Source organism: Choloepus didactylus, chromosome 3, assembly GCF_015220235.1.
Source record: "Choloepus didactylus isolate mChoDid1 chromosome 3, mChoDid1.pri, whole genome shotgun sequence".
NCBI lineage: Eukaryota > Metazoa > Chordata > Mammalia > Pilosa > Megalonychidae > Choloepus > Choloepus didactylus.
This window is the reverse complement of record NC_051309.1, coordinates 189,461,882-189,533,970: the sequence shown is the minus strand read 5'-3', so window position 1 is coordinate 189,533,970 and position 72,089 is coordinate 189,461,882. Positions and strand designations below refer to the sequence as shown.

Below are 72,089 nucleotides of genomic sequence, written 5' to 3'. Positions count from 1 at the left end.
ATGAAGTAGTAAAGTATCCAAACAAATAGAAAGAATGTGTGTGTGTAGGGCGGGGGGGGGGGGGGGGGGATGAAAAGAAAAACAGGAAATCTGCAAAATTGGAAAAGCAAATACAAAGGCATAATGCCAGTACTGAGATCTTAATAACTGAGATGGCTCTAAGTCGGCTTCATTCTGACTTCCTGTATTTGGTTACTGGTGAGATAGATCCTTATCTAGCTCACCCACTGTTCTTTTAATGCACACACTCACACTCAAATACACAGACACACAAACAACACACATACACACCACTGTGGCTTACACATAAAAGGAAGCAATAAAACAGCAAAAGCCTGCTCCTCTTGTTGTCCCTGTTGCCTGTAACATCTGGCTCTGAATTCAGGTTTTCAATAATACTTTGTCTTTCTCCCTGGCTCTTTGGTTCCAACTACTTTTCAGCTTTCTAGGCTATGACATACCATAGAGTTCTCCTTGCAGAAGTGAGGTCCCAGTGACCTCCAACTAGCTGGTCTCCCCCTTACCCCTTACTTCTCATACTCTTCCTTGGAAAGTTCTATGACAGGACTAGGTTGTGAAACTGGGAGCCAGAGAGTGAAAGTACCTGGTGCAGGAGAAGAGGGAGTTGACAGAAAGCTTCTGTAAGCAGATCTGAACAGCTCAGACCAACTTTGCCATTCAGTTTAACTTGCATTTTTTTCTATTTATTTCACTTGGCATGGTTTAGACTATTTTACCAATAAGCCAATATCCTTAATGATAAACCCGTCTAACATATTGATCTAAAATAACCCTTGAAAATGACTAGCAAGACTTTCGAGAGGAATCACTTCAGGAGAGTAGAAAAGATGAAGTTTAATTCCTAGTGTACCTTCCCTCCACCACTCCATCGAGGATGTGGACATCAACGTCACAAGGCTTGGACACTCATGAAGCCATTGGCACTGACAACTGTAGAGACTTCAGTCATTACTGTTTTATTCCTTCCTGTTTTGTCACTATGGCTGAAACAGACTCAGCTAACCTAAAGGCAGAGGAATGTACTAGTAACATCATACATGCGCTACACATGGCAAAGGTAACTTCATATGAAGGGCAGGTTATAAAGGAATCTAGCCACCTCTATTGTGCTTGACATGAATTCTTCCCAAAAATACATTTCATTTCTGATCTTACTATTGCCAAGTATTACACTAGGTTTTTTTAAATACGGTATTTTATTTAATCTTTATGGTACTCTGTGAGGTAGACACTGTTTTAAAGATAAGAAAATGGAGACTTTCAAAGAAGTTAAGTAATACCTAAAAAAACACAGCTGATAAGTGGCAGAGATCAAACTTAAACTAGAATAAAGAACATATATGAAAATATATTGAAAATCATAAAAGTCGAGCTTTAGTTATGACAAAAGAGGACTCTTTAAGATTATGCATGTAAATCAGACCAAAGATTTCATTCATGCAAGTTCATGGTGAGATTCATAAATCTGTTGAGCTGTAAATAGCAATCTGTCCACAGAGTTCTTTAAAAAGAGAAGCAAAAGGATAGTGTTTAACTTTCTCTTGTCAACTTTTTAAAAAACCTTAAAAAGACTATACTATTCATTATCACAATATCTTAATAAATATTAGGAAATTATCTTTCACAATTATGGAATCCTATTTTTTCAGTTAAGATTTTTATTCTTTTAACAAAATATTTACTGGATTCCATCCATGTGGCAAGCACCATCCTATATCCTGGAGATGCAATAGTGAGCAAGGAAAGCAGCAGCCTTCTGTCATGTAGCTTACATTTTTTTAGTTCAGGAGACATAAATAAATGAAATTATTTCAAATCAGGACAAGTAACATAAAGGTTACAAAGGGCTTAGATAGAGATTTAAAAGATAGAAGATGTCAAGAAAGATACTTCTGAGCAAGTTTGGTGGCTTTCTGATGCTTTGGGCTATCAAGCCTGCATCTCAATGATTTGTGAACCTTTTATTAGCACTGCCAAGAAATTTTGGTCAGACTTGCAGCCAATTGTACTACCCCACATGTCACAGAGGAGACCTATAACAGTGACTGGTTTGGGGATGAGCACAGAACACAAGCAAGGACAATTAGAATCTGATAGTTTAAAGGGAAGAAGCCTCATCCTGGTGGATTTGCTAAGCAGGTGACAGGTGAGCTATCATAATGTTTGTAACTTAGAAGGAATTTGTCTAAGAAATGAGACAGAGAGAGAGAGAAAGAGAGAGGTGGAGTACTCAACCCTAAATCCAACTATAACTAAAGCCAGAATAGATCTCTGCAAATTTCAGTTTTGGGGGCAAATAAATTGCTCCTAAATTGCCTAATTTAGTTTGTGCTTGATTCCTGAACCATTATACTGAAAGAGTTATGGATTATTCATGGGTGAGATTTAAGCTTTGGAATGAAGGATATGAAGGACCAGTCATATGAAGACGATGGACAAAATATATTATGGGCAGAGAAAACAGTACGTGTAAATGTCCTGAGGTAGGAAATAATGCTGTATGCTCTAGGGACTAATGGCTGCATTGCCCATTAAAGAAAAGGCAACACAATGCCCATTATCACTGTTAAAAACCAACCTTGTAATGGAGTTCCTTGTCAATTAAAGAAATAAATAAAGGGTACCAGGGTAGTAAAGAAGGAGACAGAACTTTTATTTGTAAATATTTGTCAACATAGAAAATTCAAAGAAATATATCAACAAACTATTACACCAAGTAAGAGAGTTCAGCAAAAATTCTGGTAGAAAGACTAATATGAAGAAGTAAATGGTGGTTTTATACATCAGTAATACCAATTAGAAAATGTGACAATTTAAAAAAGATTCTATTTGTGATAGTAGAAGCAAAAATACTGTTCGTAAGAACAAAACTAACAAAAGATATGCAAAATTGCTCTAGAGAAAATTATAAAACCTTATAGATAGAAATAAAATAAATCAGAATAACTTAAGAAAGACTTACAATGGTTGGGAAGATTCAATATTGTAAGTATTTTAAGTTTCTCCTCTAACTAAACTATAAATCCAATGCAAGGCCAATAAAAAATACAGAGAATTTTTCATGAACCTGTATAAATGAATTCTAAAATCATTTGGAAAAATAGAAATCCAAAAACAGCCAAGACAACTTTGAAGCCCATGTAGGGCAATCAAGTCAGAGAGCTCTTCTTACTCAAAGGCTTGTCTATAACCAGGAGAAGTGCACATCCCAGGGGCTTCTGAAAACTCAGACCCTACCCCAACCTACTGAATCAGAGACTACATTTCAACAAGTATGCACATTAAAGTTTTCAAAGATCTGTATGCACATTAAAGTTTTCAAAGAAGTCATCTAGGATTTGCTATCATACCTTCTTTCTATAGATATAACCTCTTTAACCTTTGATTATAATTTGGGGCCCGGACTTTTAGGCTCTAAACATGAAGCTTACATGATTTGCTTTGGTTTAAATTGATATGATCTGCTTAATATTAACTTAATCTACAATTTTGAAATATACTCTCATTATATATATACAAAAAGAAATATCATATTAGCAATGTATATCTTGCATCTTACCTTACTTAATTAAGGAGTACCATTTTATCTAATCATCCTCTCCCATAAATCACTTCTCAGATGAAATATAGGGAAACAGTGGGTAATGCCACAAGTTATTAATGCAAGTGAAATGTTCAGGTTAGTCTTGGGTGACTTCTAATACTTCTATTGTAACATTACACTTCCTCTTCATTTTTTGCTCAGTTTACTGTTATCTTTCTTTGTGGTTGTTGACCATGTTGCTCTATTGTATGCTAGCAACACCTAAGTCCTTAATGCTTTGAAGTTTTCCCTGCTAGAACCCCTCCCTGTAGTTCACTGTCAACCTCCACGTCCATTCTCATAAGATCAAGATCCTGAGATTTTGCTTTGCCCCTTCCAACGTCATAGCATTACAAATATAGCATGGAAGTATTTCTGGAATGCTGTTAATGTGCTTTATCTCCTTTGCATTCCCTTCTACCTGCCTCATCCCTTTTCTACCAAAAGCATTCTTCTGGCTCAAAGTGGTTTATTTATTTTTTAATGCATTTTTTCTTGTGAACTTTAACATGTATACATAACAGTGATAATTTTCAAAGTGTGATTTAATACATAGTTAGAGAGCACATTTCGAAGAATATAATGGGTCACCGTTCTACAACTTCAGTTATTTCCATTATTGTAAAACATAACATGCGTACAGAAAGGTGTAAACTTTCGCTGTATAGCTCAACAAGCAGTTATATAGGCAATTTCAAAAATTGTTTGGGTTACAGTTCCATGGTTTCAGTTCTTTCCTTATTATGCCACATAGGGACTACACAGAAAGGTAAAGACTTTCAAAGCACAATTCAATGAGTAGCTATAGAGCAAATTTCAAAGGATGTTACAGGTTATAGTTCCAAAATGTCATTTACCTCCTTCCAGCTATTCCAACACCCCAGCATCTAAATATATATATATATATATTTATTAATATAAAGTTTCAATATTCATAGGCCTTTGTTAAATCTTATCTTGTTTGTTGCTACCCCTTCCTCTCACTTAATCCCTTTCTCCATCTTCAGGGGTGTGTATGGGTGAGCAGGTGCATTTACATCTGATCTGAATCTTGATAGATGATTGGGAAGTGCAAACATAAAAGGGAATGGGTGAAAATAATCATATCCAAGCACAGGGGAGGAAATGAGTAAAAGAAAGTAGGCCAAAAAAAAAAAATGCATAACATTCTATAAATATTTTAGGGGAGGATGGATTAATAATAGGAAAGAAATCTTAGTAGTTGACAGATATCTGTATGTGTACTTGCTCCTGAAATTCTGTTGTTTGGTTAGTAGATAAGAAACCAAAGTCACTTCATTTTGACAATTCTGTTTCTCTTTCTAAATGTCTTCATTCAAGGAATCCTCCTACCATATTATATTATGAAATATATAAACTTCTGAAAGATAGATTAGATGAAGGCTTACATGACATAAACTTTATTTTAATATATAGCGTTAGCAGAAGTGACCTTAGAATTATTACCCTGACTTCTATTGTAGAAAATATTTATTTAACCAAAAAATCATTTTTTAACATAAGATCCTTCAGAAGACATACTCACCTAGTATGGATAAATTAATGGAAACAACACTTGGTTGCCATTAATTCACATTGTTAGATGACTATTTTTACTTTATTTTTTATTGTGAACTTTAATATGTATTCATAACAGTGATAACTTTCACAATATGTTTAACAAGTAGTTAGAGAGCAAATAGCAAAGAATATCATGGGTCACAGTTCCACCAAGTCAGCTCTTTCTGTTATTGTAAAATATAACATGCATACAGAAGGGTGTTAACATTCAATGTACAGCTCAACAAATAGATATATAAGTAATTTCAAAAACTGTTACGGGTTACAGTTCCAAAGTTTCAGTTCTTCACTTATTATGCAATATAGGGTATATACAGAATGGTGAAGACTTTCAAAGCACAATTCAACGAATAGCTATAGAGCAAATTTCAAAGGATGTTATAGGTTATAGTTCCACCATGTCATTTACCTCCTTCCCATTGTTCCAACACCCCAGCATCAAAAGAAATACACATATTTATATAAAGTTTCAGTATTCATAGACCTTTGTTAGATCTTATTTTGTTTGTTACTACCCTCTCCTCTCACTCAATCCCTTTCTCCATCTTCAGCGGTGTCTATGGGTGAGCACCCTAACTTGTTCATATTAAAAGGGGGTGTCGGCAGTATGGGGAAGGGGCTGCATCTGATTGTTGTTCTTAAAGAGGCTGTTGCCCCTGGGTTTAGGACTTGTTTGGAATAGGAACACTCTTGTGGATTTAAGTTTCTGAAAGATAAAACTTAGTGAATGCATCTTTTATAGAATCTCAGGTAGTGGCCTAGGTATTTGGGGACTAATTTTGGTAAGGGCATGGCATACTGTGGCCATTTGGGATGTCTAGATGGAGCTTGCATAAGAGAAATCTCCAGGAGGGCCTCTCGACTCTATGTGGGATCTCTTAGCCACTGTGACTTCAGCTTGTTATCTTTATTTCTTTTTTTTCTTTTTAACCCCTTTTTGGTCAAGTAGGCATTTTCAATCCCTCACTACCAGAGCCCAGCTCATTCCTGGGCATCATGTCCCATGTTGCCAGGGAGATTTATTCCTCTGGGAGTCATGTCCCTTGTTGGGGGGGAGGTTAATGAATTTATTTGCTGAGTTGGGCTTAGAAAGAGAAAGGCCATATTTGAGCAACAAAAGAGGCTCCTTAGAGATGCCTCTTAGGCCTAATTAAAGAAAAATCTGCCCTTTCTGGATCTTCCAAGTTGGAGGAGACAAATAATAGATAACAATAAACAGTCATAAACTGTATAGTCTTTTAGAAGGTGATAAGTCTTGAGGTAGGGGGAGCTTTTAACAGCACAAATCTAATGTTATCCTTCCCCACACTCTACATATTTGATGGTGCTCTGGAGACAACCGAATAATGCCCTAACTTCTGAGCATTTTTCAGGACTCTTGATGACCAACCCCATCCATGTTATACCTTCCTTTACTCCACCTCCACACACACCCTGAAAACAGGACACTTGACATACTGTGCAATTATTTAAGATTTCTGGTGTTTTGTTTTCAATATTTGCCATAATATTTCATGTCAACGGTTAATAAGAAAATATAAAACATAAACATAAAAAAGCATTAGATGAAGAATTCTGAGACTAAGTAAAATAAGCTCTTAATTAACAATAAAATGTAGGTGGGGAGGGAGACAACATTAATATTTAAATATGAAGAAAAAAAGTGCAGTTGTCTTTTTTGTATCAAAGCAAAACATCTGTGATGGCTAATTTCATGTGTCAACTTGGTTTAATTACAGTGTCCAGTTGTTTGGTTAAGCAAGCACTGGACTGATTGTTACCATTAGGGTACTTCATAGATTTAAATCATTATCCAGTTGATTGCATCTATGGCTGAGTACATTTATAATTATAAAGGAGATTGTCTCCAGCAATGAAAGAATTCTCATCTAAACAGCTGAAGATCTTAAAAGGAGAGCTGATAATTTCAGCAGCCAGAGAGAAGAATTGCCATCTCTACTTCAGCCAGCCAATTTCTCCAGGGGAATTCACCATCACCTTCATTGGGTTTCCAACTTGTGGAAACTCATGGTTGCATGAGCCAATTCTTATAATAAATTTCTTAATATCCTGTTGGTTCTGTTTCTCTGGAGAACCCAGACTAATACAGATTTTGATGCTGAGAGCAAAAATGGTCTTAGTTTCCCAGCTAAGAAATACCAAAAAATGAAGTGGCTTAAGCAACAGCAATCTATGAGCTTACAGTTTTGAGCCTAGAAGCAACAGCAAGGCCATGCCTTCTCCTCAAGGACTGTCATATTCAGTGGCTGGCTGACAGCAACCCTTGGTCTTTGGCTTTTCTTTCACCTGTAATGCACATGATTATGTCTTCTCCTTTCTCTTCCAGTTCCATTGACTTCTGGCTCCTTCTCATGGCTTTCTCTCTCTATGTTTGACTTTCACTCTGCTTATAAATGACTCCAGTAATCCAGATTAAAGTCCAACCTGACTCAGTTGGACCACATCTTAACTGAAGCAGCATTTCCAAGAGATCTTATTTACACTGGGTACAAGGGGGTCATGCACACCAGAATGCAGACCGAGACCGAGAAAAATTCCAAACTGGGGTACACAATTCAGTCCACCACACCTCTCAAATAATGTATCTCTATCCTTTATTTTTAAACTATATTTGAATTCCACAATCCCAAGTAGCTACAGTTCATTTTCAATTGAATTGCTTGCTATTTCCACTTCAACATATCTGAAACTAGGCCCCATGTTACTATTTCACTTCCAAACTTCCTTGTGGTCTTTTCATGATGCCATTATCCTAGTTATCAAAGATCCAATTCCTATAATAAATCTCTTTAGTGTTTATATCCTAATCATGCTGGTTCTATTTCTCCGGAAAATCCTGACGTAATGTCCAATTCTGAGCTGGCACATGTCTATGTAGTAATGTGCATTGACAGTACCAAGGTCCATCATAAAGTATGCATGATTCCACGGGTCTGCCTTTATCTACAACAAAGCCAATGCAACAGCTGATTAAGATTTTCTGGATTTCTGGATTATTTAAAGAGATTATTCCCTAACAAACCATTTTTGTGAGATTTAAAAATTATTTTGCTGTCTAAATTTAAAAATAATAACAATATATAATCTAAGGATTTATTCTTAAATGGTCAGGAATACTAAGACTAAACATTGAAAGACTAATGGCAGATTTAGAAAAACTAGCTCTAAGAGTAGAAACCTAAATGGGAAGCTCCACAAATGTACAGAATTACATTTAATTCTGAAGTTTAAAAGAGTTCTTACAGTGGATGCTACCTGTCATCTGACCCAGAGGCTGAAGCCCTGCCTGGCAGAAACTCAGACACCTCCAGAGGCCTGACACCCAGTTCTTAATTTGAAAAAATGCTCAGGTCACAGTTAAATTTGTAGACTATGTAGGAAATCCTGATACAATGTATATTTAATTCACATGACTAGAGATTGTTTGAATGGGGAAAACTTATGAAATTGACAAAATATTTTTGTTAAGTCTGGAGCATTCCTGACTTTCCAAATACATTCTAACTACAGAGAGCTGGAAGCCACAGCGGCAGCAAAAATAAGTAATAACACACTGGGAAAAATAAGATAGTTATTTTTGCCTTTGCAGCAAATCCAACAAGAATATAAATAATAACAAATTACAAACCAGAAAAGATGGCCAATTTGAACATTTAACTTCTATTTATGGAGGTTATCTTTGTTTTTATTGTATTTTCTTCCTAATTTCCTTTTGTGCACGTCTTTTCTTTTATATATATATAATGTTAATGTACTTCCCAGAAAAATTCTTTGCAACATAATAAGAAAGGTGTTATAAGTGTACGAAACAGCCACAGTGCCATGGAACCCTACATTTGGACTAAACAAAGTCATCACAGAATCTAATTAAAATATTTTTAATTTATTTTGGCTGTATTTGTTAGTTAACAACACGTTAAATTCCTCATTTCTTTGTGTTTAATACTTTCACATTTTTGCAGTGTTGAAGATTCTTCCAGGAAACTTGTAAGAATAGTTCAACAGAGACATTTTTCTTTCCCAGACTACGAACTGTATGTGAGTCTGCAGCAGCATGACCTTGGAAAAAGAGCACAGATTTAGGAATGACACAGACTCAGGTTCAAATTCCAGATTCTATCCTGACACTGATTACAGTGGTGAACAAAAGAGACTCAACCCTCTAGTATGCTTTCAGACTTGTTTGTTTAATACACATTGAATCAGCACAGGAAGATGGGTGTTCTTCTGCAATAATTAATTAAACAATACAGGAGTCCGACTTCAATATCCATCCCTTCTTCCTTAAAGAAAACATTGTCTAGTGATTTGACCAATTTTGTCCTTCAAATATAGGAAGGAAGCTGTTTAGTCAATATTATGTAAAGCTGTCAAATTCTTGGTAAACATTCATGTATATTCCCAGAACATCCAGAACATATAAAAAACACATGTTACAATTTCCAATATTATGTCTACAACCACATAGCATTTCAGTCTAGATTGGTATCTTCTCCTGGAAAGATGAGTATCTTTCAAACTTCTGGAGCCGCGCAATTTCCTAAGTTCTCTTAGGTGGAAATCTTCCCAGGCTATTTTAAGTAAAATCTTGTCATCTCTATCCTTGTGATACTTCCTTTTGTAATCCTTGAATTTTAATTCCAATATCAGTCATTTATGGCCAATCATTTCTTTTGCCAGATTGTCGGTGGAAAAAAAAAAGGAATCCTTTTTAGTACCTGTTCATAATTACATATATTCTTCTCCCCTTTCTTTAAAGTCCAACATCATACTTAATTATTTTCTAGAAAATACAATAAAACATTTATTGTATTAACTCAAGACAATAACTAGTGGAAAATTAGGGAATAAGAGACCCAAAGATTACTTAAAGGATCAGTTAAATATTACAAACAGTAATAAAATGTGCTAAATAATAAATCCCTTTAAATCTGCAAATTATACAACAAATTATTACTTTGAGGGATTGTCATCTGATTCTCCTTCTTGGATTTTTTTTTTAATGAAGGGAAGGATTTTCACCAGTTCATCAGTTCAGACTTGCTTATTGTTTTTGTTGTGTTATTTTGAGGGGAGGATTTTCACATGCTGAAAGTCATTTTCTAATTTTTTGTAATAACTCTTTATGGATTTATGTATTCTGTTCATGTTTCTGGTATTGTAGAGTTTTACAAGATTGCTGATTCATGGCATTAACCTTATTTAGTATAGCAAAGTCCAGATTCTTTAGTAGGTTATTTCTGGTAGTGGCAGGGAGGGATGCTTGTTCCCAGACATTTTGTTTGTCTTTTATCTTGCAGGACTCTGCAACTTCTTCCTTTGTTTCATTTCTCCTTTACTACCTAACTGCCAAAAGGAGCTTCATTTCTGTTTTGCCGCCTTCTCTTCCAGAGGCCATGCACTTCAAAGGCTGCCACAGCACACTTAACTTTTAAGTCCTTCCCCTGCAAACCATGCTCTGATCTACAAGGACACTTTTTATAATTATTTTCAGACTTTTTATATTTCAGAAGTTTTCTTGGCCTGCTTTTGCTTGCTGCAAAGACTTGCTGCAGGATAGAAGAATGAGAGAGGTTTCTCACCAGATTCTGATGATTTTGCTTTTTAAATTTGCAGTTATTTTGAGATATGAGTGCTCTGTCTTCAAGTTATGCTAAGGGCACAATTTTTGGATCCTTCTTTTAAAATCTTATTGTTGTTCTGTATTAGTTTGGGAGGAAATATTGAGAGACCAGGACCTAATCAGCCACCATTATCTCCAGCTATCTTGATCCGAGGAAAGTCTTACCAACAACTGGTGTTGAAACAAGGGGATACCCTCTTGGGAAGGAAATGAACTTTAACTGCTACCTCATGAAAAAAAATTAAATCAAGATGGATCATAGGTCTAAACATAAAGCCTGAAACCATGAATCTTCTAGAAGATACCAGAAATATCCTGACCTGGGAGTAGACGGAGATTTCTTAAGTATTACCCAGAAAACAATAACCATAGAAGAAAAAATGGGAGGAATAAACTTCATAAAAATTTAAAACTTCCATTTGTCAAACCTTTATTAAAAAAATAGACAAGCCACAGAATGCATAAAAATATTTATAAAACACCAATCTAAAAAATGAACCGTATACCTAAACTATATTTAAAAAAACTCCTACAACCTAGTAATAGAAAGAAAAACAACTAAACTGTTTAAAAAACTAGGCTACCGATTTTAACAGATATATCAGAAAGGATATATAAATGGCTCAAAGGCACTTTAAAAAGCACTTAACTTCATTGGTTATCAGGGAAATGCAAATTAAACCCACAATGAAATACCACAACACATCCATGAGAACTGCTAAACTTAAAAGACTGGCGACATCAAATGCTGGGGAGCAACAGGAACTCTCATTCATTGCTGGTAGGCATGTAAAGAGGCACAGTCAATTTGAGAAAACATTTGGCAGTTGCTTATAAGATTAAGTATATACTTACACATGACCCAGCAATTGACCTCCTAAGGTATTTACCTGAGAGAAATGAAACCCTGTGTCCACTAAAAGACTTGCACAAGAATATTCATAGCATTCATAATAGCCCCAAAGTGTAAACAACCCAAATGCCCATCGTCAAAACAATGCATAAATAAATTGTGGTGTATTCATTCAACGGAAAATTCCTCATCAATAAAAATAAATGAACTACTATTATCTTCGACAATATAGAAGAAACTCCCAGATATTATGCCAAGTGAAAGCCAGACAGAAAAGTGTACAAACTATATAATTCTAATGATATGCAGTTCTAGAACAGGCAAAATTAATCTATGATGAAAAAGAATCATAATATTGTTTGTCTCTGGTAAAAAGGCAGGTGATAATTGTCTGATAAGAGGTACAGGGGAATTTTCTGGGATGGGCAGTAATGTTCTGTATCTTTATACAGTTGAGTTTACATGGGTGTATGCATTTGCTAAAACAAAAATTGCATGCTTATATGTTTTGGAAAGTTTTTCCCTGAAGAAGAAGGTGGGAATGACAATAACTGTTCGAATATACACTACAGTTTGTGTAGTGACTGTAAAACACCAAAAAGAACTAACATTCTACGGAAAAAAATATTTTAATTATGTACTTGGCTTAGTCTCAAGCATCTTTTATATGCAGCAAGCTCTTGTGCTAGCATGTATTCCATTAAATGATTACACTAAAGCTGATTGGATAGTTAATGGGGTGTCGGCAGAGACCACCAAACTTGCTGCAGCATAATGCGTTTTCCCTAAAATCTAGTCTCATCTCATGCTTGTACATTGTGACCACTAAAAGTAATCAGATGGAGCTCATTAGTTACTCACAAAATTGATTATTTTAACTTAAGCACCTCTCCTTATCCACTTTTCAGTTGGCACCTGTATCACACTAAATGCTTTAAACTTGCTCCTGGTGAACAATGGTGCATAGTACAAAACCAAACCGTAATTGGCAGAGAAAGCTAACAAAGCCCCCAAAAAAGCCCAAGGTATTTGGTCTTAGATACCCTATCTGAGCAATTCAGACAAGGAAGAAATGAAGCCAGTAACCTAGTTCAAACAGCCCTATCAGATCATTATTTCATGAGAACTTGGCATTACATTATGAAAAGGCCGCCATCTAAAGTTGTAACTTGTTTTAGTAGGTAATAAGTTTGATGCATTTTTTTAATGATACAATTGCCCTATCTCCTATGAATTGACTACTTTTGTTTTTACATATGAAATAATTTTAAATGAAAACTGGGACTGCCCATCCTGCTACATTGTAAGGAAAGCAGTATAATAATAACCAGCTCTGGAGTGACAACAGCAAATAGTTGGATAAATATCTTAGGTCTGGTTCCCCAGAAGCAGACACCGAGAGGAGGATTCCCTTGCAACTGATTGATTAGAGAAGCACTCCTATGGGACATGGGTAAGGAAATGGGAGAAACAGGTCAGGGGAAAGGGGAAAGCCAAGCAAAGATATGAACACAGGTTCTGAAATGTAAGTTACACCTTGGAGTCATCCCAACTAGAGGTAAGGAAGTCAAGCTTTCACACTCTTGTACAGAGCAGTTACTGTTTAACTGTAGTCTGGGGGAAGGAGGGTGAGGTAGTAAATTTGTAGATAACTTCTGTTCTCTGTATCAGCTGTCAAAGCAGCTCCAGTAGCCCCAGGGCAGTCCTCAGAAGAGGCACCCCAGGTAGCGGCCACTGAAAGCACATCTCAGGGCACACTCCCAACACTCAGAGAAAGCTCTACTACAGGAGTATCCAAGAAATCTGAGTGGTGCAGTAACATTGCCCACTATACTCAGGATATTTACTACAAAGATTGGTCAGGAAAAGTGGCAGCTAGCATGATAAATGCTTATCAATTTGCAGCTTCTCTTTTATTCTTAAGCAGTAGTTCCTGCACTTACCTCACCCAAAAAGACAATATTCTATCTCCTATATATGTCTATATATATATATGCACATATGCACATACAATTACATAAAAATCAAGTTTTTCTTTTCTTTTTAATGATTAGAAAGAATTCTATAATATATATTAAACATGTTTGAACTTTCACCTACTGATGGACATTTCTATCTATACTTTCATTTGTTTTCCTTAACAAACTATGTTCAATAAGTAACTTTTATATAGTTATTGGAATATGTGCACAGGGAAAATTGCTAATAATGAGATTTTGGGGTGAAAGGGAATGTAGATTTTTATTTTTGTAGCTATTACCAAACTGTCCACCAGAAATATTGCACCATTTTGGCCTCCCATCATCAACATGTAAGAGTTCCTGTTTATCAACACCCTCACAAGGATCACCAATTAAATAGATCATCAATAATTTTTGCCTATATGGAAGTAAAATAAAGTCATAATTTGTTGTTTTATTTCATATTTATTAATGGGAAGACTGAGCATTTTGTATGTTTATCAGCCATTTGTTTATCTTTTACTTTGAAATGTTTCTTTGTGTCTTTTGATCATTCTCTATGAATTTTCCTTCACTCATGGTTTGGTTCCAATTTCTGTAATCTTTATTCTGCTCAACAGACTATTTTAATCTGTTACTTCACAATATGTTCTAAGTTATGGTAAAGCTATTACTCTCTCATTACTCTTTTACTTCAGAATTTCTCTGGATGTTCTCAAATGTTTTTATTCTGGGTAAAAAAATTGATATTTTGAAAATTTATCTGCAAGAGATTGTTGGCATTTAATTATATTTTTGAATTAATGGATTAATCTATGTATAATTACCACTTTTAGCACACTAAGTTTTCTTTTTGAAGAGCAGTATATCCTTGCATTTACTCAAGTGTTTTTCAATTTTATGACTATCAGTTAAGTTTTAAGGTTTTATTAATAGCCATGTCCATTTCTTGCTAAATATGTACCCCTGTAGTAACATTTGTTTTGCCTTTGTGATTAGATATTTTCCTTCCATAATATTTTCTAACTGAATATTGATTACTTGTAGTTAGAAAAGTTAATCATTTTATTGTATTAATTTAATAAGCCACCACCTTATTAAATTTTCTGTTTCAGATAGTGTCATGGCCCAAGAGGGTTTTGTAGCCAAAGGACTAAGAAAGCACAGGATATGTTCTGAGACATGAGCTTTTATTTTGGGGGCTTACCTACAGGATGGGAAGTTGGTCACATTGCCCCCCTGAATTCAGGAGCTGCTCTGAACTGCGGCAGGTTCAGAGCTCAGCATGAAGATACTCCTCAAAAGCAGGGGGTGCCAGGGAGTGGTTTATAAGGGTTAGGACAAAGACATTCAGATGGGTATGAGGGGAGCAGGGGTCTTGTGATGTAGGGAGGGGTGACTGTAGTCAACAAGGAGGAGGGGAAGATTATAGATTTTCTTGTAGCCTCAGGGAGTCTCAGGGAGGAGGAAGTTTCAGGCATAGATTCTGTTTAGCACCTGAGGCCTGATTTTACAAGGAGAGTAGGTCAAACATTAACTATCCTAGTCAAGCAAGCTGCTGTGTGCAGTCTTCAAGGCACCCAGGGAAGACCCTGGGCCCAGGGCTCCCACAGATAGTTTTAGTTACGTTTCCTGGGTTTGTATCTACAAAAAGAATTCCTCCTCTTTCTCTGTGAATGTTTCCATTGAGTGTGATGTTTAGGAGTATTTTCTTTTCATTTTAAGTTGTTTTTCTATTTACTATTAATTTCTCTGAGACTAAACTAAGTGACAATACTTCCTACTGGTAGTAATTTCCACAAAGTTTTTCTTTCACTGTACTAGTTAGGAAAACCATGTCTTTATTCTGACATATACAACCTCAGCAATATAGAAAAGAAACTGGATGAAATTCCCACTCTAACACCCTCATCATTCTGTTAGCATAGCATTATAAATCAGCTACAGTTCAACAGCTCAGTCATAAAGGATTTGAGTAATAAAATGTATCCATGCATTTATTATAAGATAAAATATGTGCTTGCTGCTTCCTATGAAATGATTTCCTTAGTTTTCTGTTATTAAAATCTTAAATATCCAAAGATTGTGTGACTCCTTATTCATTTTAAGCAGAATGCTATTCGGTGAAGGCTCATAAAGCAGCTAATGAATGACTGTGACACATAGTTAGCTGATAAAGGATTTGTTAAAAAGTTACACTGGGAAGTTAGGAGAAGAGATTCAGACAGGAACTATCAGTCATTTTACACGTGCTTTTTTTTTTTTTTCCTTTTATCATGCCCTGTTCCCTCTGTTGTGCAAATGACCCTATTGTCTATCAGAAGCCCTTAACTTCTTTGGTTGCTTTCTTTCATTTATGCCTTACACAAAGTATCTAGTATATGCCAAGCAGTGTTGGCTCCTGGAAACACAATGATAAAATGAATATTTCCTTCTTTGAGGTTGTTCAGTGTAATAAGGGAGAGAAACAGGGAAAAATATAGTGTGGTATAATAATAAATACTATGCAAAGCTATGTCATCAGTTAACTGAAAGGGACAGAGGGAGGAGAAGAGGGTTACAAAAACCTTTCCAGACAATCTCATGCTTGAGAATGATCAGGAGTTATCCAGAAAAGGAAGTAAAAGTATTTCCACAGGCAGAAGAAACACGTATGCATGTCCAGGAAATGAGGGGGGAGGGGGTGCAAAGAGAACCACAGCTAGCTGGACATAGGTACAGGCTGAAAAGTGTTAAGATAAAATGGGGCTGAACACAGACAATATCAAATTTTCATTCTAAAAAGATCATTCTTTACCTATGGACAAACATGAGCATTCAACTATATTATTTTATACTATTCAAGTCTGCTACAGATAGGTAGACACATCTTTCAAAAGCTTTTTAGGAAGTAGATTTAGATTTTACATTTTAATCTTTCATTTTGATTTTGCAGGAGATTTATCATGGAAGAGTCACTGTATTTCTAAGAGAAAGGAATTGCTGAGACCACAGTGAATTTTTTCATGGACTTGCTACTCCATAAAATATATGTAAATGTAGGAATGCTTAAGACTAAGAGAAGTATAGTACAAAACCATCCACCTTAACATGACGATAGGTCCCTAAAGTGATTTTGATATTTCTAATCATCCAAAGGATGATGTATATGGTACTCAAGTTTGAGTTGTTTGCCCTGGGCACTTCTTCTTTATTCATTCTGTGCACACAGTCAAATCACCTGAAGCAAAATCATCTGACAAGAAATTGTTGCCATTCCTTCAGTAAACACAGCTTCTGACTACAGGCTTTTCAGGCACTGCACTTTACCCTATAAGGCACACCCAGATTATAATATGATTCACTGGGGGAATAGCATAAGCCCATCTAACATGACAACTCGATGACTCAACACAAGTAAAAATTATAGCAGGAAATGCAGCAAAAAAAAATGGATTTTGTTAAGCAGTTGAAGCCTGCATCAACTATTTAATCCACTCCAGGTGTTGGATGAGTTCTACAAGCTAACCAAACAGGCTATGAAAGCTTCGTGAGTGGATTCTTCTGGGTGAATGATTAGATGTGAGGCAGTACCAGAAATCTGTCCCACCATGTACCTGAAGTACAAGGCTGTACCTGGGCATAAGAAACCAAGACGGCTGTCAAAAGTCTTTGCTTGCCTAAAACTGGAGTGATTTATTTAGAACACAATGGCCATGTAATCTCTGCTTTGAAGAGTGGCTTGTGGAGACTGCTCTAAATTATATGAGCAGAAAATTCACACACAAAGGAATGCAAATAGTATATAAAAATATGGGAAATTGTCCATCCTCACTAGCAATTAAAAGAATGTAAATTGAAACTAATTTAATGACCTATTTTGGCCCATACTAAATCAACTCCTTTATTCTCTCTCCACAAGGGCAGTTGTTTTCATCTGGTTTTGTTCACTGATGTATCCCAAACTCCTAGAAGAGTGCTGGCACAAATAGTGGTGAAAGACGACGTGAATAATAATGCCCAAATATTAACCATCATGTGCTAAAGCCAGAACATTCACATGCTGCTGGAAGCATAGTAAATTGAAACAATTCTTTGGAAATTGGATCAAGAGAAATTAAAATATTCTTCATTAAGACCCAGTAACCCTTCTTCTGTAAATTTATTTTTAAAAAGCAAAAGAGCTTTGTTCAGGAAGCGGCTAATTCCAGCAGTACCTGTTTCAGCAAAATCACATTTAAATGTTACACATCTGACTCTCACATAAAGTCAACTGAATAAAAGGAATATTTAAATATGAAACCTGCCATAACCATAAAGTATTTTACTAGAATTAACAGAGGAGAGAGTAAATAACAAGCCACATCATCCAAGTTCTTGCTCTACTTTCCTGTTAAGGAAAAAAAGGGGGGAGCAGAGAGATTCTTCAAATCCCGTTAACTGAAAGCTAACCAATATATTTTCTGTCATTCTGTGGTGGTTCGGAAATGTAGGTACCCCAGAAAATCATGTTCTTAAAGATAAACCGTTCCTGTGGGTGTAAACCTATTGTAAGTAAGACCTTTTGATTATGTTGCTTCTGTTAAGGTGTGGCCCAGGGTGGGTCTTAATTCTCTTACTGGAGTCTTTTATAAACAGGATGAATGCAGAGAGAGGGAGAAAGAAAACCATGGAAGCAAGAAGCTGAAAGCAACAAAACATTGGAGAGCAGGGAGAGATCAGCAGATGCCACCTTGTGCCTTGCCATGTGATAGAGAAGTCCAGGATCACCAGCAGCTGGTCGTCAAGAGGAGAGCATCATCTTGATTTTGCTTGATTTGGAGATTTTCACAGCCTCAAAACTGTAAGCTTGTATGTTAATAAATTCCTGTTCTTACAAATCAACCCATTTTATGGTATCTTCTTTGAGCAGCTTAGCAAACTAGGACCCATTCTTTTCATGCTATTTGTAAAATAGTCTAATTTACCAAGGGAAGGCTGTTTATTCAGTGCAAGATCTATATTTTCTGCAGCACACTAAATAATTTAATATGTACAGTTTATTCAAACACCATAACTATGTGGAACTTGCAATAGGAAGTGAGATCTGGTAGGCTTGTACAGGTTGATGTGAAATTCTGATACATCCCAAAGTAATTTGGGCAGAGTATAAAAATATATTTGCAGGGCTCCCCTAAAGAACTGAGGGAAAATGTGGAAATGTCAGACTTTCCCACCTGGGTTATTACTGGCATTCTCACAAACATTGAGGACTAACAATTTAGTAGGCCGAGCCCTCGACCTTGGGGTTTGCCCTTATGAATCTTGTTACTGCAAAGAGGCTAAGCCTACTTATAATTGTGCCTAAGAGTCTCCCCCAGAGAACCTCTTTGTTGCTCAGATGTGGTCTCTCTCTCTCTCTCTCTCTCTCTCTCTCTCTCTCTCTCTCTCTCTCCAAGCCCACTTAGGAGGTGAAATCACTGCCCTCCCCCACAAATGGGACATGACTCCCAAAGGTGTAAATCTTTCTGGCAACGTGGGACATGACTCCTGGGGATGAGCCTGGACCTGGCATTGTGGGATTGAGAAAATCTTCTTGACCAAAAGGGAGAAGTGAAATCAAACAAAATAAAGTTTCAGTGGCTGAGAGATTTCAAATGGAGTCAAGAGGTTACCCTGGAGGGCATTCTTATATGCTATATAGATACCCTTTTTTAGTTTTTAGTGTATTGGAATAGCTAGAAGGAAACACCTGAAATTGTCTAACTGCAAACCAATAGCTTTGATTCTTGAAGACAATTGCATAACTATGTAGCTTACATGGTGTGACTGTGTAATTGTGAAAACATTGTGGCTTCACACTCCCTATATCCAGTGTATGGATGGATGAGTAGAAAACTGGGGACAAAAACTGAATGAAAAATAGGGTGGGATGGGAAGGATGGAATGCTTTGGGTGTTCTTTTTTACTTTTATTTTTATTCTTGTTTTCATTCTTTTTGAAGTAAGGAAAATATTCAAAAATTGATTGGGGTGATGAATGCACAACTATGCTATGGTACTGTGAATAGTTGATTGTACACCATGGATGATTGTATGGCATGAGGATATATCTCAATAAAACTGAATTAAAAAAAATAGCCTAATTTAGATCTCTCAGGCCAAAATGAATTACTTAAAAAATCTCAACAAGTTCTGAAATACTCACTTTTTCATAAAAATACTCTTATTAACTGGGGAAGGAAGGTTGAGGCCTTAAATCCCTCCACACTTTCCAGCAGCCTTCCCAAAGCCACCTCAAAATAAACATAAAACGTAAAATACAAGTTAAAACCATGTGCTTTCTAGGCAAACATAGCTCCAAGATACATCTCCTAGTCTCTGCCTTCCAAACAGATCCCTGTCTTCAACCACTCTTGCACAAAGAAATCTGGAATTGTGCAAGGCTGTGCATCAGGTATTACACTAAATGCTTTCATGTACCCTATCACAGGCACACATCTTAAACAAGAAGGCCAAAGAATCGGCCCAGATCAAGGGAATTCACTGTCCCAGAGAATGATAAGAATGGACAAATAAGGACAGCCAAGTACACCCACTTAAGAAATTTGTGGGGGACAGAAGGGAGTCACCCAAAGAGAATTGGAAATGCTTTCCTAAATGGGCAGGAGTGTTTGCAAAATACGCCCTTCCTATCTAGAAAGGAAAAAGGACTCAGTGTCCTATAGTCTATAGCCTCATGATGTTTCCTTCTCTAGAGATACAAGTTTTATCTAAAAAGGGGCTTCTTCTTCTGGAATTCATGTAGTCTGAGGCCAACAAAACTTTGCTAATTCATATTTAAAAAGGGTATCTGGGAGAACCTAAGATGGTGGGTAGGTGAGACAGGGTAAAAAAACACCTCCATGAAAAATACTAGCTAAAAACCAGAAAGTGACCCAGAATACCGGTTTCAGTGATGCGCCAGCTGGATGAGGTCTGCTAGTACCACAGGGGCTGTATACTTGGTGAAACTGGGAGTCTGCATTCTGAAACGAATGAGTAAGCTGGCTGGAAGACCCGCAGCTGCACTGCGGTGTGGGGAAGCCAGGGGTTGGCATTTGCAGAATGACTGGTTATTTAAAAAAAAAAAAAAAAGGGAAAAACCCAGGAGCGGTTGCAGTTTTGACAGTGGGAACCATGCAGTAAAACACAGAAGTAGAGGGCTGAGCCGGCCTCTTGGTGTCTGGCCTGGAGGATAGCACGCTGCAGATACCCTCAGGACCAGGGGAATGGAGGGGAGAGCCAGAAGCAGAAAGAAACTCTGCAGCTTGCAGCTGGCTCCCTGGAGGGCTGGATAAACTCCTGCCTGGGGACGTGCCCTCAGCCCAGAGCCCCGCCAGTTGTCCCAGAGCTGGGAAGGAGAAACTGTGCAAGGAGGCGGGGTTGAGACACCCCATTTGGCCATCTTTGCATCAGGTTGACAGCACCCCTGCATGGCCCAGTGGCCCGGGGCTTCCCTTGACAGACGGTGCACACTGGTGATGTAGCACAGCCTTCCCCCAGCAGAGGTCCTGGAAGATCACAGCTGAGAAAGAGGGCCCACTCAGAAAACCCAGGGACGCTATGCCAAGTCCAGTGGTTTGTGGGACAGCGAGAGAGAGGGTCTGGGGTTGAAATGAAATGAAGGCTTAGACTCTTGCAGTGGCCTTGAATCTCCGGTAACCTGGGGGGTTTGAATATTAAAGCTGCCCTTCCTCCGTGGCCACCCGGACACACGCCCCGCATTCAGGGCAGACGGCTCCAGCAACACACCCAAACTGAGTTCACCAACTGAACCCCACAGGAATCATTTCACCACACACCGCGGGGACAAGGTTGAAGAGAACTGACTTGAGAGGTATAGGTGACCCACAGACGCCATCTGCTGGTTAGTTAGAGAAAGAGTACACCACCAACTTGTGTTTCTGAAAAATTAGATTAGTATCTTTTTTTTTAACAACTTGAAAGAACCCTATCAAGCAAAACAAATGCCAAGAGGCCAAAAACAACAGAAAATCTGAATGCATATGATAAAACCAGACAATATGGAGAACTCAATTCTAAACACACAAATCAAAATATCAGAAGAGACACAGTACTTGGCACAATTAATCAAAGAACTACAATCAGGAACAAAAACATGGCAAAGGATTTAAAGGACATCAAGAAGACCATGGCCCAGGATATAAGTGATATAAAGAAGACCCTAGAAGAGCATACAGAAGACATTGCAACAGTAAATAAAAAAATAGAAGATCTTATGGAAATAAAAGAAACTGTTGGCCAAATTAAAAAGACTCTGGATACTCACAATACAGGATTAGAGGAAGTCGAACAATGTCTCAATGTCCTAGAAGTCAACAGAACAGAAAATGAAAGAACAAAAGAAAGAATGAAGAAAAAAATAAAAAAAACCTAAAAATGGATCTCAGGGATATGAAAGATAAAATAAAACGTCCAAACTTAAGACTCATTGGTGTCCCAGAAGGGGAAGAGAAGGATAAAGGTCTAGAAAGAGTATTCAAAGAAATTGTTGGGGAAAGCTTCACCAACCTTCTACACAATATAAATACACAAAGCATAAATGCCCAGCAAACTCCAAATAGAATAAATCCAAATAAACCACTCCGAGACATATTCTGATCAGACTCTCAAATACTGAAGAGAAGGAGCAAGTTCTGAAAGCAGCAAGAGAAAAGCAATTCACCACATACAAAGGAAACAACATAAGACTAAGTTGTGACTACTCAGCGGCCACCATGGAGGCAAGAAGGCAGTGGCATGACATATTTAAAATTCTGAGAAAAATTTCCAACCAAGAATACTTTATCCAGCAAAACTCTCCTTCAAATTTGAGGGAGAGCTTAAATTTTTCACAGACAAAAAAAATGCTGAGGGACTTTGCCAATAAAAGACCTGCCCTACTTCAGATACTAAAGGGAGCCCTACTGACAGAGAAACAAAGGAAGGAGAAAGACATATAGAGAATTTTAACAGACATATATAGAACCTTACGTCCCAAATCACCAGGATGCTCATTTTTCTCTAGTGATCACAGATCTTTCTCCAGAAGAGACCATAAGCTGGGACATAAAACAAGCCTCAATAAATTAAAAAAAAAAAATTGAATATATTCAAGGCACATTCTCCAACCACAATGGAATACAAATAGAAGTCAATAATTTTTGAATTGTAACTCCACTATTTACTTCCTACATGATATAAAAGACACAAACTCCAGTGACAAATTAGTGGTTTTGAACTCAACGTAAAATACGTAATTTTAGACAACTATATAAAGGTGGGGGGATGGAGAAGTATAGGAACATAGTTTATGTGTCCTATTGAAGTGAAGGTGGTACCAAAGAAAGACAAGATTGTTAAGGATTTAAGAGGTTAATTTTAAGCCCCACAGTAAACACAAAGAAATTATCAGAGAATTTGACCATAGAGATGAAAAGTAGAGTATGGGTTAAGAGAAATGGGGGAAGGGGCAATGGGGAGTTAAGAAATGAGTGTAGGGTTGCTGTTTGAGGTGAAGGGAAATTTCTAGTAATGGATGGTGGGAAAGAGCATTACAGCATTCTAAACGTGATTAATCCCACTAATGGAATACTAGGGAGGGGGTGGAATGGGAAGATTAAGGCTGTATATATGTTTCCACAATTGAAAAAAAAATAAAAATAAAAAAGACAGTCTAAATAGATGACAATTGAATGCCAAGGATGAACCTGGATGGGATTGGAGGATGGAGGACAGGAGGCTTAAAGGGACACAGTTGAGACATAAGGAAAAGGAAATATAGAATATAAGCTTTGTATCATTGTTGAATCTCTTGTACTTCTTAGCTATGCTTAATGGGATTGCATAAAAGAATGTTCTTGTTCATGGAAAGTGTATATGTGAATTACAGTGTTTGTTCAAGGATGTGTGCAGCTAGCTCTCATATGTTCAGAAGGCAGAGCAATAGATGATGGATGATAGATAGGGAGGGAGAGAAGGAGGGAAAGAAGTAGCGATGTGACAGCATGTTAAAGTTGCTGGATTGGGGTATCAGGGGAGGGGGGTCAGCATATGCTGGAGTTCTGTGTATGGGGTTTGTATTGTTTTTGCAACTGTTCCTATAACTTTGAATTTATTTCAAAATTTAAAAAAATGGTAAAAAAATGGTATCTGATAACTCAGGCATCCTTAGGCTGGGCAAGCAGGTGGATATGAATGAAGCACAGCAATATTAATACTGATATATGGCTATTTGCCATCTGCTATGTAGTTTCAGTGCAAGTTCTCCTTGGATTTGATGAGAGTTCCAGGGGAGTTTCATGTAGGCTTTCCTCCCACCCCTAACACACTGGTATCTGTAATAAAGCCACGTAAAGATGGTGGCCTGCTTGTCACTGTCGTCAATGTCCTTGTTGAACAACTCTTCTAAGGGCATGATATCCCAGAGCTTACAAAGCAGCAATGTCCCCATGGGCCAAAGTGCACTGCATTGCCTTCAGTCTTCTTTGAGCCAGAGATACATTGTGGAATATTATTGTACAATCATTAAAAGCACAAGCTTGGGTCTCAAACACACAGGGTTCAAATCCTGGCTTTGCCACTAACAAGCTGTGTAAAAGGTGACAAACTGCATATCCCCCCAGGTCTCTGCTGCCTCTTCTATAAAAAACAAATGATAAGGATTAAATAATACACTAACACAAAAGTGGCAAGCATAGCACCTGGCACTTAGCCAAGTTCTGATTAATAATTACTATTCCACTAAGAAATCAGGGGACTGGCACTTTCTCTGCAGAGCTAAGCCACAAATAAGATATCATACTTGCCTGTTCATTTTCTCTTTTCAGTTGTAGCTTCTTAAGTTATATCATGTACAATAATCTCTTGAGAAGTGTACAACTTTCAGGCATCCTTGGATATATCATAATTTCTCTTCAGGAGACTGAATCAGCACTTATCAAGTCTGAAGTGTTTTCTTGTTTTATTTTGTTTTTTAACTTCTTGAAAACAACAGCTGGAAGAAACCAGATTTTTAAAAGAAATCTCTGTTTGTGACAAAGGGACAAAGATTCCAAATAATCATGATCATCACAGGGTTACTACAGCTTGAGGAGTAAGTACTTAGACTCTCGGAGGCAGGCTACCTGGGTTTGCGTCTCAACTCTGCCACTTACCTGCTGTGCCACCTTGAACAGGTTACATTGCTCTGAGCTGAGCCTCATATTCTTCATCTACAAAATGGGGGTAATGATACTCCCTATGTAATTCAGATGAAGTCCTTACAATACTGCTTGACATACCATGAGTACTCTGTAAATGTTAGCTACTACACATCTAAATCTCCAACCTACAGGCTGAAGGAGTGTCTATAGTAATACTACATGAAAAGACCAATGAGAAGGTGACTTGCGTATAATCTGCAGAGGTACAAAAAATTTTCAAGAAAGCCTCTATCATTGCCTTCCCCACCTCCCCTTAAAAAAACACATTCTTACACATAACTTTATCCCGTCTTTGAAGAGAAAAGTAAAACATATAACCCTTTCTTGGTGAATGGCTCCATCCTGGCTCTTTGACTTCCCGTCAGCAAAGCAGCACAGAGGACACTGCCCAAATGCCTGGACCAGTCCACTCCTGAGTGGCACATGCAATCTGTTCCCTGCAATTTCAGGAGAGATGAAAAATGTTGTATCAACAGACAGCCTTCCTGTATGATCAAATTAAAATTTACAGTTGGCTTAAAATGCCTTTTCTGTATCAATTGAATAAAAAAAGATTCTTGTCATTTTCCTCAACAGAAAAATATTCCAGTCAAAATTTCACTTAAGTAATGAAGTGGTGTTGCTTAGAGTTATATTAAATAATGTTAATTTAATCAGCACAAAAGTCATTTAAAAACACAAAATGACTGTAAAAAGTGGCAATTAGAATACCATCCTGTGGGAGCCCAAGTATTATTTCATGCTGATGCTAAAGATAACACTAAACCCTGGAATGCCCTATTCAAAATCAGTTTTCCATGGCAGCTATTTTATTGAATGTTTTCTTTGTAGTGATAATGTAATTTGGTTTTAGAATACATGGCAACACCATGGTACAAGAAGCCCAACTAAGTTTCAAATTTTATTTTGGAAATGGGAGAAGATCGGGAAGAATATCTTAATAATGTCCTATTTTTTTGTGGGCAGTTTTAAGTTTATTTTTAAAAATCCATGGAAACCCTTCTTGCCAAAATCTAGCCAACAAGTCCAAATTATCTTAAAAATAAATTCAGTGACTAGAAGATACCTTTTTTAATCCATGGGAGCCATATGTATATTATAAATAAGACCAGAGTGACATTAAATGAGTTTATATGTCTATATTCAACTTAAGAGTTGTAATTGGCCAATAAAATCCATTAAAATAGCATCCGGGCAGCTTCATTCAAGTTGAGATAATGATAATTTGACAAAAACAGATTTTGTTGGTTCCAGGTTAATTATGAATTAGCCAAATGTCTGTTTTAAATACTCCCTACTGAATCGAAATTAATTTTTCTTACTTAGATTCAATATACTTCCTTTCCACACACTCAAATACTTAAACGGCAGATGGAGATGCTGAAATAAAACCAATAATGTCTTCTTCCTTATCTTTCCCTAACACCATTCCTACTCACACTGGGTGCATACAATGAGCCCACTAGTATGCTGGCCAGAAACATCCACAGATTTCAGAGCCCACCACTGCCCTGATTTCATTTTCACAGAGGTCTAGTATCACATTTATTCAGGGTTCTCCATTAGACAAAAGAGAAACTATTCTGAGTCAGAAAAATCAAGAGTCAGGAGGTAGAACCACCCTGAAGTAAAGGGAAAAGTGCTCTTTTCCCTTAAGTCTATGAAGGACATTTTAAAGAAAGCACCACCAGCTCAGCTGAAGAATACATTAGCAACTTTAGCTTTAGTATTATTATTATTATTATTTTTGTTATTATTTTGACTAAGTAGAGCATTAACGAGTTCCAAGTTACAGGCTTCTTTCCCAAGTAAGTCTTTTTATCTTGCTGTCTTTAGAAACAATTAAAAACTCTAAGCACTGAAATATATATATATGAATATGCTTAAAAGGGGAAATGTTAGATTGTATATTTGGTTACAGAATAAAAAATTTTTTTAATCCATGGAACTACAACTACACAAACAGAGAACCTAATTTGAACCGTGTACTTTAAATAATAGTACAATTATGAAAATGTGCAATCAATTGTAACAAAGATTCCACACCAATGCAAGGTGTTGGTGGTAGGATGGTGATGAGAATCTTATATTTTATGCATGATTGTTCTGTAAATCCACAACTTCTCCAACAAAAAAAAAGAACTGTAAGACCAAAAGGTGTACGAACAAGCATTGTTTTTTAATAAAAAATGAAAGAAACCTTGCTTTCTAACAAAGAATCATTAAATAACTTTTGCAGGAAAATTGTATTTTCACCAAGATTACCATTAGGTAATAGGTTGTTTTCTGGGATTGCAGCTGATTTTACCTTATTTTAAAGCTTTTTTCTGTGTTGTTTTATTATAAATAAGCAAATAAACAAATAGGGAAATATATATTTATATACTTACAGACCAGAAACTTTTACTTCCAGTTATAAACATATAGACTATATAGATGATTAATAATCTCATTTAATAGAATGAATAAATCACAAAGTTTCAAGTAAGTAGAACTCATTACCTACTTGCTTCAAATAAGCATTTAGTGGTCAAGCCAGATAGTTATATATATTCATTTATAAATTTCCTGATGCTCAGAATCCTGCTCTCCTACTGCTGGCTATCATTACCGTGATAATTCCCAAAACATGGGCAGGGTTTCTTGATAATTTACAACTGGAAACCAACTCTTTTGAATTATTGAGTTTAGCAATGAGATCACACAATGTAAATGGATGGATGACTCATGTCCTTCCTGGTTGCTCATTCTCTTTTGACTCTGGACTTTGTTTCTTTCCTCAGTCTGGTTGCAGGACAATAATAAACTGTGCAGCCATGAAAGGTGCTAAGCTACAGTATACATTTTCAATAGCATATGGCCTCTTCTCTTTGTGTGCTATACCAAGGAATGGATGATATCTATAATTTGAAATTTGTTAACAGTTCAAAATAGGATAGTTAGTAATTCACTCTGCCAAATACTGCTGTCCAATTGTTCCAGAAATAGTAACACTACGGATGCTGCTTTTCAAAGACACATAAAACTCACAGGATGAGGAGCACTGAGAAAGAATTACTATTAAAAAGATTAGGCTTATAAAAGACCCCCCAAATTTAAGCTTTTATAAAGCAATTGTATTACCATATGAGTATTTTTATTACTTTCACACCTTTTATTTCTATATTTCTCCATTTCTAGATTTTTGAAGTAATAGCTGTAAATATACCCTTCTTAGAAATGAAAAGAACGGAAAACTACTAGACTTAACTCAGGTTAAAATTTAAAAAATTAGAATATTGTTAAAGATTAATTAAAGGTTTAAGAAAGGAAATTAAGGATTAAATTTATTTTCTCTCAATATGTATTGAATGAAATTATATAAATACCAATATATAAAAATTAAAAACTATAATGGACAATCACAACTACAAATTCACATTCTTTAGCTCTCCTTTGTCCCTACCCCCAAAGCAACAATAGCAAAAGCAAAACAAAACTACCCAGAAGCTCAGATGTTGCTTAATCATCTCTTTTTCAGAAATGAGGATGTGCCACAAATCTGAATGTGTACTAAAAAGTATTTTCTCGTTTTTTAATCTCTTTATATCCCATATGTACATGATTTTTCTTTTATTAAAAATTTTATTCTGTACTATTTTTGCTCTCACTTAAAGAATTACTTTCTCTTGTTTCTCCTTTCAGCAGATTTGTGTCATTTTTTGGCCCTATTATTATAGTGTTCAGTTGGTAATAATCAGTTTCTGGGCAAAGGTAGCCATAGAAGTGCTTGGATCAAAGGACTCTATTTCCTGTTATTTTCTTCACGGATAGTGGCTTACGTATAATTTCAGGGTAAAAAGTTATTTGAACATGCTGCTCAGTGCTCTGTGATCTAAAATTCCTTACCAGGATGGGAAGCATTATCTAAGCCAAGAAATTTGATCTAGCCCTTCAAAGTACCGAACTACCATAAATTAATACTGAAATTTTTTTAATGCATTTTTGAGATACATTCACATACCATACAGTCATACAAAGTGTACATTCAGTTATTCACAGTACATTATATAGTTGTGCATTCATCACCAAAATTAATTTTTGAACATTTTGATTACCACACACACAAAAGTAATAAGAATAAAAATTAAAGTGAAAAAGAACAGTTAAAGTAAAAAAGAACACTGGGTGCCTTTTTTTTGTTTTTTGCTCTCATTTTTCTACTCATACATCCATACACTGGACAAAGGGAAGTGTGGTCCACATGGCTTTCCCAATCACATTGTCACTCCTCATAAGCTACATTTTTATACAATCATCTTCAAGATTCATGGGTTCTGGGTTGTAGTTTGATAGTTTCAGGTATTTACTGCTAGCTATTCCAGTTCATTAGAACCTAAAAAGGGTTGTGTATATTGTGCATAAGAGTGCCCACCAGAGTGACCTCTTGGCTCCTTTTGGAATCTCTCTGCCACTGAAGCTTATTTTATTTCTTTTCACATCCCCCTTTGGGTCAAGAAGATGTTCTCCATCCCATGATGCTGGGTCTAGATTCCTCCCCAGGAGTCATATTCCACGTTGCCAGGGAGATTCACTCCCCTGGGTGTCAGATCCCACACAGTGGGGAGGGCAGTGATTTCACCTTTCAAGTTGGCTTAGCTAGAGAGAGAGGGCCGCATCTGAGCAACAAAGAGGCATTTGGGAGGAGGCTCTTAGGCACAATTATAGGGAGGCCTAGCCTCTCCTTTGCAGCAACAGTCTTGCCAAGGGCAAGTCCTGTGGTAGAGGGCTCAGCCCATCAAACCACCAGTCCCCTATGTCTGTGATCGGCAACCATCGAGGTGGGGAAGCCCAGCACCCCTCCTCAAGGGGGCTCTGCATATTTTTTTCATTGTTTTGTGTTTTTTTTTTAACTTTTTTTTTTAAATTAACTATATCAAAAAAATTTAAAAAAAATACAATAAAAAAATTTTCAAACAAACCATAACATAACAAGGGAGTAAGAAAAAGACAACTTACCTAAGATAACTACTTTACTTCCAACATGTTACTACTCTACCCCAAGAAAATAACCTAATATAGCAACATTTCTGTGAACTTGTTCCTACCATACCCATCAAAAATTAACAAACCATAGTATTTCTGGGCATTCTCAGAGTGTTAAATTTACCCACGATAACTTATCTGTTCTTATTGGGTTATCATTCCCCCTCCATTAACTGCTCTCTATCACTATTCCCCTACATTCTACATTATAAACCATTTATTTTTCATTTTTCAATGTTCACATTAGTGGTAGCATAAAATTTTTCTCTTTTTGTGCCTGGCTTATTTCACTCAGCATTATGTCTTCAAGGTTCTTCCATGTTGTCATGAGTTTAACTACATGGTTCCTTCTTACTGCCGTGTAGTATTCCATCATGTGTATATTCCACATTTTATTTATCCACTCATCTGTTGAAGGACATTTGGGTTGTTTCCATCTCTTGGCAATTGTGAATAATGCTGCTATGAGCATTGGCGTGCAGATATCTGTTCGTGTCACTGCTTTCCAATCTTCCAGGTATATACCAAGAAGTGCAATCACTGGATTAAAGGGTAACTCTATATTTAGTTTTCTAAGAAACTGCCAGACTGACTTCCAGAGTGGCTGAACCATTATATAGTCCCACCAACAATGAATAAGAGTTCCAATTTCTCCACATCCCCTCCAGCATTTGCAGTTTCCTGTTTGTTTAATGGCAGCCATTCTAATTGGTGTGAGATGGTATCTCATTGTGATCTTAATTTGCTTCTCTGTAACAGCTAGTGAAGCTGAACATTTTTTCATGTGTTTCTTGGCCATTTGTATTTCCTCTTCAGAGAACTGTCTTTTCATATTTTTTGCCCATTTTATAATTGGGCTGTCTGTACTATTGTCATTGAGTTGTAGGATTTCTTTATGTATGCAAGATATCAGTCTTTTGTCAGATACATGGTTTCCAAAAACTTTTTCCCATTGAGTTGGCTGTCTCTTCACCTTTTTGAGAAATTCCTTTGAGGTACAGAAACTTCTAAGCTTGAGAAGTTCCCATTTATCTATTTTTCCTTTTGTTGCTTGAGCTTTGGGTGTAAGGTCTAGGAAGTGGCTGCCTAATACAAGGTCTTGAAGATGTTTCCCTACATTATCTTCTAGGAGTTTTATGGTACTGTCTTTTATACTGAGATCTTTGATCCACTTTGAGTTAATTTTTGTGTAGGATGTGAATAGGGGTCCTCTTTCATGCTTTTGGATATGGATACCCAAGTCTCCCAGCCCCATTTGTTGAAAAGACTATTATGTCGCAGTTCAGTGGCTTTGGAGGCCTTATCAAAGATCAGTCAGCCATAGATCTGGGGGTGTATCTCCGAATTCTCAATTTGATTCCATTGCTCAATATGTCTATCTTTGTGCCAGTATCATGCTCTTTCGACTACTGTGGCTTTATAATAAGCTTCAAAGTCAGGGAGTATAAATCCTCCCACTTTAATTTTCTTTTTTAGAGTGTTTTTAGCAATTCAAGGCATCTTCCCTTTCCAAATAAATTTGATAACTAGCTTTCCAAGTCTGCAAAGTAGGTTGTAATACTAAAATGTTTAACTGGTTAGGGCACATGCTAAAGAATTGAAGTTGCACATTCAGTCAGATCCTGATTAAAATAACTCTTTTCCACCTGTTCTTCAATAAATTCTTGCAGCATATTGTCCACTGAGGTGGGATCACATGAGAGAATAAAGATGGATTTGGGGAAATTGGTCACTACTCCTCAAAAACTATATCAGCACCTCAATGATATAATTTTATACATGAATGAAATATCTTTGCATTTAAAATTAATGACTGTCATTTTTAAGAATCTCTCAGGTTTCTGGCATCCTAAACCACAGAACTCCTCTGAACCACTGAGCATTAAAACACTTTCCCCTACTTTGGATTTCTCCCTAGAAATGCTTTCATTCATTAATTCATTCACAAACCACCATTTTTTTTCTATATTGGAGAACAATCATACATAAAATATGGGATTCCCATATACAACCCTATTATTAACACCTTGCATTGGTGTGGAATATTTGTTATGATTGATAATAGCATGTTTTTAAAATTTTAATAATATATTTTATTTAACCCAATATCTGCAAAATAGTACCATTTAAACATAATCAGTATAAACACATTAATGAGATACTTTACATTTTTTTTGGTACTAAGTCTTTGAAATTCTATGTGTATTTTATATTTCCATTATGTTTCAGTTTGCACTAGCCACATTTCAAGTGTTCAGCAGCCACATATGGCCCATGGCAACTGTATTGAATAGCACAATTTTAGATCATTTTTCTTAACACCCTTGTCAAGGTTGTCAATGGCTGGGGTAACTCTACATCCTGGTTTTTCACGGGCATCCCTATTTATGCCAGTTGTTTCAGTGTAATTATCAGTAACCTCCCTTTTGTCTCAAAATAGTACATTTATCTGTTAAATTATATGTTCGCTCTACAAATGACTTCCACATTGTCAAGTCTTATGGTCACTCCAGTGTGCTTATTGCATTCTGCTCTGTGTCACCTTTGACCCAGTTAGCCACTTTCTCCTTCCAGAATCTCCATTTCTCTCTCTGTCTCTCTCTTTATTAGAGCAATTGTAGGTTTACAGAAAAATCATGCAGAAAGTACATTACCCATATATGCATCTCCAATAGTTTTCCCTATAACATTACACTATTGCATTAGTGTGGTACTTTTATTACAATTTATGAAATAATAGTTTTATAATGATACTATTAATTGTAGTCCACATTAGGGTTCACTGTGTTCTATTTTTTTATTTTTATTTTTATTCTTTTTCTTATTTTTTGATGCATTTCAAAGTGAGTTCCTAAACCTGAAATATTCCATTTTATCTTCTTTCAGGTATACAGTTCAGTGGTGTTCATTACATTCACAGTGCTGTGCCACCATTACCACCATCCACTATCAAAAGTTTTCATCTCTCCTAACGGAAACTCGGTACCGATTAAACACTAACTCCCCATTCCCCATCCCCACCCAGCCCCTGGTGACCTGTATTCCAGTTTCTGACTCTATGAGTTTGCATATTCTAATTATTTCCTATAGGTGATATCACACAACATTTGGCCTTTTGTGTCTGGGTTATCTCACTCAACATGATGCCTTCAAGGTTCACCCATGCCTTACAGGACATCTCTTTTCTTTTTGCTTCTTGTTTCCCTCCTACCTCCCTGGTCACTTCTGGATCTTTTGTGATGACTTGGGGCCTCTGCCTTACCTCAGGGCTTGGTCTTGGGTCCTTTTCTCTGTATTTTTTCCCTGTAAGAGATGATCTTACCTCCTTCCACTCCTTAAATACAACTCCTTAGTTTATATCCACAACCTCTCTCAAGCTCTCCCCTGAGCTCCTGACTTATATATTGTATTGGCTGTTTGACTTCTTCACTTAGATAGTTTAGAGCCATGTGAAACAGAACAGAATTGTTGATTCCCCAGCCTTCACCAAACCTGTTTTTCCTACAGTCCTACTGTTAGGTCTTTTGACCAAGAAGAGAAGAGACCAAAACTTGATTGGAGAAAGTTTTATTGTGCGGCCATGCACAGGCGGGCTGAAACCTAAAAAATGGCAACAGCCCCAAACAAAGGTGGTCTGTTTTATAACTTTGGGGAGGGGGATTGAGGGAATAATTCTTGGTGGGTAGGATAGAGAAATAAGGAATTGACGTCAGGGGATTGGTTTGTTCAGGGAAGTAAGATAAGGTGTTGATGATAGGGGATTGGTTTTTTCAAGGTCTGGAGTTTAAGCAGGGAGGTTATTGTGTTATGGAAAATTTTTGTTTTTGCCCACACCATCACGTCAGGCTAAGGGTGGGCTCCATGCAAACAGTCACGTTGGTTGTGGGTGAGGGGAGCTTCTTGGAATTTTCACTAGAGGTGGGTTGCGCATGTGTTGGGGGTGGGGAGTTCTGCCTAACACTTACCAAATGCAATAACTGGCTCTCACTTGCTGAGGCCATAAAGGTCACCCTGTTCTTTTCCCTTTCAATTACCTCCTACATCAAATCTCTCAGCCCTCTTGACTTTTTTACCCATGAAACACATGTTATGGATCAAACTGAGTCCTCCCAAAAGATGTATTCAAGTCCTAATCCCTGGTCCTGGGAATGTGGCCTTATTTGGAAATAGGGTCTTTGAAGATATGATTTAGTTAAGATGAGGCCCAACTGGACAGGATGGGCCCTACTTTGGACACAGACAGATGTGAGGGGAGAGCACCATGTGACCACAGGGGCAGAGGCAAAAGTGCTGCAGCTGCAAACCAAGGAAGGCCATTGATGGCGGGCAAACCCCCAGAAGACAGAAGAGGCAGGGAAGGGTTCCTACCTAGAGCCTTCAGAGGAAGCCTGCCCTGCCGACACCTTCACTGCAGACTTGTAGCCTGTGCAACCATGAGACAATACTTTTCTGTTGTTTTAAGCCACCTGGTTCATGGTGCTTTGTTACAGCAGCCCTAGGAGTCCAATACAAACTCCCAGTCTGTGCACTTCTCTGTGTCTCCATTGCCGCTCCATTGTCTCACTCACCTCCATGCACCATGCCTGCCCCTTATGATCCAGTCTCCCCACAGCAATCAAGGGAACTTTAAAAAACATAAATCAGATGACACTCCTTCCAGTGGCTTCCAATCCCACTCAGAATGAAATCTCTACCCTTCATCATGATCTACAAGGCCCCTTGTGATCTGACCCCTGTCTATCTTCCTTCCTACTCCTCAGTTACTACTCTGTGACCACATAGGACTTTTTTTCCTTTCCTCAATCCTGGCCTGTTCATTTCCATCTTGCATGCACTGCCTCTTCTTCTGGAATGTTCTCCTAGAGCTTCGTAGGACTGATGCCTTCTTGTCCTTTTAGGTCTCAACCTCAATGTCACTTCCTTGGAGAGGTCCTTCCTGTCTATGGCCCCATCCTTCATCACTCCCCCCTCCTTTTAATGAAAAATTTCACACTGATGGAGAAGTTGAGAGAATTGTACAGCAAACACCACTACACCCATACTGAGATTCCACAATTAACATTTTCCTCTATTTTCTTTATCATGTTTGTCCATCACTCTATCCACCTTATTTTTTGATGCACTTCAAAGTGAGTTGCAGATACCAATATTCTTTATTCCTAAGCAGTTCAGCATCCGTATTATTACCTAGAGTTCAATATTTTTTTACAGTTCAGTTTATTGAGGGAGGTAAATTTACATTACATGAAATGCATGTATTTTAAGTGTACCATTCAGTGAGTTTTTTTCTTACTTAAAATTTTTCTTAAGGTTTTTTTTTTATTATTGTGATGACAGTACATTTTTATAATTGCACTATTAACTATAGTCCACGGTTTAATTTGGGTTTACTGTGTATGTAGTGTAGTTCCATGGATTTTTTTTTTTTTTTTTTTTTTGAATTTTGACAGGATTGGTATTAATTCTTCTTGGATTGATTGGTGTAATTCACCTGTGAAGAAGACCTGCGATCCTAGGCTTTTCTTTGTTGGGAGGTTTTTGATGACTGATTCACTGTCTTTATTTGCAATTGGTCTGTTGAGCTCTTCTATTTCCTCCAGAGTCAGTGTAGGTTGTTTCTGTGTTGCTAGGAATTTGTCCATTTCATCTATGTTGTCTAATTTGTTAGCATATAGAGGATCCTTTTCATTTCTGTAGGGTTAGGGTCAGTAGTAGTATACCCTCCACATTATTTCAGCTTTTATTTTCATTTTCTGTACTTTTTATTTGTCAGTCTAGCTAAGGTTTGTCAATTTTATTGATCTTCTCTAAGAACCAACTTTTGGTTCTGTTAATTCTCTTTGTTATTTTTTCTATTCTGAATTTCATTTATTTCGGCTCTTATCTTTCCTTCTGCTTCCTTTGGGAATAGTGTGCTGTTCCTTTCTAATTCCTCCAAGTGTTCAGTTAGGTCTTTGATTTTAGCTCTTCTTTTTTAATGTAAGTGTTTAGGGCTATAAATATCCCTCTAGGTAGTGCCTTAGCTGCATCCCATAAGTTTTGATATGTTGCATTCATCTTGAGATATTTACTGGTTTCTACTGCAATTTCTTCCTTGACCAATGATTGTTTACAAGTGTTTTGTTTAACTCTCATATTTTTGAATTTTGTAATTCTCCACCTGTTTTTGATTTCCAGATTCACTCCATTATGGTCAGAGAAAATGTTTTGCACAATTTCAATCTTTTAAAATTTATTTAGACTTGTTTTGTGACCAACATGCAGTCTATCCTGGAGAATGATCCATGAGCACTTGAGAAGAATGCATATACCATTGTTTTTTGTTATATTGTTCTGTTTATGTCTGTTAGATCTAGTTCATTTATTATACAATTCAAGTTCTCTGTTTCCTTATAGATCCTCTGTCTGGATATTCTATCTATTGACTAGAGTAGTGTATAGAAGTCTCAATTATTATTGTAGAGACATCTTTCTCCTTTCAGGTATGCCAGTTTTTGCATTGTATATTTTGAAGCAGTATGATTAGATGAATAAATATTTATGGTTGTTATTTCTTCTCAGTGGATTGACCCTTTTATCAATATATAGTGTCTTTCTGTGTCTACTGTCATAGCTTTAGATATAAAGTATGTTTTGTCTGATATTAGTGTAACTATCCCAGCTCTTTTTTGGTTGCTGTTCATATGGAAAATTTTCTTCCAGTCTTCCACTTTTGAACTATCTGTCTTTGGGTGTAAGGTGAGTCTCTTGTACATAGCATATAGTTAGATCATACTTTTTGTCCATTCTGCCAATCTGTGTCTTTTGACTGGGGAGTTTAGTCCATTAACATTCAGTGTTATAACTGTAAAGGTGGTACTTACTTCAACCAATTTATCCTTTGATTTTTATGTCATATCTTATTTTGTCTCTCTTTTTACCCTTTGAGTTGCCCTTCCCGACAATATTTATTTCTGTACTCTACTTGAAGCCTCTCTCTCCTGTCTTATCCTTTCACCTGCAGAACTCCCTTTAGTATTTCTTGTAAGACAGATCTCTTGATGATGAACTCTCTCAGTTTCTGTTTATCTTTGAATCTTTTAAACTCTCCCTCATTTTTGAAGGGCAGTTTTGCCAAGTCAAGAATTCTTGGCTGGCAGTTTTTCTCTTTCAGATATTATACCACTGTTTTCTGGCCTCCATGGTTTTGGATGAGAATGTGGAGCTTATTCTTATTGCAGTTCCCTTATATGTAGCAAATTGCTTTTCTCTTGCTGCTTTTAGGATTCTCTCTTTATCTTTGGCATTTGACATTCTAATTAGTATGTGTCTCAGAATGGGTCTATTAGAACTTACTCTGTTTGGAGTCCTTCACATTTCTTTGACATGTTTATTTATGTCTTTCATAACAGTTGAGAAATTTTGGGTCATTATTTACTCAAATATTATTTCTTTCCTTTTCCCTTCTCTTCTCCTTCTGGGACACCCATGACACATATAGGACTGGACCCTCGAGAGTAGGGGATGGTCACCAGCAGCCACTGCAGAGAGACTTTATTCACAGTTCTCTACTGCAGTTTTGCAGCCTCTTCTAGTCTCTCCTGAATGCTGTATCACGCTCCCCTGGCCATTGGAGCCCCAGAACGGTTGTTTCAGACAGTTCCTGCCTGTCCACTAGCTATTTTGGAGAGGATTAACTCCTGGAGATACCTACCCCACCATCTTCTCTGGAATTTCTATCTCTTTCTTCTTTGTCAGTGTAAGGATTTAATGCTATAAATTTCCTCCTCAGCACTGCCTTTGCTGCATCTCATAAGTTTTGGTACAATGTGTTTTTATTTTCACTTGCTTCAAGATATTCCCTATTTTCTCTTGTTATTTCCTCTTTAACCAAACCATCAAATTTTAATAATGCCTTTCAACTGGATGAAAAACATTCTGGCCTGTAAAACAACCTAATCTTGCATTTAAAAGGTATTATACTGTAATATTTTACATAACTCTAGCTGTGAAATCTGAATCTAAATAAAAGATTTTTGCCTATTAATAAATGTCAGTGATCTGGCCTTTTTTTTTGTAGTTGGCACTGTACTTTTCAATAAAGAAAATAAGTCCATGTTTCTGCTACTGCCTATTTCTAAGTGTACCAGCCAGGGTCCAGGCATGAAAAAGAAATGACAATAATTATTTAAAGGGGAAATAATTTTAGTATATTGAGGTGTTAACTACATCTAATATTGTTATCTAGGTATATGAAAGGTTAAAAAGGGAATTCTAAGCTATCACAGAAGTAACAACTGCAGAAAGCAGCTAATATCCTTAGGGCTCGGAAAGGAAAGAGAAGACGATGTTATTAAAATTTAAGGGTCTTAAAGAAGGAATCTCATGCAGGTGAAACTCAGACTTCTCAACTGCTGCTAGTGCCTCTGAGATTGAAGAACGGCTCTTTGGGCCCTATATAGATGCAACATAGATGCAAAAATCCTTAAAAAAAATACTAACAAACTGAATCTAGCAGCATATTAAAAAGATTATTCACCATGACCAAGTAGGATTCACCCCAGGAATGCAGGGGTGGTTTCACAGGTGAAAATCAATGTAATGTACCATATAAATAGCATCAAGGAACAAAACCACATGATTATCTCAGTACATGCAGAAAACGCATCCAACAAAATCCTACACTCTTTCTTGGTTAAAAAAAAAAAAAAAAGTAAGAAAAGTAGGAAAGAGAAGGGAACTTTCCCAACATGATAAAGACCATTTATGAAAAACCCACAGCTAACATCTTACTCAAAAGTGAAAGGAATAAAGCTCTTCCCCTAAGATCAGGAGTAAGTCAAGGATGTCCATTTTCATCACTCTATTCAATATCTTACTAGAAGTTCTTGCCAGAGTAATTAAACAAGAAAAATAAATAAAAGTATCCAAAATGGAAAGGAAGAAGTAAAACTATCTCTATATTCAGATGACATAATCTTATATCTAGAAAACCCAAAGAAATCCACAAGAAAACTATTAGAGCTGAGAAATGAATTCAGGAAAATGGCAGAGTATGTTATCAATGCAGAAGAAAAAAAATGTGTTCCTATACACTACCAGTGAACAATCTGAAGAGGAAATTAAGAAAACAATTTCATTAACAATAGCATCTAGAGGAATCAGATATCTAGGAATGAATTTAACAAAGGAACAAAAGACTGTATGCTGAAAACTTCAGAACCCTGCTGAAAGAAATTAAAGATGACTTAAATAAATGGCAAGAGATCCTATGTTCATGGATTGGAAGAGTTAACATTGCTAATGTCAATATTTCCCAAAGTAGTATACAAACTTAATGTAATCTGTATTAAAATTCCAGAAGCCTTTTTAAAAAATGGCAAAAATCATCCTCTAATTTATATTGAACTCAAGGAACCCTGGATAGCAAAAAAAAAATCTTGAAAAAGAATAGGATTGTCATAAAATGATGATAGTGATGACTCTTAAATCTCAAATGGGGTTGAAGAGGGGTGAAAATAAAAGGGCTGTTTGGAAGGAAGAAAATGGGAGGGTCAGTGGGTTAGAGTTGGCAGGTTTAAGAATTGTTCATGATTGCAAACTCTTTGACAAGCCAGCTTTGAAGGTGCTGAGAGCAGGAATGTCTGAATTTGTGATTTTGGAGGTGGAATTGTGGATGACAAGGTTCAGGGTGAAGTGAAATAAAATAGATAAAAAGTTATGGAGGAGAATGTTAAGAACTGAGAGGCCAGGGTACCAGGGGTGTGTGTGGTATGTATAGGTGAAAATGCCACTAAAAATGACAGGAAGTGGAGTAGAGAAAAAACTAGGGGGCCAGGTTCCGAAGTTCTCTGTGAGGAAAGCAGCCAATGGTCAAACTGGCCCTATTAATATGAAAAACTGCTGTCGGTGATCTGTAATATCTAAATTCACCGTACTTCATCTTGCTGTTGGTCAGACTAAAAATAATATGTGAGCTACCCCTCCCTCAGACCACCTTGCCTTTGCATATACTTGTTTCTACCATTTTCCATTTCCTTCTTGAAACTGGCCTATGATAGTTTTAATTCTGCCTTTGGCAATTGATTATTATATAATCTTTCAATTTGCATGCCCAGAGTCCTGGGGGTGGGGTTGCAGGGGTGTTAGCAAAACATGCCCAGAAACTGCCCTCATGGACTTTCTATCTACTGAACTGTCAGGGAGGAGAGACATTAAGAAGACAAATACATACCAACTTGTTAAAATATGCTCAATAACCTTCCATGGGCTCAACACCACCTATAGCCTTCTCTCTCATTTCTCTTTTAGGTTGCTCTCCCAATCTCCAATGACTTGCATTTTATCATTATTCTGCAAATCTCCCTCATTCCTCTTCTCTAGTTCTCACTTTCAGTTAATAGTCTTAACCATTTTGTCTGAGAAAATGGGAGCCAACTAGCAGGAGTCTTCATTTCTCATGACCATTTCTAAAATCGTCATTTCTCCTGCCCCATGTGTTTGCTCAAATTCAAATATTCAAGCTCTACTCAAACACCAGTCCTCCATTTGTGTTATGATCTTCTCCCCACTTCCTTCTCAAAGGCATTCCTTCTTCAGTCATCCTCCTGCCCTCCAGCAGTGCTAAGGTCCCCCACTTTTCTAGACCATTCTCCACAATGAGCGTGTAAGCATCCTTTAGAATCATCCATTTAAAAAATAAAAACAAGACCTTTCTAACTTTCTAACTTCCTTCAGGAACCAATCCCCATTTGTATGCTGTCTTTACTATAGCCAAATTTCAGAGCAATGTATGTCTCCACCAGGATGTCTCAATCTCAGCAGCTTGGTCCAAGCTAACAGGTATATCTTGCTTGCGATAGCTTTATAACCAGTCACATTCCTTCCACCCCTGCTGTCCTTCCTTCCCCCACCAAAGCAGAACAATCATTAAAAAAAAAAAAAAAATCAGATGCTTTCACATCTCTGCCTAAAACCTTTCAATGATATTTTCCCCATCTGACTTAAAATAAAATTCAACTCTTTAACCTGACCTACAGAACCCTACATGGCCTGACCCCTGCCTGTCACTTAGACCCCATCTCATACTCTCGTCACCTGGACTCAGCAGCCCTATTTCTCTTCCTTGAGCACGCTAAGCTCCTTTCTCCTGGGGACCTACATACTCACAATTCCATCGGCCTGGAAGGCTTTTACCCCTGATCTTGAAGGATCTTTTATTCATTTTAGTCACTTAAGTCTCAGCTTGCATTTACTTTCTCAGAGAGAAAGTAATCTAGAATAGCTATCCTTCCAATCCTATCACATAAATTCTCCATATAAAGCTTACTGAACATCTTAAAATTTGTGTTGTCAACTTCCTACAAAGAACATGAGTATCAAGAGAGCAGTTTGTTCATTTCTATATCCCTAGCACCTAGAATAATGCCTAGCACCCAGCACATATCCACTAAAATATGGAATTGATTAGAAATTTTATAGGACATACACCATTTTCTGAGTAAGTAGGTTCTGTCTTAGCTGACAGACATAATTTTTAAAAATCTGTCCTGAAAAATTTCATTTTTGAAACACCAGTAAAAACAAACACTCTAACAATAGTATGCATTCTCAGAGAATTATGTCAAAAAAAAAGTTTTACAAAACTTTCCTACTGAAACCTTATTTCTTTCTATTGGAATACAAAAGATACAGATCACTACACAAAGCAATTATATAACTTGTCTTGAGAAAAGAACTAAATTTAAACCCAAGATCATGAAAGTAGAGAAGTTTGTGTTGATCTGAATGGAATTTTGCTTCCTCAGTCTAATAATTCACTCTATTTGTGGAAATACAGTGGTCCAAATGGGCCTTTGTTAAAATGACTAACCCCAAATCTCCCATGAATGATAAGCTTCTTTCTACTCCAAATCCTGGCCCATCTCTTATTTAACATTGCTGACTTAAGTTACTCACACTACTTCTTGTGGGAGTAGAACTTTTATCTAGGAAGACACAAAGTAAAACGGAAAAAATTCTAAGTTCTGCAGTTACTTTACTCAAACCACACTATAAAACTCTATTCCAAAAATAGTGTGAGGTAATTTCCATCCACAAGGAAATATACTGGCACAAATAAGAAAAATATGATGTACTAATTATTGAAATAACTTTTAATTAAAACCTACTGCAGGTGTGGAAATTTAGAAGGGACTTTGACAAGTTATCTAGCCCAGTTTCCCTTGGGACAGAATGACCTATACCATCTTGTTTAGATGACTGTCCTAATTTTAAAGGCCACTGGCATAGCTCTCGATATAGTGTTGTGGCTATCATTTCTTGCCCATGAATTTTTCATTTTTGTATCTTTTTACTCAAACAGGTTTTCTAGCTCTTGTTATATGCTATTGACATCAAATTCCATTGTAAAGTGAGCTTGTTGGTTTTTTTTTTTTCCTGGCCATTCTGTCAACATTCAGCAAACCATTTAAGCAGCCCATCCATTATCAAGTTCTCAATCAACCATTCCTCTTACACAGAGGGCCCTCCTTGTTGATAAGATAGAAGAGTCAAGAGAGGATTTTAAGAGTATAGAATGTAGGCAAGTGTTTTGTGGCCAAAAGATATGATTCCTCCCCTCTCCCCCCCCCCCCGCCCCAGCAGTTATAGACAGATGATCCCCCTCCTCATTTACATATAGGCAGTATTTCAAAAGCTAACTTCTAGACTTCTTAGCTGGATCTCACAACATAGTTTTCTATAAAAAACAATGTATAAATGGTGACAGGGCTCACAGACTAGCCTTAAGGTTATTTACAGAATATACTAAATGCTCTGTAGTTCCATCTGAACTTAGCAGAATGTAGTTCTATTAATATACCAGTCAGTAATCACTAAAAAATAAGATAAAATGATACCTTCTTAATTTTACCTTGAATGCTGGTATTTAAGTATGTACAATCTGATGGAAACTACTACATATCTTGAAGGGGACTTTACAGTACTTGTAAGACCTTTATAAGACAAAATCTCTGAAGCTAATATTTTGTCTTTCTTTTATTGGCAGATTTATGGAAACAATAGAAAAGAATGTTTTTAATCCCCTTTATCCCATGGATAACCACAGTCAATAATCTGAATTGTTATTTAAAAGTGGCTAAAATGGGAAATGTTATGTTGTATATATGCTACTACAACAACAAATTTTTAAATATGTAAAAAATAAAAAAGAATAGAGTTGAAGGATCCATACTTCCCTATTTCAAATTGTATTATAAAGTGACAGTAATCAAAACAGTGTGGTACTGGCACAAAGTTGACAAGTAGATCCAAGGAACAGAATGAAAAGTCTAGAAAGATGTATGCAAAGGTGCTAAGTACATGCAGTGGGGAAAGAATAGTCTCTTCAACAAATGGGAAAACTAAATATCCACATACACCAAATGCAAAAATCAACTCAAAATGGATCAAAGACCTAAATATAAGAACTAACATTCTAAAACTGCATAGGTGCAAATCTTCATGACCTGGTGTTTTAGTGTCCTTGGCTGCTCAATTAAATACAGTACAAAGGTTTGGATTAAGCAATTGGTATTCAAAAGCTTGGTTTTGAGGCTAGGAAAATGTCCAAATCAAGGTGTTGTCAAGTCAATTCTTTCTCCCTGAAGACTGTGGCATTCAGGGGCTGCCCACTCATGATCCTTGGTCCTGGCTCCTCTGCCACATAGCAATGCACATGGAAGCCTCTCCTAGCCCTCCCTTCTCTTCTGGGTTTCATTGACCTTCATCTGTTTGCTTCCCATGACTGTCTCTTTCTCTGTGTCTGAATTTTATTCTGCTGATAAATGACTCCAATAATAGGTTTAAGACCCATGCTGATTGAGTTGGGCCACAACTTAACTGAAGTGATCTCATCAAAAGGTACTACTTACCAGGCATTCACATCCACAAGAATAGATTAAGTTTCAGATCATGTTTTTCTGGGATATATATAGCTCCCAACCCACTGGGATTTTGCAATGCATTCCTAGATATGACCCCAAAAGCACAAGCAAGAAAAGAAACAACAGATAAATTTGATTTCTTCAAAATTAAAAACTTGTGCATAATAAGAAATTATGACAAAAGAGAAAGGCCAACCTACATAATGGTAGAAAAATAGTTTCAAACTATAAATCAAATAAGAGTTTAATATCAAGAATATATGAAATTGTCCTACATCTCAACAACTAAAAGTCAAGCAACTCAATTATAAAATGAGCAAAAGACTTGAATAGACATTTCTCCAAGGAAGATATAAAAATGGCCAAGAAGCACATGAAAAAGATGCTCAATGTCATTAGCCATTAGGGAAATGCAAATTAAAGTACAATAAGATACCACTTCACACTCATAAGGATGGCTATCATTAAAAAAAAAAAAAAGGAAAATAACAAGTGCTAAAAAGAATGCAGAGAAACTGTAATTCCAGTGCATTGTTGGTGGGAATGTAAAATGGTGCAGCCATTGTGGAAAGCAATATGGCAGCTCCTCAAAAAGTTAAATATAGAATTATCATTTGACACAGGAATCTCACTTCTAGGTATATACAAAAGAGAATGAAAACAGGTTTGCTCACAAATACTTGTACACCAATGCTTATAGCAATATTATTCACAATAGTGAAAAGCTGGAAACAACCCAAAAGTCCATCAGCAAATGAATGGATAAACAAAATATGGTACATACACACACTAAAATATTATTTGGTCATAAGAAAAAAATGAAGTTATGAGATGCTGTAACACAAAAGAGCCTTGAAAACATGCTCAGTAAAATAAACAAGAAAAATTAGGACAAAATGTATGTATCATATATTAGAGATAACTAGAAACAGCAAATTCACAGAGATAGAAGATTAGAGGTTACTGAGGGTGGGTGATAGGGTGAGGAAGGGAGAGTGTTGGTAAAAAACAAAAGACCGTATATGTAATTGGGACTAAATCTATAAAGTCTTTTATACGAAGAAAAAATACATAAGGTAGTACTGATATGCAAAGGAGAAGAAGGAGAAGAAGAAATTATTCCAGAAACATTTTTTTTCGTCAAATTCAAAATTCAACAAAAAATTTCAGCTAGGGAGATATCTATTCTGAGAAAATTTTGTACTGTTTTAAGAAATATTTGTTTAAAATACCACAATTTTTACTGAACCTATATTGATGTGATGAAAGATGTGGCTCACCCATAAAAAAAACTAAGTTTCAAAGACAAATTACAACCCATTCACACAAAATAAACCATATACACATCTGATTTAAATATCCCAAGGAAATTTTCCATTGGGTGACCAAATAGAGCTGTCAATGAATTCTAAGCGCAGTAAAATTCATTGAGGCCAAGGTACAAAAGCTGAATATAGAAGAGCTGAAGGGTTTTTTTCCCCAGCTATCCACTGAAGACTGAGAGTGACCATGTAATTCTTGGTGGTTGGGAAGGAGGAAGCAGTACGTCCAAGGGCTCTCGTTCTGGAAGAGGGCAGCAAACCCGGACTGGTGAAGGCAGCAAGGCGAGGGAGCATGTAAATCTGGAGAACAGCCAGTGAGTCAGATTTGGAATTCAAGCCATGGGTTTCTGGTCCCTTTGAATAGAAGAAAAATGGTTCTGAATTTGACTGTGAGACATGGAATAGGCTTTTTGGATGAGATGTAAAATTCAGGTGCTGATAGTAGTAGTAGTAGTAGTAGTAGTAGTAGTAGTAGCAGTAGTAGTAAGAAATATTATTGAGTCATGTAGTAAAATACTTATAAGCAGTAGCTTCATTCTCACCACCATTCTACAAAGTAGACATTATTATCTCCATTTGAAAGATTAGGAAACAGACTTAGGGAGTTTAGCTACATTAAATTTTCCAACATCATGTGGCTAGTGAGTATAGTATATCAGGAACGTAGGTCTGTTCTGTCTGCACCAAAACTCACACTCTTTATATGTCACATTGGTCATTATTTCATTTGCTTCTTTAACTCTTTCAATAAACAAATATTTATTATGCATTTATAACTTTTCTGTTTGTTTCTCTCATAGAGAAAGAACAAAAAGAGAACAACTGGGGAAAATAAAGCTGTAGTTTATTTTATACTATATTAGAAAGATTCACAAGAAGAATTGGAAAGAAATTTACTGATTTACCCTTTTGACACTAAACACTAGCCCTCTTTTTCCCTTCTTTGTCTCTCTCTCTCTCTTTCTCTCTCTCTCTCTCTCCCCCCCCCTTCCCCAGGGTACTCACAATATGCCCTTATCTGCCATCTGACCTATCTTTTGACAGTATCTCTCATCATTTTATTCAGCAGTGATTTGCTTATGTTTCCTACTTTGGTGACCTGATTCATTAGAAGACACTGCTCTTGGCAATGAATGTTCAAGCAGATATGCTCATCGCAATGTTTTTAGGATCAGCTATCAATGCACTTTTGGGCCTTTGATCAACTAATTTAGGAATGGCCCACTAAGTGGTGAGAGTAAGAGTAGGAATGGAAAAGAAAGGAAGAAGGGCAGAAACCAGCATTTTTTGAAAGTATGTTGGACTCCAAGCAAAATTATAAGTGCCTAAAATTATAAGTGCCAAAATTATAACTTTGTATCATCAAACTGCACTTCTGTGTTATACCTATCAATACTCATCATTAACATCACAGTTAACAGGGGCTGAGGGAGTAACTTGCCTAAATTTGCAAGCTAGTCAACAGAGGAGCCAGGATTCAAAGCCAAGTCTCTTTGACTCCAAAGGGTTCTTTACACTACAAGAAAAGGACAAGTGTTTCAGAGGATTTGTACTCAAGTTTATAGAACGTCAAGAAAGGATCATGGAGAACATATAAAGTGAAAAGTCTGTTCCTACATTAAAAAACAGTAATAAAGTCTAGGAAGTTTTATGAAGAGTCACAGGAGACCAAGAATTTGTCTTCCACCAGACAAGAAGCCTGGCCTACTACAGGAGTAAGGACGCATTGTATTCCTCTTTTTTTTCTTTTGCTGCTTATTTTTTTCCCACTTTAAGAGATATACCATGTGACTACTTTTTTCCTTTTGCTTTTAGCCCTCACTTTAATTTTTCATAATTACAGAAGTTGTAAGTTTTTATTAAAATCATGAAGAAAATACAGAGTTCCCCTATACCACCCCCCTCACGCACACAGTTTTCCCTATTAACACCTTGCATTAGTGTGGTGACTTTGTAACAACTGATGAAATGATAGTATTGCAATTATATTATCAACTATCATCCATGGTTTATATTAGGGTTCCCTGTTTGTTGTACAGTCCTATATTTTTAAAAATTTTTAAATTTTTATTTTAATAACATATATACAATCTAAGTTTATGATAATGATAAATGGTGAAATCCCAATGTTAACTTCTCACTCTTCTGTTGTGAGATAAAGGAACTTACACAGCCAGATAGTAATTTCACTTCTCTATAATGCTTTTAGTTTTAGAAAAGCAGAATGTCGAAGCGCCAGACTGCGGCAGGGTTTACGTATGGTCCAGATTATCCTAAGAGTTAATAACTGCGCATGAAGCATGAAGCTGAAGGCACAAAAAAAGGAAATATTTAAACAAAAACAAAGCCAAATACAGCCAACCGCTAGGAAAACATACAGAGGACACAAATTAGGGTTAGCAGCCCAGAGAGAGAACGTTTAAATAAAGTGAAGAAGGATTTCATCAAAATACCCTGATCCTGCTGAACAGTTATCCTCAAAATTGCTGACGCACAGCTGACAGTGTTGCCCACACGGGTCCCCTCGGCTTTTCCTCTCCCACATGCGACTGGAAATGTGCCGAGACCTGCTGCTCCTGAGCGGAGGTGTTGGAGCTATTCGCAGCTGGTCACCTCAAATGCATTGCCGTGATTCACCACTGAAAATCAGTTGTCTTCTGTATTACAAAAAGTTTCCCATAGCTAAAAACAAATTACTAGGTTTGTGAATAATTTAGCTTCTTTAAAGCAAGCTTCTTATCAAAGTATAGCATGCACACAGAAAGGCACACAAATCAAAGGGTACCATGCTTGGTGATTTTCCACAATGAATACACCCCTGTAAGCAATACCCAAATCAAGAAATGAAACATTATAAAACTCCTACCTGTGCTTCCTGTCAGGGTAACCCCAACTTGGATTTCTAGGTTACCAGGTTACTGCTTAAGTGCTAGATAAATGGAAGCATGCAAAATTTACCATTTTGTGTCTGTTTTTTTTTTTTTTTCATTCAACATTATGCTTGTGAGAGTCATGGAAGTTGTTAAGTATAGCAATAGTTTGTTCTTCCTCCTTGCAGTTTGACATTCCACTGTTTGCTTCTACAATAATTTATTTATTCATTACATTATTAATGGGCATCTACTTTATTTTTTACAGTTTTTAATACAAAGAGTGCTGCTGGCAACATTCTTGGATGTGTCATATGGTGTATTCTTTAAAGAAGAATAAATTATTCAATAAATAGTCCAAATACTTCTCCAAAGTGGCTCTGTACCAATTTTGCATTCCACCTAGCAATGTCTGATAGCTCCAATTTCTCCACATTGCCACCAATACTTGGCATTGCTAATCATTTTAATTTTAGCCTTTCTGGTTAGAGTTACTAGATAAAATACAGGACATCCATTTACATTTGAAATATTCAGCACATAATTGTCCTAAAACTTTATCCATCTGAAATTCATGTATTACTGAGAGTTCTATGCTTTTATTTGCTAAATCTGGCAGCCTTATTCTGATACATGTGTAGAGGTATTTTACTTTGGTTTTAATTTACATTTCCCTGATGATTAAAAAGTTGAGCATCTTTTCATAATTATGTTGGCCATTTGGATATCTTCATTCTTGAAGTACTTATTCAAGTCTTTTTTTCCATTTTTATATTTCAGGGTTTTCCTTATTGATTTCTAAGAGTTCTTACTGTATTCTATATTCATATTCTTTGTCAGATAAATAAGTTACAAATATTTTCTCCCACTCTGTTTTGTCTATTCAATCTCTTAATAGTGTCATTTGTTAAAGAAAGTTTTGGTTATAAACCAAATTCTTAATATTTTCCTTTACAGATAGTTTTTTTTTTTTCAATGTCCTGTTAAAGAAATCTTGCCTCTCCCAAGTTTGTGAAGAAATTCTTTTACATTTTCTTCCAGAAGCTTTACTGTGTGGTCTTTCACATTTAGATCAACAATACATCTGGAATTGGTTTCTCCGTTTTATATGAGGTAGGCCATGAATTATTTTCCTTAACAGATAAGTGATTCAATTTAACACACAAATTTGAGCATACGTAATCATTTGTATGCAGATTTGCTTTCTTGGGCAAGAGAGAAAAGAGTGAAGTTCCTGCTACATGCAAGGTATAGCAAATAACTCTACGTATGCCCAAGGGATTATTTACATGTGTCTTTTTAATCTATTATATGTCGGTTAAAAAGTGGCTTAAATGGTACATGTATCTTCAGAGTGGCCTCCTAAGGGAAGTGGTTCAAACAAAGTACTAGGGTATTTTTCTCAGATTCCTTTATAAATTTATCAGATACTAGTTATTTACAATTTTATATCTAAATCATCTTCATTTATATAGGTCCCGGAAATCTAGAAAAAAATGTGTATACCTGAAATTCTGAACTGTTTTTAAATGACTGTCCATTCTTGAACTGTGGAAATCTCCTTCTGTGATATGAATCAATAAGGGTAAAACAGATATGTGAGTGTATGTAGTATGGTACCTGTACAGAGCAAAATCAATGTAGCTACCCATGTGAGGTAACAGTAAGTTTTAAACAGTAATTTGGAGTTCCAGAGTAGCACCAGCCAGACAAGGTCTGCTAAATCTACAGGGACCGTGCATTTGGTGAAACCAGGAGCCTGCATTCTGAAATGAGTGAGTGAGTCGGCTGAAAGTCCCTCGGCCACGCTGCGGTGTGGGGAAACAGTGGGTTGGTGTTTGGAGATGGACTAGTTCTTTAAAAAAAAAAGCCCAGGAGCAGCTGCAGATACGACGGGGAGAGCCCCACAGTAAAGAACGGTGGGAGCGGGCTGGGCTAACACCTCAATGTCTGGTGTGGAGGATACCCCTTCCCACATCCGCTGCTGACTGTCTCAGGCCCAGGGGAGCAAAGGGGAGCCAAAGGGAGAAAGGACCGCACGACTTGCAGCCATCTCCCCGGTGGGTGGGGGACGTTCCTGCCCGGGGCTGGACCTGCAGCCCAGAGCCGTGCCAGGAAACCCAGCATGATGAGGAGTCTTTCCTGCAGCACCGCGCACATGCCACAATATCGGCCATGAACAGTGGCCTTTAATACACCCACGGCTGATTGTCCTGGAGCTGGGAGGGCAGTGCTGTGCAGGGAAAGTTAATGCGTCTCATTCAACCATCTTTGAAGCAGGCTGGGAACGCCCCTGCGCAGGCCAGAGACCCGGGGTTTCTCTGGAGGCCGGCACACACTAGTGACGTGGCGCAGCCCTCCCTCAGCAGAGGTCCTGTAAGAGCACGTCAGGGAAAAGGGAACCACTTGGAAATCCCAGGGAACCTACGCCAATACCAAGGACTTGTGGGTCAGCGGCAGGAACAGCCTTAAATCTCCGGGAACACCTGGGAGTTTTGATTATTAAAGCTGCCCTTCCTCCCTAATTGCTCAGACATACGTCCCACATTCAGGGCAGACAGCACCTACAAGACACCCAAATTAAGTGCTCCAATTGGACTCCACAAGAGTCAGATCCCCACACACCACAAAGTTGGGGAGAACTGACTTGAGGGGAATAGGTGACTCACGGATGCCATCTGCTAGTTAGTTAGAGAAAGTGTATGCCTCCAAGCTGCAGTTCTGACAAATTAAAGATGAAGTAAAGCAAATGCCAAGAGGCCAAAAACAACAGAAAATCTTAAAGCATATTATAAAACCAGATGATATGGAGAACCCAAACCCAAACACACAAATCAAAAGATCAGAAGACACACAGTACTTGGTGCAATTAATCAAAGAACTACAGACAGGCAATGAGAGCATGTCACAGAATATAAAGGACATGAAGAAGTCCCTAGAAGATCATAAAGAAGAAATCTTCAAGGACCAGAGAACAGAAACTGAAAGAACAAAAGAAAGAATGGGGAAAAAAATCAAAAAATCAAAATGGATCTCAAGGATATGATAGATAAAATAAAACGTCCAAATTTAAGACTCACTGGTGTCCCAGAAGAGAAAGAGAAGGTAAAGGTCTAGAAAGACTAGTCAAACAAATTGGGGGAAATCTTCCCAAACCTTCTACACAATATAAATACACAAAGCATAAATGCCCAGCAAACTCCAAATAGAATAAATCCAAATAAACCCTCTCCAAGAATACTCTGATCACTGTCAAATACTGAAGAGAAGGAGCAAGTTCTGAAAGCAGCAAGAGAAAAGCAATTCACCACATACAAAGGAAACAACATAAGACTAAGTAGTGACTACTCCGTGGCCACCATGGAGGTGAGAAGGCAGTGGCATGACATATTTAAAACTCTGAGAGAGAAATATTTCCAACCAAGAATATTTTATCCAGCAAAACTCTCCTTCAAATTTCAGGGACAGCTTAAATTTTTCACAGACAAACAAATGCTGAGAGATTTTGCTAATCAAAGTCCTGCCCTACTTCAGATGCTAAAGGGAGACCTACCAACAGAGACACAAAGAAAGGAGAGAGAGATATAGAAAATTTTAACAGACATATATAGAATCTTACATCCCAGGTCACTGGGACACACATTCTTCTCTAGTGATCACGGATCTTTCTCCAGTATAGACTGTATGCTGGGACATAAAACAAGCCTCAATAAATTAAAAAAAAAAAAAAAATGAAGTTTTTCAAAGCACATTCTTTGACCACAATGGGATACAAATAGAAGTCGATAACCATCAGAGACTTGGAGAATTCACAAACACCTGGAGGATAAAAATGAAGGGGAGATAAAAACATTCCTGGATAATCAAAAGCTGAGGGACTTCATCACCAGTAATCAGTCCTAGAAGAAATGCTAAAGGGAATTGAGCAGGCTGAAAGGAAGGGACACTACACAATTGACTGAAACTACATGAAGAAATAAAGATTTCCAGTAAAGATCACATCATAAATATAAATACCAATACTACTGTATTTTTGATTTGTAACTCCACTATTTACTTCCGACAGGATCTAAAATACATAAACTGTAATGATAAATCAGTGGTTTTGGACTCAATGTAAAATATGTACTTTTTGATAAGAACTACATAAAGGTGGGGGAATGATGGAGTATAGGAACATAGTTTATGTGTCCTATTGAAGTTAAGTTGGTATCAAAGAAAAACAAGATTGTTATAGATTTAAGAGGTTAAATTTAAGCCCCACGGTAAACACAAAGAAAGTATCAGAGAATATGACCACAGAGATGAAAAGTAGAGTATGGGTTCCGAGAAGTGGGGGAAGGGGCAATGGGGAGTTAAGAAATGAGAGTAGGGTTTCTGTTTGGGGTGAAGGGAAATTTCTAGAAATGGATGGTGGGAAGGTGATAGCATTGCAACATTCTAAATGTGATTAATCCCACTAATGGAATGCTTGGGAGGGGGTGGAATGGGAAGATTTAGGCTATATATATGTTTCCACAATTGAAAAAAAAGACAGTCTAAATAGGCAATGACAATTAAATGCCAAGGATGATCCTGGATGGGATATGAGGATGGAGGAGAGGAGGCTCAAAGGGACACAGATGGGACACACACACACAAAAAAGGAAATATAGAATGTAAGCTTTGTATCAATGTTGAATTTCTTGAACTTCTTAGCTGCGCTTAATGGGATTGCATAAAAGAATGTTCTTGTCCATGGGAAAGGTATATGTGAATTATATTGTTTGTTCAAAGATATGTGCAGCTTGCTCTCATGTGTTCAGAAGACAGAGCAATAGATGATGGATGATAGATAGGGAGGGAGGGAGAGAGGAAAAGAAAGAAATGGTGTGACAGGATGTTAAAGGTGGTGGATCAGGGTATTGGGGGAAGGGGGTTGGGGTATGACGGAGTTCTATGTATGGGGTTTGTACTGTTTTTGCAACTCTTCCTGTAAGATTGAATTTATTTCAAAATAAAATATATTAAATTTAAAAAAAAAGTAATTTGGCTACTGGATTCTAGGTGAATCTCTAAAGTTGCATACCATTTTCTTTCTCCTATCCATGAAAGGCATTTTCACTTTCAAAGATTTTTTTAAATAAAGAAATAGATAATATGAATTACTGTGACATTGTGACAATTCTATAGACCATATCCTGTACCAAATATGTCTGGAGAAGAGCAGGTATCCATACTATCAGGAGTATATGGTTATATAATTATAGCGAGGTTTCAAGAAGATAAGAATATAGATACATAAAAACAAATCATAGTTACAGTCAGAAGTTGTTTCAAGTTAGAATATACAGTTAAAAATGCTGGATTGGTTTCTTCTTATTCCAAAAATAAAATTAAAATGGCAGTAAAGTATCAAAAGAGGAGTTAAATCCACAAAGCTAAAGAAAATGGAAGAAGAGACAACAGAGGACAAGAGCTCTCAACAAAGATTTAGAAAATGAAACGTAGATGGAGACGTGGTAAATGACTTGGCGAAAGTGAAGAAATTACAGCACAAGAACAGGTGGATTTAACCTACAGACACCTGAGAAGCCTGGCACTTTGAGGTAGCAAGAAATGCAAAGGCAGGAGTGTGGCATGGACCTGAACACAGGAAAATAAACAGGGGGGCAATCTGAGAAGAAGGAAGAGCTCCTGGGGATTAAAAATATAATAATAGAAGCAAAAATTCAATGGAAGAATGGGAAATCCCATGAAAGGCACAAAAGTTGATAAACAGAAGAATTTTAAGAGGGAACAGATAAAATTAGAGTATCAGTCCTCGAGGTACAACGTCTAACTCAAATGAACCCCAGATAGTTGGGAAAAATTACAAACGATTAATACCAGAACATTTCCATAACATGAGTGTCCAGATTGAAATTCACCCTCCCTATTGCACCCACTCCAAAACTTACCATTAGGAAAGCTTAAAGCACCAGGTATAAAAAGAAGTTTCTAATAACTCGAAGAGTGGATAGAATAAGAAACAGGTCAAATACAACAGAAGAAGTATTAGAATATCAACCAATTTTCTGCCATAACATTGGATGATGGAAAACTATGAGACAGAATCTTCAAAATTCCAAGGGATAATGATTTTGAACTATAATTGTACATTTGGTCAGTAATTTTAGATAAACAAAGCTCAAAAAATATTTAAAAACTCTTGGGCAATTTATTACAACAAAATAAGCGAGTAAATCATGAATGAGGAAAGCATGAGATCTTAAAAAATGGAGGAAACAAAAGGAAGCCCCGTGGTGACAGCTTTGCTTCAGGCCTGGTTACAAACCATTCCTGACTTGAACTGTTCAACAGTGTCCTATGGAAGGAAGGACTCCAGGAAAAGCAAAACAAACAAACAAAAAATAACACTTCACTAACAGATAATTTGATGTGGTTGAGATTTTGGAAAACTTATTGATAGGTTTGATGTATCTGGTGGAACATTCAGAAAAATATTTGTAATCAGTTTGTCGACAACTAAGCATCAGATAAAACAAGGAAATTATGAAGTCCAGAGAATACAAGGCTGTATGAGAATGGAAAACTAATATGAAGAGTTATTTAAGAGAGCTAAATCCTTAATACCATGTCCCTCTCTCTCTCTATCATCTATATATGATAAACCAGGAAGTAACAGTAGTAATATAATATATATTAATACAGAAGAAAATGCCTTAAAAATAGCTAAAACAATTGACGTTATATTCCTCTGAGGAATGGTACTTTGTGCGAAAAGGAATGAGACAAGAGACTGATCTTTATTATTATTCACTATTTCTTGATTTTTAAATTATGCATGTCGCTTTGACCAAAAGAAATTAATATAACATTTAAAAGAGAAAATCCTAGCAGTCATATAAATTCATGTATAGTACCTCTTGCCAAAACATTGAAGCTAAATATAATCTTACGTTCTGTCTTTTCCTTAAAGATCACTGCATTTCATTTTATCTTGTTTGCTTTCAGTAAATAAAACTTTTTCTAGATTTTAAATTAAATATTTTGGAGGAGTGTTCTCTATTTTTCTATATTATTGACTAAAAACTAATATCTCAGGCTTAGTATTTCCTCAAAATGTCTACTAGAATAGACTGGAGAGGGTAGCGGGGAGGATATAGGAGAACTTGTGAAGTTTATCCTAATCTTAATTGCTTTAAATATCCCTCATCTTCTTACTTTAAACACATAAAAACTAACATCTATTTACTACTATATATTAATATATATCTCTTATAAGGTATAAATTGAAAAGTAATAGTATCAGAAAATTTCAGGGGGATGGGTACATTGTTTATAATGATGAAGTTAAATCTTTTTAGTCTAGATGTCTAGGAGGCAAAAATAAATGGTTTATTGGAGATCAAAGCATGAAACAGAGTCAAAGACAGAAAAAGCCTATACTCTCTGTGTTGAATAATTTGGCACAACACCTTTTCCAACATTTCCTCAGTTATTTTAGAGACCTGTTAATTGTCCTTCAAAGCATATTTGAAAATAGTAATTTCTAGAAAAAAAAAAGGAGTTTGATCTTGTAAAAATATAAATGTGATATAAATCAAATTTTTGCAATTGAATGCCAAGTAGAGCTCAGTGGCCTAAGGAGTTATTTTCACTTATCATTGGCTCACACTCAAGTTGGTTGCCTTGGCTTGGTTTCTAGAATTCCTTAGATTTTATGTGGAGGCGCCACAAATCTATTTCCATCAATTGAGTCATATACCCTTGAACCCTTTGTAGTAAAATGTCATCTGTGGTCAATTCGGTTAGTTAAAATTCAATGGGGCCAAGACTAGTAAAAACTCCACAAGAAGAGAAAACATTAAGATATGATCAAATTTTTAACAGATCTCCAGAAGTATTGAAACCTCCAGTTCTAACCAGAGACAGAGAACCCACAAATAGAAGTTAGGACACATTGCCACACATTAACTGCCCGGAGCATTTCCAGTCTCACATAGCTCAACATTTGACCTAACCTCCCTCTGACCTGAAATGCCCACTGTGTTCTTAGTTTCAGAAATGCTGAATGTGTAGATTTGAACAAAATCTGGCATCTCTTATTACCTCCTCTATCTCACTTGCACCTATTTTCAGTTGTAAACGCCTCTCTTTTTCCCCTGACCACATCCCGTTGTCCCAACGGCAAGCCATACATTTATCAGTTGTTTCCAATCCAAAGTGTTTGAAATGCACATTTGTTAAAAACATTGTAGACGAAAAATAGTGTGCTTTCTAGTAGAGGATACGGTTATGATTCATAAAATCCTGACTCATTTAAAATGGTTTCTGGATTCTTGGTAGAAAATTGTCATAATATGTTTATTTTTAAAGAAGTTGAGTTGAAAATGTTTTACACGATTCATCCTGAAACTTATGATATTGCTACTATGTTTCGACTGTGTCACTGTAACATAACACGTCTGTTAAATATGATAAACATAATCTGTTAAATATAATATAAATGGAGAAAAGTTCAAAGTAACATTTGGAAGCACGTAATCAAGAGGAAAAGGATGTTTATCACTTTAATGGCTGTATTAATTTCAGGTAGAACTATATTTGATTCTGTATTTTAGTCCATCTCACTGAACTGACCATTCCAACATGTATCATATTGCTCTGATTATGAACCCACATTAAACTAAACAATCTAGCTTGACTTTTACTCAAAATACCATGAGAAAAATTTAACCAATAATTACCTTCCCATGCATCTTCATATTTCTCAATCTTTTGACAACTATTCATAATACAACAAGAATATTTCTTTGAACCCAAAGAGTTTCTGAAGTCCTATCAGAAAATTCTTATCAAGGATTGGAATTGTGTCAAGTAGAGTGTGATTTAACATGAATCGTGTCTTCAGAAATATATGTAGGTATGCAAGTTAATAAAATATGATACACATTGCAATAATCAAGAGGCAGTTCAGTGATACAGAAATTAGATAAATTCTTTATCTGAAAAAAAGAATACTCAAAAGATACTTGATTAAGAGAGAGTGGCCATATACCACCCTAGGTATGAAGATATAGCTAGTCAAAAGGCTGGAGCCAAGAATGTTTAGATGACAAAGGTAATAAGCAATGTGTTTGCAAGTAAGAAGTGGAATTCGGCAAACTGACCCCCACTACTTAGCTGGGAATGTGTGTTTAAAGATCCCATAGTGACTTTATAAAGCATTGTGTATTTAAATGTACCTGGGTAAACAGTAGAGTTAGGTCTGATCAGAAATATCCACTCTTCTTCTTCAAGGACACAAGCAATGCTGATGTGATGGGGAAGAGGAGTTTTTTGTTTTGAGGTCAGTGAGGAAGCTGCTCAGCTAGGAGAACCAGATGTTCAAGGTTAAAGGAGAGAGAAAGGTGGCAACAACCATAATAAATTGTGTAAGAAGAGGTTTATGAAGAAATAAATATTTAACTAGTCAGAAACTTTTTCTCTGAACAATTGAAATCTATTTTTAAATGTAAAAAAACGAAGAAAGGAATATGATTGGGAATTTAAAAGGGTATAAACCTTAACTAATTGCCTGTATCATCTAACTTGTCAGTGTTCTCTATACTATCTTCACTGTCCGTGGTAAACTAGACTCATGTGCATTATAAAAGTTTAGCAATATGCATGTTGATGGTGTGGTAGTTTTTAAACAGAGGCACAGGAACTCAAGGAACCATTACTTTAAGAAGCTTATCCTCCCCCACTCACTTAGGTTGTGTAAATGTTAGGAAATGAGTTAAACAGAAGAATGCATGCTGTATCCTAGAATGGAAAGCCTAAGAAGGAAAAGCAACTGAACTAGCTACATAAAAGTTAATTCTGAAAGATAATGCAACAGAAAAGCATCATAACTGCTAATTATGTAAGTGACACAATAATGTGCAAAAGACAACTTTGGTGATGGTTTTGAGTTCAGGCAAGCATTAGAGTTAGTGGTAAGGAAGGTTTAAAGAGAGGTAATTAATTTGTTACCAAGTATTTAAGAGAGTTTATACCTGAGCATAATACAAACAACAATAACAATAACAACAACAAACAAAAGAAAAACACTGACACTATTGTTATATGAAGATAAGAAAGAATATGCTAAAGATAACTGAAACCATAGAAAATATGGATAACATTAGGATCATTTACAGAGTTAGGGTTGAGCTTGTTCACCTGAGTCCAATGCAAGTAAAGCTAAGATGTATTTCATAATACTTGAAAGAGATATATTTAAGTCAAACAAAAATAAATATGTATACAGTGTGCATGATATTTCACATATATTGAGAATTTTCTCACAGGTGTTTATATAGGCAAAGGTATAAATAGCTTTAAACATAATTAAATCATTTAGATTTCAGAATGATTTTTCAACATACATGTGTTGCTCCTCTACTTAAACTCCTTCAGTGGCCCCACTGGTCTTGGGATGAAGACAGTTGCCTAAGAGGAGCACACATATAAGAGTCTAGGTACACACTCACCTTGATCTCTCCCACATGTACTAAGCATTTCAAATATATCAAACCATAACTATTTGCAGATGTTCAACTGTGTAATCCTGACTCGTCCTGAGTGCTTTTGTACTTCTTTTCTCTGTGTTCACCTGTTCCCCTGATGAGTGTCTATTTAGTATAAGAGTCAGAACAAGGGTTGCCTTCTCTACAAATATTTCTCTGACACTGCAGAGAGAATTTAGGAGGCTTTCCTAAGTAGGAGCACAATCTTATTAAAATGATTTTTTACGACATTTGCTGTGTTCTAGTTTGCTAATGCTGCAGAATGCAAAACACTAGAGATGGATTGGCTTTTATAAAAAGGGGGTTTATTTGGCTATACAGTTACAGTCTTAAGGCCATAAAGTGTCCAAGGTAACACATCAGTAATCAGGTATCTTCACTGGAGGATGGCAGATGGCATCCGGAAAACCTCTGTTAGCTGGGAAGGCACGTGGCTGGCATCTGCTCCAAAGTTCTAGTTTCAAAATGGCTTTCTCCCAGGACGTTCCTCTCTAGCAAGCTTGCTCCTCTTCAAAACGTCACTCACAGCTGCACTCCATCCAGTCTCTTTGAGTCAGCATGTTTTATATGGCTCCACTGATCAAGGCCCACCCTGAATGGGTGGGGTCACACCTCCATGGGAGTATCCCACCAAAGTCACCACCCACAGCTGGGTGGGGCACACTCCAAGCAAATCTAACCAGCACCAAAACGTCTGTCCCACAAGACCGCAAAGATAATGGCATTTGGGGGACACAATACATTCAAACCGGCACATGCTGTAAGTGTAATATCTGTTTAAATTAAAGAAGTCCTAAATCAATGGAAAGATATACTTGTTCATCAGTCAGGGGACGCACTATTGTTAAGAAGTCAGTTGTCTCCAAATTACTCTTTAGGTTCAGTGCAATCCTGATCAGAACCTTTGTATTATGTTTTGTAAAATTTAAGCTGTTTCTAAAATACAAATGGAAATGCAAAGGACCTAGGAGCGAAAACAACTTTGAAGAAGAACAAAGTTGGAGGGTAAGCACTATTGGATTTCAAGACTTATAAAACTAAAATAATTTAAACAGTATAGTATAGAGGTACATATAGATAAATATATCAGTGGAACATGATAGAGAATCCAGAAATAGGCCCACACATATTAGGACACCTGATCTCTGACAAAAGTGCAAAGGCATTTCCGTGGAGAAAGGGTAGCCTTTTCAACAATGATGCAGGAACAGTGGGATATTCATATGCAAAATTTTTAATAAACTTTCATTCATATCTCACACCACATGCAAAATATTAACTCAGATTTTAGGCCTAAATGTAATACTTAAAACTATAAGAACTTCTAGAGGAAAATATGGGAGAATATTTTCTGTCCCTAGATTAGTAAATTTTTTTCTTGAATATCACATCACAAGAACAAATTGATAAACTGACTTCATCGAAAGTATAAACTTTTGCTCTGCAAAAATCACTGTTAAGAGAATATCCGATACATCCTTCATATTTCAAAACTTGGTGATAAGAAAGCAAATAACCAATTTTTTTTTAAATGGACAAAATATTTGAACAGTCACTGCACCAAGTAAGATCTATGGATAGCAACTAAGAACATGAAAACATGTTTGTTATTCTTATCTTTAGGGAAATGCAAATTAAAACAATGAGATACACTGCACACCCATTGGAATCGCTAAAACAAACAAAAAAAATTTTAAATAACCATAACAAGTGTTGGAAAGGGTGTGGAGAAACAAGAACTCTCATACTGTTAATGAGTATTTACCGTGATGCAATCACTTCAGAGAACACTTTGGCAGTTTCCGAAAAAGATAAGCACATACCTATCATTCAGACTTCTGCTCCTAGGTTTTACTCAAGAGAAAAGAAAGCCATCCATCCAAAGACTTGTATATGAATGTTCATAGCAGCTTTGTTTGTAACAGCTCCAAACTGGAAACAGCCGGCTGAAAAACAACTTTTTTGAAAGCAGTCACGTGGGAGAAGTGTCCTTCAATAGTTGAATACATTAACAAATTGTGGTATATACTAAGAAAGGAATTCTACTCAGCAATACAAGGAATGACCTATTGTTTCATGTAACATCATGGATCAATCTCAAAACAATTACACTGAGTGAGAAGCCAGACATGAAAGATTCTGTACTGAATGAGTCCATTTATATAGAACTCTAAAAAATGAAACTAATACATAGTAACAGAAAGTAGGTTAGTGTGTGCTTGGGGAACGGAAGGGGTGATGAGGTATGGGAAGCAGTAGGAAGCAGGAATTATAGAGTCAGAAAAAAACATTTTTGAATGATGAATATGTTCATTATCTTGATTGTGATGATGGCTTCACAGGTATAGCCATGTGTGAAAATATCAAATTGTACACTGTAAATATGTGGAATCTATTGTATGTCAATTATACCTCAATAAAGCTGGTTTTTTTTTTTTTTTTTTAAGTGCAGTTAAAAAAAAAAAGGATAGCAGCCAAGGAAAGTTTTCCAGATGTTTGAAAACAAATGGCTTTGGGGTGCGGATGGGGATCAGGATGAAATAATACTATAGTTATATTATTCCTGTGGATGAATACATTCATTCTTTTAAGTTTGCATTTTTAAGTTTGATTTGTAAATAGAATAAGAGCAAATTTAGTCACTCCTTTGTGGCTTTAGCTTCCAAAGTTAAAAATAGAAAGCAAAATATTGCTGTATTATTTTCCCATAGAATACTGTTGCCCAAGAGGACGCAAGGGGGGTGAATAGTCTTCCAAGTTTGTAAACACGTTCTTTTTATCAGTTAGCCCCATCCATCTCTAATCACTAGAGTTAGAACACTGTTATCTGCCTTCACCAATTTCCATATCAATGTTTGTTCTTAATATATAAATATTTTGTAAAAGAAAGTACAATGGAGAAGTTGAGTTTATTTTAGTTCATTTAAACTTTCTACCTCATTCTCTACAGAATAAATCCAATTCTGTATAGAACTGGATTATTTGCACAATTGTTATCAGAATGAGTAATATTGATAAGTAATACTTTATGGATTTGCTTGACTGCACACAAATGTTATATGTTTCTGATGGATTTAATTTAAATTCCAATTGAATTTTGCCTTAAAATGAAGACATTGGGAAGTACTAAATCCAGATTACTGAAAAATGAAACTATTTTCTAATATATACAAAACGTCTATATAAATAAATTTGAAAATTATTTTTAAATTAATTTCCCACCACTAACAATAAATCCTCAACTCATTTTTCTGGTTTGGATCTTCTGTATCAAGTTCCTAGTTGATTAAATTTCCTATTAAGATTAGAATATGTTTGATTCCACGGTTTAGAATAAATACATCTCTTCATAGTTATCTTTGCTATATCCATGTCAAAACAACTAGTTGGAAAGAGGAACATTTCATCAAACATTACAAAATATACAATGGCTCCTTAATTTTGATGACATTTTAAACTCTAAGTGTTTATGATTCTTACTATTAAAGAAAAATGGGACATAACACTTAAGGTCTGGAAAAACTAAGACAAAATTATTTCCCATTGCAAAAGATTTTGCTATAGTTTTTTATTTAACCATGAGCTTCCAATGATGTCCTAATTCCCTGCTGTACCTTTCAGTTAAATTAGGATGAAAAATATTTTTCAAAAATCTATGGAAGTGTAATTAGATTAAATTCAGGGAAAATCACATTTTAAAATGTTCTTTTCTCATCGGGAAGCATAATTTTAAGTTTCATTCAGTTCAGTTCGGTAAGTATACAGTTACCTCTTACTTGCAGGATACAAGGTCTGACCAATAATAAAAACTAACTACATACTTGTTAAGATAATTGAAAGAGGGTGAACACTTAGAATTGATCATCTAGTTCTCAATCCATTTCTATATTATTTAACTTCCATATGAAATGATTTGTAATATTTCGATAAGTTCCTGATGAGTCTCTGGAAGAAGCAATTAAAAGTTAAAATAAAATTAAAAGATCTATTCAAAAACTACTTTCACATCTCTCTTCAGGATGATGAAAGAATTGATTTAAAAAAAAAAAAAAAGAACTATGCTGACAGGTTCAAGCAATTACAACTTTTTATCTAAAGAGAAAAGTCAGAGAAGAGCCAACCATCTTGGTTGTATAAACTTTGGTACATACAATGGTGGGCTAATGTGATCACAACTTGAGGACAGAAGCAGTGTTAAGTCGTTTCGTTTTAATTTACAGTAAAAGGAAGACTTAACTGAAAGGGAAGGACAAATGATCTGGCAGTCTAGGTGAGAAAATATTAACAGTTTTTGAGGAAGCTTTAAAATCCTTTTTTCTAAGTTCTTTTATAATCACTTCTCTCACTTCTGTTTGTTTCAGATGTGTGTTTGCCTAAAGACAAAAAGAAGAAGCCTCCAGAGCTATTATTCTTATATGATGTTTCTTATAGAAGTTAATACAGTTTAATAAGTTTTCAATGTATGCTTTAGATGAACACAAAGAAAGCTATTCAAGTTGATCCAAAGTTTATTCAACGTTTTTTGTTATGCTTTGCTTTTATCATATTATTTGACATAAAACAACTTCCTTTACCTTTCTGTGTTTAAAGATTTTGAAGCACTTCAAATTTTGACTCTTCTGGAAATAAAGTCAAAATTCTAAATAAAAAGAATAACTCAGAAAGAGGAGGCGGGGCAAGATGGCAGACTGGTGAGCTGTATGTTTTAGTTACTCCTCCAGGAAAGTAGGTAAAAAGCCAGGAACTGCGTGGACTGGACACCACAGAGCAATCTGTCTTTGGGCATACTTCATACAACACTCATGAAAACGTGGAACTGCTGAGATCAGCGAAATCTGTAAGTTTTTGCGGCCAGGGGACCCGCGCCCCTCCCTGCCAGGCTCAGTCCCGGGGGAGGAGGGGCTGTCAGCTCCAGGAAGGAGAAGGGAGAATTGCAGTGGCTGCTCTTATGGGAAACTCATTCTACTGATTCAAACTCCAACCATAGATAGACTGAGACCAGACACCAGAGACTCTGAGAGCAGCCAGCCCAGCAGAGAGGAGACAGGCATAGAAAAAAAACAACACAAAAAACTCCAAAATAAAAGCAGAGGATTTTTGGAGTTCTGGTGAACACAGAAAGGGGAAGGGCGGAGATCAGGCCTTGAGGCGCATATGCAAATCCCGAAGCAAGGCTGATCTCTCTGCCCTGTGCACCTTTCCTTAATGGCCCTGGTTGCTTTGTCTATTAGCATTTCAATAACCCATTAGATCTCTGAGGAGGGCCGTTTTTTTTTTTTTTTTTTTTTTTTTTAAATCCTTTTTGCTTTTTCTAAAACAATTACTCTAAGAAGCTCAATACAGAAAGCTTCAAAGAATTGAAATTTGGGCACGTCAAGTCAAGAGCAGAACTAAGAGAGCTCTGAGACAAAAGGCAATAATCCAGTGGCTGAGAAAATTCACTAAACAACACAACTTCCCAAGAAAAGGGCGGTGTCCACTCACAGCCACCATCCTGGTGGACAGGAAACACTCCTGCCCATCGCCAGCCCCATAGCCCAGAGCTGCCCCAGACAACCCAGTGTGACGGAAGTGCTTCAAATAACAGGCACACACCACAAAACTGGGCGTGGACATTAGCCTTCCCTGCAACCTTAGCTGAATGTCCCAGAGCTGGGAAGGGGGAGCAGTGTGAATTAACAGAGCCCCATTCAGCCATCATTTGAGCAGACTGGGAGCCTCCCAACACAGCCCAGCAGCCCAGATCTGCCCTGGGGGGACGGCACTCACCTGTGACATAGCACAGTCATCCCTCAACAGAGGACCCGGGGTGCACAGCCTGGAAGAGGGGCCCACTTGCAAGTCTCAGGAGCCATACGCCAATACCAAAGACTTGTGGGTCAGTGGCAGAGACAAACTGTGGCAGGACTGAACTGAAGGATTAGACTATTGCAGCAGCTTTAAAACTCTAGGATCATCAGGGAGATTTGATTGTTAGGGCCACCCCCCCTCCCCGACTGCCCAGAAACACGCCCCACATACAGGGCAGGCAACACCAACTACACACGCAAGCTTGGTACACCAATTGGGCCCCACAAGACTCACTCCCCCACTCACCAAAAAGGCTAAGCAGGGGAGATCTGGCTTGTGGAGAACAGGTGGCTCGTGGACGCCACCTGCTGGTTAGTTAGAGAAAGTGTACTCCACGAAGCTGTAGATCTGATAAATTAGAGATAAGGACTTCAACTGGTCTACAAACCCTAAAAGAACCCTATCAAGTTCAGCAAATGCCACGAGGCCAAAAACAACAGAAAATTATAAAGCATATGAAAAAACCAGACGATATGGATAACCCAAGCCCAAGCACCCAAATCAAAAGACCAGAAGAGACACAGCACCTAGAGCAGCTACTCAAAGAACTAAAGATGAACAATGAGACCATAGTACGGGATATGAAGGAAATCAAGAAGACCCTAGAAGAGCATAAAGAAGACATTGCAAGACTAAATAAAAAAATGGATGATCTTATGGAAATTAAAGAAACTGTTGACCAAATTAAAAAGATTCTGGACACTCATAGTACAAGACTAGAGGAAGTTGAACAACGAATCAGTGACCTGGAAGATGACAGAATGGAAAATGAAAGCATAAAAGAAAGAATGGGGAAAAAAATTGAAAAACTCGAAATGGACCTCAGGGATATGATAGATAATATGAAACGTCCGAATATAAGACTCATTGGTGTCCCAGAAGGGGAAGAAAAGGGTAAAGGTCTAGGAAGAGTATTCAAAGAAATTGTTGGGGAAAACTTCCCAAATCTTCTAAACAACATAAATACACAAATCATAAATGCTCAGCGAACTCCAAATAGAATAAATCCAAAAAAACCCACTCCGAGACATATACTGATCACACTGTCAAACATAGAAGAGAAGGAGCAAGTTCTGAAAGCAGCAAGAGAAAAGCAATTCACCACATACAAAGGAATCAGCATAAGACTAAGTAGTGACTACTCAGCAGCCACCATGGCAAGAAGGCAGTGGCACGATATATTTAAAATTCTGAGTGAGAGGAATTTCCAGCCAAGAATACTTTATCCAGCAAAGCTCTCCTTCAAATTTGAGGGAGAGCTTAAATTTTTCACAGACAAACAAATGCTGAGAGAATTTGCTAACAAGAGACCTGCCCTACTGGAGATACTAAAGGGAGCCCTACAGACAGAGAAACAAAGACAGGACAGAGAGACCAGGAGAAAGGTTCAGTACTAAAGAGATTCGGTATGGGTACAATAAAGGATATTAATAGATAGAGGGAAAAATATGGCAAACATAATCCAAAGGATAAGATGGCCGATTCAAGAAATGCCTTCACGGTTTTAACGTTGAATGTAAATGGATTAAACTCCCCAATTAAAAGATATAGATTCACAGAATGGATCAAAAAAAATGAACCATCAATATGTTGCATACAAGAGACTCATCTTAGACACAGGGACACAAAGAAACTGAAAGTGAAAGGATGGAAAAAAATATTTCATGCAAGCTACAGCCAAAAGAAAGCAGGTGTAGCAATATTAATCGCAGATAAAATAGACTTCAAATGCAGGGATGTTTTGAGAGACAAAGAAGGCCACTACATACTAATAAAAGGGGCAATTCAGCAAGAAGAAATAACAATCGTAAATGTCTATGCACCCAATCAAGGTGCCACAAAATACATGAGAGAAACACTGGCAAAACTAAAGGAAGCAATTGATGTTTCCACAATAATTGTGGGAGACTTCAACACATCACTCTCTCCTATAGATAGATCAACCAGACAGAAGACCAATAAGGAAATTGAAAACCTAAACAATCTGATAAATGAATTAGATTTAACAGACATCTACAGGACATTACATCCCAAATCACCAGGATACACATACTTTTCTAGTGCTCACGGAACTTTCTCCAGAATAGATCATATGCTGGGACATAAAACAAGCCTCAATAAATTTAAAAAGATTGAAATTATTCAAAGCACATTCTCTGACCACAATGGAATACAATTAGAAGTCAATAACCATCAGAGACTTAGAAAATTCACAAATACCTGGAGGTTAAACAACACACTCCTAAACAATCAGTGGGTTAAAGAAGAAATAGCAAGAGAAATTGCTAAATATATAGAGACGAATGAAAATGAGAACACAACATACCAAAACCTATGGGATGCAGCAAAAGCAGTGCTAAGGGGGAAATTTATAGCACTAAACGCATATATTAAAAAGGAAGAAAGAGCCAAAATCAAAGAACTAATGGATCAACTGAAGAAGCTAGAAAATGAACAGCAAACCAATCCTAAACCAAGTACAAGAAAAGAAATAACAAGGATTAAAGCAGAAATAAATGACATAGAGAACAAAAAAACAATAGAAAGGATAAATATCACCAAAAGTTGGTTCTTTGAGAAGATCAACAAGATTGACAAGCCCCTAGCTAGACTGACAAAATCAAAAAGAGAGAAGACCCATATAAACAAAATAATGAATGAAAAAGGTGACATAACTGCAGATCCTGAAGAAATTAAAAAAATTATAAGAGGATATTATGAACAACTGTATGGCAACAAACTGGATAATGTAGAAGAAATGGACAATTTCCTGGAAACATATGAACAACCTAGACTGACCAGAGAAGAAATAGAAGACCTCAACCAACCCATCACAAGCAAAGAGATCCAATCAGTCATCAAAAATCTTCCCACAAATAAATGCCCAGGGCCAGATGGCTTCACAGGGGAATTCTACCAAACTTTCCAGAAAGAACTGACACCAATCTTACTCAAACTCTTTCAAAACATTGAAAAAAATGGAACACTACCTAACTCATTTTATGAAGCTAACATCAATCTAATACCAAAACCAGGCAAAGATGCTACAAAAAAGGAAAACTACCGGCCAATCTCCCTAATGAATATAGATGCAAAAATCCTCAACAAAATACTTGCAAATCGAATCCAAAGACACATTAAAAAAATCATACACCATGACCAAGTGGGGTTCATTCCAGGCATGCAAGGATGGTTCAACATAAGAAAAACAATCAATGTATTACAACACATTAAAAACTCGAAAGGGAAAGATCAATTGATCATCTCAATAGATGCTGAAAAAGCATTTGACAAAATCCAACATCCCTTTTTGATAAAAACACTTCAAAAGGTAGGAATTGAAGGAAACTTCCTCAACATGATAAAGAGCATATATGAAAAACCCACAGCCAGCATAGTACTCAATGGTGAGAGACTGAAAGCCTTCCCTCTAAGATCAGGAACAAGACAAGGATGCCCACTGTCACCACTGTTATTCAACATTGTGCTGGAAGTGCTAGCCAGGGCAATCCGGCAAGACAAAGAAATAAAAGGCATCCAAATTGGAAAAGAAGAAGTAAAACTGTCATTGTTTGCAGATGATATGATCTTATATCTAGAAAACCCTGAGAAATCAACGATACACCTACTAGAGCTAATAAACAAATTTAGCAAAGTAGCGGGATACAAGATTAATGCACATAAGTCAGTAATGTTTCTATATGCTAGAAATGAACAAACTGAAGAGACACTCAAGAAAAAGATACCATTTTCAATAGCAACTAAAAAAATCAAGTACCTAGGAATAAACTTAACCAAAGATGTAAAAGACCTATACAAAGAAAACTACATAACTCTACTAAAAGAAATAGAAGGGGACCTTAAAAGATGGAAAAATATTCCATGTTCATGGATAGGAAGGCTAAATGTCATTAAGATGTCAATTCTACCCAAACTCATCTACAGATTCAATGCAATCCCAATCAAAATTCCAACAACCTACTTTGCAGACTTGGAAAAGCTAGTTATCAAATTTATTTGGAAAGGGAAGATGCCTCGAATTGCCAAAGACACTCTAAAAAAGAAAAACGAAGTGGGAGGACTTACACTCCCTGACTTTGAAGCTTATTATAAAGCCACAGTTGCCAAAACAGCATGGTACTGGCACAAAGATAGACATATAGATCAATGGAATCGAATTGAGAATTCAGAGATAGACCCTCAGATCTATGGCCGACTGATCTTTGATAAGGCCCCCAAAGTCACCGAACTGAGCCATAATGGTCTTTTCAACAAATGGGGCTGGGAGAGTTGGATATCCATATCCAAAAGAATGAAAGAGGACCCCTACCTCACCCCCTACACAAAAATTAACTCAAAATGGACCAAAGATCTCAATATAAAAGAAAGTACCATAAAACTCCTAGAAGATAATGTAGGAAAACATCTTCAAGACCTTGTATTAGGCGGCCACTTCCTAGACTTTACACCCAAAGCACAAGCAACAAAAGAGAAAATAGATAAATGGGAACTCCTCAAGCTTAGAAGTTTCTGCACCTCAAAGGAATTTCTCAAAAAGGTAAAGAGGCAGCCAACTCAATGGGAAAAAATTTTTGGAAACCATGTATCTGACAAAAGACTGATATCTTGCATATACAAAGAAATCCTACAACTCAATGACAATAGTACAGACAGCCCAATTATAAAATGGGCAAAAGATATGAAAAGACAGTTCTCTGAAGAGGAAATACAAATGGCCAAGAAACACATGAAAAATGTTCAGCTTCACTAGCTATTAGAGAGATGCAAATTAAGACCACAATGAGATACCATCTAACACCGGTTAGAATGGCTGCCATTAAACAAACAGGAAACTACAAATGCTGGAGGGGATGTGGAGAAATTGGAACTCTTATTCATTGTTGGTGGGACTGTATAATGGTTCAGCCACTCTGGAAGTCAGTCTGGCAGTTCCTTAGAAAACTAGATATAGAGCTACCATTCGATCCAGTGATTGCACTTCTCGGTATATACCCGGAAGATCGGAAAGCAGTGACACGAACAGATATCTGCACGCCAATGTTCATAGCAGCATTATTCACAATTGCCAAGAGATGGAAACAACCCAAATGTCCTTCAACAGATGAGTGGATAAATAAAATGTGGTATATACACACGATGGAATACTACGCGGCAGTAAGAAGGAACGATCTGGTGAAACATATGACAACATGGATGAACCTTGAAGACATAATGCTGAGCGAAATAAGCCAGGCACAAAAAGAGAAATATTATATGCTACCACTAATGTGAACTTTGAAAAATGTAAAACAAATGGTTTATAATGTAGAATGTAGGGGAACTAGCAGTAGAGAGCAATTAAGGAAGGGGGAACAATAATCCAAGAAGAACAGATAAGCTATTTAACGTTCTGGGGATGCCCAGAAATGACTATGGTCTGTTAATTTCTGATGGATGTAGTAGGAACAAGTTCACTGAAATGTTGCTATATTATGTAACTTTCTTGGGGTAAAGTAGGAACATGTTGGAAGTTAAGCAGTTATCTTAGGTTAGTTGTCTTTTTCTTACTCCCTTGTTATGGTCTCTTTGAAATGTTCTTTTATTGTATGTTTGTTTTCTTTTTAACTTTTTTTTTCATACAGTTGATTTAAAAAAGAAGGGAAAGTTAAAAAAAAAAAAAAAAGAAAAAAGACAAACAAGGAAAAAAAAAAAAAAAGATGTAGTGCCCCCTTGAGGAGCCTGTGGAGAATGCAGGGGTATTCGCCTACCCCACCTCCATGGTTGCTAACATGACCACAGACATAGGGGACTGGTGGTTTGATGGGTTGAGCCCTCTACCATAAGTTTTACCCTTGGGAAGACGGTTGCTGCAAAGGAGAGGCTAGGCCTCCCTGTATTTGTGCCTAAGAGTCTCCTCCTGAATGCCTCTTTGTTGCTCAGATGTGGCCCTCTCTCTCTGGCTAAGCCAACTTGAAAGGTGAAATCACTGCCCTCCCCCCTACGTGGGATCAGACACCCAGGGAAGTGAATCTCCCTGGCAACGTGGAATATGACTCCCGGGGAGGAATGTAGACCCGGCATCGTGGGATGGAGAACATCTTCTTGACCAAAAGGGGGATGTGAAAGGAAATGAAATAAGCTTCAGTGGCAGAGAGATTCCAAAACGAGCCGAGAGATCACTCTGGTGGGCACTCTTACGCACACTTTAGACAACCTTTTTTAGGTTCTAAAGAATTGGGGTAGCTGGTGGTGGATACCTGAAACTATTAAACTACAACCCAGAACCCATGAATCTCGAAGACAGTTGTATAAAAATGTAGCTTATGAGGGGTGACAGTGGGATTGGGAATGCCATAAGGACCAAACTCCACTTTGTCTAGTTTATGGATGGATGTGTAGAAAAGTAGGGGAAGCAAACAAACAGACAAAGGTACCCAGTGTTCTTTTTTACTTCAATTGCTCTTTTTCACTCTAATTATTATTCTTGTTATTTTTGTGTGTGTGCTAATGAAGGTGTCAGGGATTGATTTAGGTGATGAATGTACAACTATGTAATGGTACTGTAAACAATCGAAAGTACAATTTGTTTTGTATGACTGCGTGGTATGTGAATATATCTCAATAAAATGATGATTAAAAAAAAAAAAAAAAGAATAACTCAGAGTAATTAGTGTACTTCATTGCAGAACAAAATAAGTGCAATTTCAAGAAAATCATGTCCCATGAAGGACAATTCTAAAGGTCATGTGTCAACTTCAAAAAGCTGTAATAAAAGACTTGACAAATTATTATTATTATTATGTAAAGGGAAAATGACTTTTCTTTCACCTAACATTGAATTCCATGACGTTTCTTTTTCTCTGATATTTCAATGTGATTTAACTATATTTCTTTTCCCCTTAAACAAAGTCATCTATATTTATGAATTTCATGCTTTAGATAAGAATTGTATACTAGTATTTGCCATCTTTTCTTAAGATAATTACGTTGGGCTGGTGTAGAGTCATCCATCTTAATTAGAATAGATGTTAAACCAGTATGTAAAATCCCAAGAGCTAATTACCAAACTGTATTTACTTTACAAAGAAATACCACACATGTACAAATAATTTTGAGGCACCATCTTAAAGGAATAGCAAAAGTGGAGAGCAATCATGAGATGTTACTCAATCACCATAATTACATTTGGTTTCTAGGTCATTTATTATTATGCTTATTAATCAAGAATCCCAATTGAAAGAAAGAGTATAAATACCACTTAGACAATATCTTAATTACCTGACAGAATATAACTTCCGCATTTTCAGTACTGAGGAAATAAATGTAATTTAATTTTCTATTTGGATTGGACCACTGTATTAAACATTGGAATTCCTAAGAGAATACAGACATGTATCCTTTCATACAAGTTTATTATCAAGGAATGTTGCCAAATCAGTGTTGATAAAGATTATTCAATAAAGGAGAGAACATGGTATCTATTGACATCTACTGTACTAACAGTGATCTCATTTTACACTGTGCTTGAATATTATTTTTATTTCCTTCTAGATTGTTTTCTTCTTGTGGACAGTGATAATAATAGGCATTATAATAAACAATGATTTACCCTTGGAAAAAGTTTTTTATGTTTATTTAATAATTTCTATTAAAATCATATTAACTTTTTAAGAGGGACCAAGGAAGTCCTGTCAAAGCATCCTTCAAAATATTCTCTCTCAGTTTTTTAGTGTG

The 72,089-nt window shown here is 36.7% G+C and overlaps 1 long non-coding RNA gene across 1 annotated transcript; it reads right to left on the bottom strand.

Moving 5' to 3' along the window:
* Positions 1-24,456: 24,456 nt before the first annotated feature.
* On the bottom strand, positions 24,457-60,460 carry LOC119530031. The gene is made up of 3 exons (XR_005216003.1): positions 60,329-60,460; positions 25,120-25,283; positions 24,457-24,638 (listed from the first exon to the last, which is right to left on the bottom strand). It is a non-coding gene; the product is annotated as an uncharacterized LOC119530031 (long non-coding RNA).
* Between the last annotated feature and the right edge of the window lie 11,629 nt (positions 60,461-72,089).